This window comes from Bidens hawaiensis, unplaced genomic scaffold, assembly GCF_021521415.1.
Source record: "Bidens hawaiensis isolate Kalapana, Puna unplaced genomic scaffold, B.hawaiensis_p1.1 tig00000512_1, whole genome shotgun sequence".
NCBI classification, from domain to species: Eukaryota; Viridiplantae; Streptophyta; class Magnoliopsida; order Asterales; family Asteraceae; genus Bidens; species Bidens hawaiensis.
Window position 1 is genome coordinate 5,109,023 of NW_027491033.1, and position 72,089 is coordinate 5,181,111.

Genomic DNA, 72,089 nt, shown 5'->3' on the forward strand with positions numbered 1-72,089 from the left:
GTCGAAAGGTTAACTTATTCAAAACACTTAGAAAATTGCTAAGTTAAACTAAAATATGCATGAACAAATCATATAATGTTTACGAGGCAAGGCATTAACAAAACATTTATATTCATGATAAAAGCTGTTCAAACATTACAAAATGGCTAAGTATCTACCCGCCTACAAAGAGTGCAAATCTATCCTAACAACTTGGAGGATTCTGAAGATTCAGGCTTCGGGACCACTTCCTCCAAACCCACTTGAACCCCGCACCATCAGTCGGCTGCGGCGGTTCGAGGAAAGCTTTGAGAACAGCTAGCCCGTCATCAGCAGCAGCAACTTCATTAACCTTTTCTACGACCGGATGAGAGAAAGCAGCATACTGGTTCACAGCTTGGTCATAGGCAGCCTCAGTATCAACATCATGTAGAGGAAATTTGGAAGGCGAGATGCCTTTCTCTGCAAATCCTAGACCAAGTAAGAAACCAGCTTTCTCTCCATCCTCATGAGAAGCGTTGAGGGCTGCGCTCATGGCATCATCATAGGATGTGTTCGCGAAAATCCGATGCACAACCTACAAAAAAAAAACTTTTCTAAGCATAAAAAGCAAAAAAAAAAAGCAAAAAGCAAAGAATAATTGAGCTATGCGTACCTGCGGCAACGCTTCTCGTAGAAGCCAATCCTTATTGGACAGAGCCTCTTGAAGGGTAGCGTGAGCTTGATCGCGTGCGCGTTCGGCCTCATTCTTGTTTAAGTTGGCAAGCAACACTTCCTTGGCAGCAGCCTCCTCAACGCTTTTAAGCTTGCGCTCAGTGCGATCAAGCACACCCTTCTGATCCAAGAGCTCCTGTAGCTTCTTGGCGTCCTCCAAAGCCAAAGCCTCATGAGCCTGCTGAAGCTTCTCCAGTTTAGCCTTCAGCTCTTCATTTTCAGCGCGTAGAGGCTCAGCAACAGCTTCAGCTTTGATGGCCCTTTCGGTCGCATTACGCGCAGTTTCTTTGGCCAACCTAAGCTGTTCGTTAACAGCTTGAGTAGCCTTGAAACGGGCCTCATGCCTAGCTTGCATTTCGGCCTCAAGATCCTTGAAGGCCTTTTCTCTCTCAGCAGCGGTGGCGGCAAGCTTCTTATTTTCCTCCCTCAGCGATCGCACCTGAGCCCCCTCCAAGCTACGCGCAGTTCTTAACTTATCATTTTTACGACAAAGTAATTCGACACGCGGCTGCATCCGGGCGAGGAGAATTCGGAGCTCGGTGGACAACCGGCCTTCCTGGTAACTAACCATCGCCTCCCCCAATGCACCACTTGGAGCGGCATGGCGCGCCCAATCGACGCAGTCTGCAGCCGTCCTTAGAGTTGTTCCTCGACGGATATTCCACCTTGGAGCATACACCTCATTGGAATCCGAAACTGCAACAACAAAAAACAGTTAAGAAAAAATGACTAAGGATGGATAACAGGCTAAAGTAACCCCACGCACCTGTAGGGTCGATAACAGGCCGATAGCCGCTAAACCCATCACCCGAACCTAAAGGATATCCATCCAAGAGGTCAAGGAGATGAGAAGGAGGCAAAGATCAGACCCCCTCATCAACAGAGGTAAGTCTAGAGGTCCCAACTCCAAACATACCTGAAGAACTGGCCAAGGACGAAGTAGTCGTTGACGCCGAATGTGACACCGTAGAAGTCACAAAGGTAGAGACCATTGGAGATGAACTCATATGAGATGAACTACCGCCACGAAACCATCCAACCACCGTCCCGCTAACCACCATGCATGGTGGAAGCCTACGACCATAAGGACACCGTAAACAACATCGGAACCATCGAACAACTCGTCTTACCTTTGCAACGGCATCGAACCTAGGGTAGTCATAAAACTACCGCCACCTAGGGTATCGAAATGAAACCTGGCAACAATAGTCGGGGTTAAAGACGATGGTACCGGAGCTCGAAGACCACCTGATTTGAACTCAGGCTATTAAAGATTGCATTCTCTAAACCCTAAACATTCATATATCAAAGCCGATTGAGACAGAAGATCGGTGGTGGGCTGGTGGCGTGATTGAAACGAATTGAGAAGATGAAAGAGGTTAGCGCATATGTGGCATGGTTCAGGCGATTAAGGATATAAAATGGCAACATGGAAAACATCTGGCATCAAGAGAAACACACACGTGTAGAGAACCTGGGGCACAATATTCGAAAGATGCAGTGTGTATAAAGATACAACATGAGATGCTCTGCATACAACTTACAAAGCCCATTTAGCAATGAACAGTGATTTACTGTGTAGAAACCAACTTCAAAAATAAAATATATATATATAATTTGAGATTTAACTTAGTTTTATTTTTTTTACTTGACAACCCCCCCCCCCTCCGAGATTTGCTTACCATTAAACATGACAATCGGCTTCAAAAAAATTTCGCCCCCCATAGAAAAAAAATCTGAGTCCGCCACTGTCACATTCTTGTAATTATCTTAATTTAATTAAATAATATTTTCTTCAGGAAACATGAATAGTAACTTAGATATTTTGGGAGATATGAATGAGGAATAGTAACTTAGTTATTTAAGGAGATATAAATGAAGATGTTGATGCTTTAAGCCTCCAATTAAAACTAAAATTAGTTGAAGGTTATAATCATGAAGATATATCTATATCAAATTATTGGCAATGACCAAATAAAGAGACAAGAAACAAAACAGTAATTTAGAATTGACTTCCCCCTAACTTCTTACGGTTATATGAATGCATATATAGCAAGCGTGGAAAGTAATTTTTCAGTACAAAATTGTTTTTTTTTTGGGGTAAACGTCTTTGACTCGTGTTTGGACTACTTAATTTGGTGAAAATATTTGTGTTATTCGGTCACTCGACAATGACGACTACTCGAAATTTATATTTCTCAATTTTATGTTTTTTTAAATTATTAATGTATGTTTTTAATTATTTTTAGTTGGTAATCTTTTTTTAGTATGAATTTTAGGTATATCAAATTTTAATTTATACTTAATTTAAAAATGAATAGAACTAAGATTGTAAGAAGTGGAAATTTTATTAGTGAAAGGGAGTGGAGTAGAGTATCGAGGGGGGAAGATGGTAGTATACCCCATAACCTAATAGTGTTGTACATCAACAATTACACATACACACATTAGGTTATAAGTTCGTATATTAAGCGGATCGAATAAATAATATATGTTTATGAAAACATGTTTGTTGTAAGTTATAAATTTATATATTATGAAAGATGAAATATGAATTAGAGGGTGTTTGGGATTCCTTATTTTAGTACTTGTAACATGTTGTTTAAGTTTGCAAGTTATAAATTTTATATATTATGAAAGGTGAAATATGAAAAGAGAATTTGGGAAAAAAAATAATTAGGCTCATAGAATTGTAGCACATGCTAGTAAATTGTTTGCAAATCATTTTTGTGGGCTTGAGACTTGAATATTCTCTGACATCTGTTGGGAAATTTTCGAGTAACTGTTCAATTAATTTGTAGGGATGATTCGGGACCTACCACCGGTCCTTTATCTTAAACCGTATGTTAGTGAAAGTTTGAAGTTTATTCCTTATAAGTTATAATGTCTAATAAATGTCGAAAAAACAGAAACTAGTGGATTTAAAAATATATTAAAGAAAGGTGCACGGTCGAAGAGAACATAATTATGCAATCAAAACCATGTAACTATTTTTATCAAATCTATAATATATATAAACGAAAATCCAAAAATCTTACGTGTCGCGATGTGGTCACTCCCCCCTTTTATGGAAGCCACTAGATTGTTTTATTCTTAAATAAATGTTTCTCATGCATTTGACCTGAATTCATGTGTATGAGTCTCACCAAACCCAGATAGCCCTTAAACGGGTTATAACATCTCATTATATTAAAAATTAATCTTATCAAATATTTTATATGAAAAATCCTTTAAAATAGGAATATACTAAAAATTAATATCCATTTAAAAAATATATATTATTTATAATTAACAAAACAATTTTGTATTAAATAAAGTAAGTGGGTCATGGGTCTCACTAAACCAATATAACTTTTAAACCGTGTATAACATCTCATTTATTTGTGAAACCATTTTATCATCAACTCCTAAGTATATTATTAACTTTCTTACAATAAATAAAACTAAAATCAAAAAATATTTAAATATTATAAACGAATAATGTAAAGCAACACATGAGGATGCAAATAATTTGCAATACATGTTGCGTGCAGAAAAAAAGGATAAGCAACTATAGAACTGAGAATCTTAATCTTAAATACATATAAACGAATTCCTTAAATGCTCTCTGATTGCTTCATACATTCTCTCAAGTCAGCATATTGTTTTATTTATAAATGAACGCTACTCATGCATTTGACCCGAATTCACGGGTATGGGTCTCACTAAACCCAGATAACCTTAAACGCGTTATAACATCACATTATATTAAAAAATAATCTCTCACCTTGATATAAAAATCTTATAAAATAGGGATATACTATAAATTAATATCCAATTTTTTTAAGAAAAATATATTTTTTTATATTAAGTAACAATTCTATAGTAAAAAAAATAAGTGGGTCATGAGTTATACCAAACACATAACTTTTAAACATGTTATAACATCTCATTTATTTGTGAAACCCTTTCATCATCAAACCCTAAGTATATTATTAACATTTTTACAATAAATAAAATTAAAATCCAAAAATTATATATATTAGACACGAAAAAGAAATTCAACCCCCGTAATACGGGAGATAAAAACTAGTGAAGATATGTACAACCAAAAAATAAAAACATACAACAAATTATATAACCGTGTGCACTGACTTAATTCTTATGACATTAATACTTACGGATATAGTATTTATCAAAAGTCATTAAAAGGTCCTAAGACGTACTGCATAACCTTAATAATGAATCCTAACTATAAAATCGAATTGGATGTTCCGAGCTCGATAAGTAAAAAAAATATGATTAGCGTTCGGTTCACCGTTAGTCGATGGTTGTTTGCCATCAAATTCATAGTTGCAATGTTTAACAAAAGGAAACAACGTGTTTGTGTGTTTGTAACCCAAACACGGTTAACGTCAGGTGCACGAAGATGAAGCATTGCAACTTGTACAAAGTGAGAGTATTGTCAACACCAAAACGTCATTGACCAACGTTTAATGAACGATTTTGACCATGCCGGTTATCTATTTAACACCACTAACCCACACACTCTTTAATCCCTCTTTGTATTTTACGGGACTTGAAACCTCAACACTTAGACACGGACATAGGGATGGCAATGGACCGTATTCGGGTCGGGTATTGCTACTCTCATACCCATACTTGGTTGTAAAATTCAATCACATACTCGGCCCATTACCCGTCAGATATTTGTTGGTTTACCCGTTAGTTTGCTAAAAAAATATTTTAGGATCAAGTATATTTTTTTTATCATTATAGTTATCGTATATATATTTTATTTATATATGAACTATTACAAATTAATATATGACATTTTGTGTGTGTATAAACGTTATCTAAATAGACAATATTACTTTAATTGTTATATAACTTTATGTATAAACTTGATAACATGTAAAATATATATAATATTTTTAAATACATATCTTAAATACAAAATAAATTTTTGTATATAAAAGGATGTAGTTCGGTTTGTGCGATTCAAAAGGGGATAGCGGCGCAGCTTGTTGCTCGCCTACCCATTATCCAGATGTAGTTCGGTTTGTGTTATATATAAAAGGATCAATAATACATAAATACAATTTTTGTATTCGTATAATGACACTACAAAGATAAAGTGTTATTAGACAAATGTTAAAAGAAAAATAAAATTAATAATTATAATTTCTCGAGTTTATAATTAGGGCATATAGTTCGGGTAAACGGGTATGTGATTTCGGATAATCAGGTTGCGTATCACCAAATCTCATACCCGGCACGTACACGCGAAAATTTTTCAAAACTAACCTCATACCCAACCCAATACCTTTTGGGGCTCGGGTTACTTTGTCATCCCTACATTGATGGACCTACATTTCCAACGCCTTCGTGCCACGGTGTTTTGGTTGTTATTCTAGATATTTTTGAAAGATTACACGCTTTCATGAACAACAAATCTTGAAACTTAAGGACTACAAATAAAAGTAGAGGCCTTTTATTTACGGTGGATCTTCTTATGGCTTAGATGTAATTCGCTCACCTCTCAGTTTTGTTGACAAAGTACATAATTAGTACAACAAATTTTTTTTTGTCTCCATTTATGTATTGTATACCGTTTATCAAATATTATGATGCCCTTAACACTTTAAATACTGTAAACTTGTTTTTTTAAGATACTTTCAAAATTTTATTCTAGATCTGTAAATGCTTACTTCATAATATGCATAGCATATGCATATGATGATGTGGATACATGCCTTCGTAAACAGAGATGACAGTGAAACCCGAATCCGATGGGAATACCCGATACCCGACATAATTGGGACGGGTCTTACCCGTCCTATTAGGGTATGGGACGGGTCTGGGATTAGTTTTTAAATTTTTCACGGGTTTGGGACGGGTCTGGGATTTCTAATATACCCGATCACCCGACCCAATTACCCGATAATATGGACCCGTTTACCCGATTATATACCCGATATAATTATATACACACACACACATAGTAACAATAAAAAAATGGTATTTGTGTTCAATTGTCCTTTGTGTGTCCTCCATGAATATTAAAATTATATTATATATATATATATATATTGATTGTATTACATCCCGCCACTCACTCATCCTCTATAAACTACGTAGATCTTTTTTATATATTTTTTGGTATAATTTTTTCTTTTTGTTGAATTGAGTGTATCATGAAACTAGAAAAATATTTTTTCTTGTGTTGTATTTTCAAAACCCGATGGGATTTGAGTCGGACATACCCGACATGTATTTTTAATAAACTAACGGGCATACCCGAAACCCGCGGGTATACCCGATGGGTATTTACCCGCTAAATACCCGACGGGTCTGGGACAAGGTTTTATAATTGGGTCCGGATCTGGGAATACCTAGACCCGTCCCAAACCCGACCCATTACCATCTCTATTCATAAATGTTGACAAGACTCAAGATGGACGATGTGTAATTGTGTATTGCTTTTGTTTGTTGTAAAACGTGAGAACATTTTTATTGTATTATTATCACTTTTTTTAATTTCTACTTCTCTTAGTTTTGTTTTTATATTCTAACTAGTGGGCTGACCCGCCGCGTTGCGGCGGGGTTACAAAAATAGCATAAATATGCACTTTATGTTTTAGATAATACCCATATGGCCCTTTCTTGTATTACATAATAGGGTCCTTTGGGGTTTACACGTTTTTGTTTTAACTATTTACAAAATGTTATAACTTTCCTCTTCGAAACGTGTAAACCCTGCTAAAAGAATAGGCTTTTAGTCTGCTGCCCTAACATGCCAAACCTGCTATGTTATGTTGCTATGTTTATGTCTTCTTTCTGCATTCCACATCAGTAGAGTTAGTAGTAGGTTGATAGTGCATAGCAGCTAGTGGGCTGGTAGTGCCAATGTGCGTTCTCAGCGCAGCGCCCTGTTTTCACTCTAGTTCATCTCCTACAAACAAACAAAGCATGGCAAAAATTTAGTCAATTAACAACTAAAGTTTGAAGGAAAATTCAGATTATTGATTCAATTTGTTTCTTATTAAGTCAAAATTCAATTTTGACCAAAAAGCCACCTCTGACCAAAAACGGAATTTTAGCTTCTTTAACAATCCCCAAATGTGTAAATCTTTAAAAAGAATCATAATACTTTCAATTAATTTTTCATGTGGCTATATAATTATAATAACTTTACCTAACCTATTCAAGCCAAATGAAAGACACTCTTGTACACTGTTATTCACAATAACGCCAAATTTCTAGAGCATAGCTTTTAATGATTTTTCTATTTGATCTATTATAGCTCTAAGTATCATTATTTATTTACCAGGTAATAAATTAGGAAGCTGGTTACTGACATCAAAGGCAAGTCAAATTTATAGAGCATTGCAGCATGTGTATACATTACAATGATAAAGTTCATCAACTAAAAACGATAATCTCGAATAAAGTTCATTAACAAAAGTAACATTTTTTTAAGTGGACACGTAACACAAAACCCATTCTGTCTCCTAACAAAACTTGGCCCAAACGCGTTTTGACCCTAACATATCCTAACAAAAAAAAACCATTAAGGCTAAACCATACACGACTAAATCAAACCACAATAAACCTATTATCAACAGTCGATTGGCCCACATATTTTAAGGAACATAAAACCTCATAATAACAACCAATGGAAGACATTAGAAGTGTTAAATAAAAAATAATGCTTACCAGTATTGACTTCTTAATAGAATTTAATATCAATGGGTCATAATCTACTCAATAGGATCAACCCCCTTAACCATTCCAGCTGCCAAATTCAACTTAGTAGAGTACAACCTGTAAAGTGTAATAAAAGGTAAATGTTTAAAACATTTAAACGTCAAATGACAAAAATGTAAAAGAAGCTAGTAACCGTTATTACTAATTAAATGAGTGTAATAGTTACTTTGTTTAGGCAACAACATTAGTGTGAGTATTAAGAAAGAAGACAATATAAATTGTGTTATAGGTAAAATTAGGATCAGTGTTATGAGTGGATTTAAAATTAAAAAACGTATAAAACTTAACTTATTGTTTTTATATACACCATAGGAACACAAATAAAAAAAAGTGACATCATTTGAAGAATTAAAAGATGCTTGTAAATTTGGGTGTAATTAGCCACAGACAAATTGAATTGATTGAGCACCTCAACCGAATTCTTGAGTTGAAAAATCAAAGTGTGATTCCTTTAACCTTCAACAAACTAAAATGTTTATCATCAGAAAACAGCAGAATTCAAATAAGTTTATACGACCTGAATTAAAGAACTTTCACCATGTCAAGTGTTCTCGCAATTCCCCTTTCTTCAATTGGACATGCAATTCACAAAATTATGATTTCATATACAAATTATAATATACAAAATTATGATTTCACAAAATTATGTATATATAACTACTTGATCGCATACATAGACAAACAATTCAACCTGAGTGAGAGAGCATTAGTGTCTTCATAAGAGTTGGAGATGAAATCTAGGGTTCCAGTGATGTCGGTAACGATAGGTTCAACCACAGAAGCAACCCTACTTCAATAGAATCACATTTGGTGTTTCATCACTAAATTAAGTAAACACATCATTGATCAATGTTCAACTGCAAAGTAAACATTGAACAGGTTGTGAGGCATAGAAAATCAAGGGAAAACAAAGAGGCAAAAATCCAAATCCACCCCCTACCAAACCGTCGTCAGCAGCATACCACCACGTAGGTTTTGAAATCAAACCCGGCAACAGTAACGATGATCAGCGGAAGAAACAAATATATGGAACATGACGACCCTAGAGATGGTCGTAGTAGATATCATAATCGGTTTCCTATGGAGAGAGAATTTGACAGGGAATTAATAAACCAGTGGAAAATACCGGACTCAAAATACCGGCATGGTGTGCGAAATCCGGTTTAATCGGTTCAACCGGCCGGTTTGAACAGGTTTTTAAAACACTACGTTTAGGGTTTCTAGTCTAGACTCAAGATTGATTTCCACTTGTGTCAGCTTAGGTGAATATTGACAATGAAGGATTTGAGTAAGACATTGCGAGATTGTCAGCTCGGACCCCGAGCCCACCGGGTTTTCGTCTCACGGTGTGTTACACCAGTGTTATGCTCTTGTGGAGTTGTGGCGGCACAATGACTGTAAAGTGATAGTCGAATGTATGGTTTCTCGAGGGAACGCCCAAGCAAAACTTTGAAGCTAGCGTGAGCCCGGTTAAAACAACATAGTTTCACCAAAATAAAACAACGAGGCTCTTTAAATTTAAAATTGCAGTTACTTAAACACAAAAACGAAATTCACAGTTGCTAAAAGAAAAAAAGAAGTTACAAAAATAAAACGTAAATGCACGAAAATGATATAACTTGCTATGTAGCAAGATGTTATCATTTTGTCTTTTCTTCTGTTCTCCATCTGTTTGATCATTTCTGGATTGTAACTTGAAAGAAATCCAATAAAATAAAATAAATAATAAACAAAAAACAAAAATGACCCAGTGGTCTCTAGAGGTTTGTTTGTATTCAAAAGGAAATAAATAAATGAGATATTTAAAAGGAAGAATTACGTAAACATTTAAGAAAAAGCGTAGTATATAAATCTATCATAACTTAAATACAAAAAAAAATCAGAAAAAAGAACACCAGAACTAGGTACATATGTTGTATACTTGTATAATGAACCTATCGTCTTTCGGTACGATAAAACTAGAATTGAGTTAAAATGATATTATCTTAAAGAAAAATAAAGTAAAAATCAATAAAATGTAAGTAAATGAAAATGATACTACAAGAGTATTTTCAATGGTTTCATATGTTGATGTCTTATTTCTGATAGTTAATATGAATGAGAAAAAAAAGAAGAAATCCATGAGGATAAACATCTACAGATGAATATGGTTAAAGGTGTGAGGAACTCTTACGATCATTTCTTGCGGTGTAAACATGAACAAGAAAGTAAGAGCATTATCAGAATTGTTCTAATGTGTCAAAGTTTATGTAAATTATGTAAATGTGGTTTAATTGAGGGGATAAATAAGGCTAAAACTTCTAGATATTCGCTTTAGGAGTATTTATTAGCTTGTTTAAGGCTTGTGTCCACATCTCACTTGCAAACACAACCAACCCAATCGTACTTCACCATCATAAATTATTAACCTTTCTTTTTCATTCATTTATTTTTAAATTATGTGGTTATACATTTGTCCCGGATAAAAACCAAAACTTGTCTCTTTCATTTGTTTCTTGTTATCGAAAACTGGTTGACAAGTTCAATTTTTACCGAAAATAATGTAATAATCGCTTAGTTAAAATTATAGATAGCTTGATAATTTTAGTTTACAACTACAAGACTAATTGGCAATTGCAAACTAATTTACTCATAAAAAGTTATACTTGTCTTCCTCACCTTAGTTTTATGGGGAAAACTAGAGCGTGGTGTGCTATGCTTATAGTGTCATTAGTATCTTTATAGCTTAGTCGGATTTATTTAAGATTAAATAAAAAATGAGCATAAAAATTAAAACTCAAAATTGAACATATGTATAAACCAGTTCTTCAATATGCATCGGTAATAGTTGATTTTATAGCGGTTTGAAAACTACACCACCCCCTGATTAGACCAGGCTCTATCATACCGATTATGTCTTTGGTAGCCAGTGCTACCGTTAATATTGGCCAGTTTAAACCGATTTTTAAAACACTGAATAATCACATGTTAACTTCATCATTCCATTTATCGCATTGACACCATGCAATCAATAGACTATTTTATATCTAAGATTATATACAAAGATTTGTCAACTCCATCATTTCAAAAGGTTTACTCATTACATCTAGTTGTAAATTTATCTATTATAAAAGCAAAAAAAATAAAATAAAATAAGGTTGTAAAGATTTGAGTTGACCTTATAAATGATATTGTACATGTGGTTGGAATTTATTTGTTTGAAATAGATTTTTAAATTGTTTCCAATATACAATTATTGTTTTTATTGGACCGGAGACACGATATTCGTCAAGTGACCAAACAAATGTATTATTGTCTTCGTTTCTTTATTAAATACAAGTCATCAATATCGTAAGAAATATTAAATAAACAAAGTCGTACTTTGAAGAATAAAAATTTTAAATGAAAGTCAAATAAAGTAGTCTCAACATCAAAAGTCAAAACTCATTGGAAGTGGATGAGTCAAAAATGAAAACTAGGAGCGGTTTAATTATCAGAGTAGCTTTCCGGTCCTCACCTTTATAGTAAATAAGCGTGGTGTCAATACCGGTATCGGAAATACTGATACAAAAATGGTTACTGGTACCATTCGAAACCTTAGAAAGTGGGTGCTTGATTTGTACCGAAATTACTATGTATCATTTGCTCATCAACTAAAATACATATTTATTACTAAAATTCAAACATTGGTTTTGGGGGAGAAGGGGGTAGTAATGGTAAAAGACAATCTCATATGCCCGTGATCGCAAACAATGCTGAGTAGCTCAATCCAACCATCTCCGGCTTCGGGGAAACCTGTCGCCTAAAAGGCCACTACGGTAAAACCTGATTGATCGAATTCAAATTTGAGACATTGCGACCTCTAATCCAAATCTTCACTTTTCCTTAAAGTGCTAATTGGGCAAAAACTCATTGGCATAGAGAAAATAGTGCATCGGCCAAGGTTCGAACTCGTGACCTCCACTTTGAAACTCCCATGTCTTAATAATCACTTTGAGACTTTACGACCTACAACTCAAATCTTCATTTTTTTCTCGAAATACTAATTGGGCTAAAACAGTAAAACTCACTAGTATAGAAAAAGTAGTGCACTAATCAAGTTTCGAACTCATGACTTCCATGTAGGAAAAATAGTAGAGTGGCCAAAGTTCAAACTCAAGACTTCCACTTTGAAACTCCCATGCCTTAATAACACTTTTTAACGTATACATAACCTTCAACCAAAGGTATTTTGTATATAAAATTTAAATTATACATAATAATAAACTATATTACATTATGCCCATTCTTAGCATTTAATGACCCAACTTCCATCTCTCATCCAATTTCCAACCTTAAGTTTATACCTTTTATACTTTTGCCGGCTACCGGTTTTAACCTACATTACTCACTTTGTTATATTTACCCTTTTAATTTAATTCCAACACATATTTTCATATAAACTCATAATTCCACTTCAAAGATGACAAAAAAATAGATTTTGGGGATTAGGCATTCTAATTATTGTTGTTCTGATTAAATCTTAATGATGATTATGGTTATATATATATACATATACAATTATATTGACATAGTGTTTAATTGTTGTGAGGATATAGTATCTTGATAAATTATTTGACTGAATTCACTAATCTGGCACGATAAATGTTTGAAGACTTGTAAAGAGATACAATCTAGTTATATTATGTTGAAGAAGGTGATCCATCACCTTTACCTACTGAGTTGTGAGACGTTGTACTTGGCGATCCATACCATTTAGGAAAACGACTAATGTAGAATGCTCTCGATTTGAGGATATGGGAGATGACTAGAGTGAATATGAATTAGTTAACATTCACTTAAATCTCTATAAATCGGTCATGTCAACTTGTTGGATTTACTATTATCAAGTTGTGAAAAAGAACTTAACAAAGTATTTAACATCTAGAATTTAAGAAAACTAAAAATCATGTATAGCTCAGTCGACAAGACTATACAGCCACAACACTAGCGGCTAATGTTAGGTCCTATCATGGTTTTAAAATCGCGTCTAGACGTCGATTAATCCCCGGTTAATTGTTAGTCGGTAGCTTACTGATTAGTTCCCGATTAATAGCTATTTGATCAAAATCATTCAAAAGTTGAAAATTATATATATATATATATTTAAAAATTTACACATAAATTTCAATCCGATTAATCGCGCCCGACTAACATCCATAAATTAAAAAAAAAACAAAGAAAAAAAAAGAAAAAGAGGCGTGTGTGACTGTGTGTCGACACACAATATTAATTATTTCAGTATGGTCACAATCCATTTCCTATATATACAGCCAACCCATCTCAAGACGGGACACCCCACACAACCTCCATTTATCACATTACATACATACACATCTGTAGATCCACCACATACAATACATACATACAGATTCATTCATTCAATCAATCAATCAATCAATCAATCAAATGGGTAGTTTAAAGGCAGTGTTGAAGCACCCTGACGATTTCTACCCGTTGTTGAAGCTGAAGATGGCGGCTAAGAAAGCCGAGAAGCAGATTCCGGCTGAGCCACACTGGGGATTCTGTTACACCATGCTTCACAAGGTTTCTAGAAGCTTCGCTCTCGTTATTCAGCAACTTAATCCCGAGCTTCGTGACGCTGTAAGTTTAATTAACTAATCCATTCATTAAACGCTGTCGTTTTGTTGTTATTATTATTCTGTTTGCTTAGTAATTGACGGCTGAGTTGGATTTAATTCAGATGATTTCGATGTCTCAATTGGATTTGAAATTTTGTTTTGTGTGAAGTCAACACGAATTGCACAAATTTGGTTGAATAGTTTGTTAGAAAACGAATTTGTGAAAACTAACAATATGGTCTGTGATGTGCATTCGTACGTAACCTAATTTGCTCGATTGACGGAACTCTGTTTAATTGGTAATTAGTTCGTGAATTGTGGACTAAGCGGATTTGAATCATGAATTTGCCCGATTAATCATCATCTTTCCTGGATCCATAGTGTAAACAAGAGGTCGGCTCGTTTTTTAAAAGCCAGAGCTCGGCTTGGGAGGCGTTCATCAAGCACCGGACTCGGCTTGTTTGTTTATATATTAATATTAAGTTTAGGTATATACGTTTAGGTATATACGTTTTTAATTATTTTTATATATTTTGAGAAGAGAAAAACCTTAAACAAGCCTAAGTCGCCTGTGCGGTGCAAAATTAGTGCATAAAAGTCCAAAAGAGGTAAAATTAAAATATATACAAGGCTCAAGCTCGGGCTCGATAACTAAACATGCTTTATTTGAGGCTCGGGCTTCGTTTCAAGCTTTTTATCGATCCGATCTCGAGTAACTCGTGAGCGGCTCGGTTCGTTTGATCCCTACCGTGGTGTTCATAGATTAGAAATATAGCTCACGTGTTTTAACTTATCAATTAATTTTTGGTTAGGTTTTCCAGATCTAAGTGATAGTGAATACACAACTGAATCTGTTGTATTTCATTTCAGATGTCTAGAACATGTGCTTCTGTAATCTGTTATATGACTGCGTCATCAAAATAGCGTATCATGTTATTTTCATATGTACTCATAGAATTAGGTTTTGTAAAGGTGTTTTGCTTTTAATTTTTATTTTATGTTTTGAAAATACAGGTGTGCATTTTCTATTTGGTTCTTCGTGCTCTTGACACTGTTGGTACGTCTTAATATATCTAAGCTAATAACACAAACAATTCATACTAAAACCGTTTGATGTTCATGATTTAATAATTTGGGTGTTACTTTTCTTAACCAGAGGATGATACAAGCATAGATGCTGATATCAAAGTACCTATCCTGATTGCGTTTCATCAGCATATCTATGACCGTGACTGGCACTTTGCATGTGAGTGTTAATTATTGTTCTTATCTTTTGTGATGTATGTTGATATGTATCTTAAGGCTGCTTTTTATTTAATCTTGTAGGTGGTACAAAGGAGTACAAAGTTCTCATGGACCAGTTTCACCATGTTGCTACTGCCTTCCTAGAGCTTAAGAAAGGGTAAGTTATAAATATAGAATACTAGGGGTGCTAAACAGGTCGTGCTCGTGGGTTCGTGTACTCACAGGTTGACATGAACACGGCCCATTTAACTTGAAAAAGAACTTAGTTTTTTTACTTGTTTACATATTAAGAGAGAGGTTCGTTACAGTAGACTAAAAAATTGTGAGAACAAACCTAAAACGTAAAATTTTTATATCAATAACTCCTACTTACATACAATTGTCTATCTTATATAGATCTATCAAACTAATTTGTTCACTTTTTTTTTCACTTTTAAATGTTTATTTACACATGTTGGAAATATACCACATGATGCACATAACCTACGCATCTGGAGTTCTATAAATTAACAAATTTTATTTATGTATTTTTCTTAGAATGTTAAAAAGGATGAAAATACAAATGTGTACAAAACAAGTATGTTAAACTATAACATATGACAATTTCTCTTTTAGCTTCATAATTTTAGCATAAAATATTCAACAAGTTTAAGTTATGACAAAAACATTTTTTTTAACAAAGTTATATAAAATATATGGGTCAACCTGAACCTAGCCCAGTTAGCTAAACTTATTGTCAGGTTTGACCCAAAGGCCAAAACTGACCTTTACCCGCAAATTTCGTGTCATGTTTTCATGTCAGAAATTCACACCCAATAGTGCATACAGATTTTGATTAATAATCAATAAACTGAATTAGTAAAGCATGAACCATTTTTCATATATATTACAAATCTGATTTACATACTCGTTTCATTCTTCAGTTATCAGGAGGCAATAGAGGATATAACTAAGAGAATGGGTGCAGGAATGGCAAAGTTTATATGTAAAGAGGTACTCTTACAGTCTTACATATTATCATATCCAATAAACGTGGTTCTTTATTTGTATGAATGGACAATTAGTTAATATTGGTAAATGCAGGTGGAGACAATTGATGATTATGATGAGTATTGCCATTATGTGGCGGGACTTGTTGGATTAGGATTGTCAAAACTCTTCCATGCTTCGGGTACAGAAAAAATGTTCCCGGATTCAATGTCCAATTCTATGGGTCTATTTCTTCAGGTAAATATTCTGCATTATCATTTTAAGCCTTGATGATATACAGGCTTGTAAACGAACTGAACAAACGAGCGAACACGAAAATTAACAACCGGGTTTTCGGGTTCATTAAGAAAATTAACATGTTCATTCGGTATACACAAACGGTTCACGAACATAAACGGAGTAACAAAACTGAATATAGATGAATGAACATAACTAGGCTAAAACTTGTTAAAACTAATGTGAATAACAATATGTTGCGCCTAAAAGTTTTATTGGGCCCTAAAATTTTAATGAATATATTAACGGACGACCTTAAACAGACTAACAATTATAAACGAATTTAAATGAATGAATATTCACGAACATAAATGAGCAGACGAGAAATGTGTTCATGTTTGTTCGTTTAGCTGAATGAACAACATTTTTGTTTATGTTCTTTCGTTTATTAAAAAGCGAACGTCTCGCCGAACAGTTCACGAGCTTGTTCACCAAATGTTTGTTTTTTGTACATGTCTAATAATATACGTCATTAAGATTGTATGTATGTCAAAAAAATGTAGAAAACGAATATCATACGCGATTATCTTGAGGATATAAATGAGATACCGAAGTCTCGCATGTTTTGGCCACGTGAGATATGGAGTAAATATGTGAATAAACTAGAGGAGCTCAAGTATGAGGAAAACTCTGAAAAGGCCGTTAAATGCCTTAATGATATGGTGACGAATGCGTTAATACACATTGAAGACTGTTTGAAATATATGTCTGACTTGCGGGACCCGGCCATCTTTAGGTTTTGTGCTATACCTCAGGTAAATTTCATACATTAACACTTTTTGTAACATAACTAGTTAGAGTTGCCCCGTGAGATATGGTCGGAATTCTGCACATGATCTACAATCTGACCTATCGAAAGACGTGCCAAGTTGCCAACGTCGTTTATGATACCAAAAAATACTTTATTTTGAATATAACTTCGTTTTCATTAAAGTTTATATGGGAATGTTAAGAAAACAGATTAAACATAGCTGTGTATTTAGAATTTTAGATAAATTAAGGAAGAAAAGTTATTAGAGAACTAAAATTGAATGACAAATGATATATTATTGAAAAATTTAATGGGTTAAAGAGGTGCTATTTATAGTATTAGGGGTAAAATTGAAACTTAAAAGGTGGCAAATTGTGATTGGTCAAGTTAAAACGTTAAATGGATTAATGGTGTATATTATTTATAGTATAAGTGGTGAAATTGATTTTTATTAATAAAAATTTGACAATTCTTTATCAGTCAAGTTACTATTCATGGTTTACAAATTGTTATATATATAATGTTTACCTTAGTTTAATTTCAAACTTTAATACTTTTCAGATCATGGCAATTGGAACCCTAGCCCTAATGTACAACAACATTCAAGTTTTCCGGGGTGTAGTTAAGATGAGACGTGGTAATTTATTTTTACTTTTTATTGTATTTTATCTTTTTAATGTATGTTTGAATTGTTTTAATGGGGTATCGGTTTCTGTTAGGTCTTACTGCGAAAGTAATTGATCGGACCAGAACAATGGGAGATGTGTACCAGGCTTTTTATGATTTTTCTGTCATACTCAAGTCAAAAGTAATAATATTCACAAAAATTCACTAAAACTGGTCAATTTTAGTTAAACTTTCATTTGCACGATTATAACTGTTGGATTGGTCGTGTGTATAGGTTGACATGCGTGATCCCAATGCTGAAACAACAATCTCCAGGATAGAAGCAGCCCAGAAAATATGCAAAGACTCTGGCACCCTTAAAAACAGGTATTGCTTAGTAATTCTTTTATTTTTTCCCCCTGAAATGGTCTTTTTTGGTCAACTCAAGAGCTAACTTTTTTTTTATGTCGTGTCAGTAAATCTTACATAGTCGAGAGCAAGCCAAGCTACAGTCCCGCTCTGGTAAGAGTTCTGTTAATTTTTTTTGCCTAAATTGCCCTTGTGTTTCCATACAATTTATTATTAACAATGATGTGTACAATGATGTTGATGCAGATCGCATTGCTTTTCATTGTGCTGGCGATTGTTTATGCATACGCAACTGCTAATCGACAGAATAAAATCAGTAAGCACTATACTCTTGTTTATGTGACTTAATATGTGCAATTATGCATGCATTTTTCTCATGTATGGTATTTCCTTTTTGCAGAAGTTACTCTGTAAGAACCTGTGGTGATCCTGAAGCGGAAAAAAACCCAACTGTGAAATGTGAAAGATATTGTTTTCTAGGGTGGTTGTTTCTATGTGCTTCCGTATGTCTTGTGGTTGGTAGAATATTATTGTCGTAAATGGAAGTAGCTGTATTCTTATTATGTGGAATATGAACATGGATTTGAATCATTTGGATTGTCCCGAAGACTTGCATAAACATTGTTGTTTTGGATTGGCGTATTTTTTAAGTAACGTGTAAAGTGATTCTTTTGATTTTACAAAAGAGGTTACGTTTTGTTGATATCAATATGGTAAGTGTAGAGAATGTGGATTCGATATTAGCTTATGTCTCGAGAAGTAACTAGGCATGTCCAACATAGTGGATTGACTTGGTTATAGAAATTTCAGCGGCACGACTGTAAATCAGATGATACGTTGTTGATGAATACACTTTTTACATTATACTTGATGATGAAGAATTAGATGATTGTTGTTTTATCATATTTATTATTATTTAGTATAACATTTGTATTCTTTGATTGCCTTTTATATAATTCAATTTATTATGAAATTGTTTGAGCTTTCTAAATCATTTTAGTTGATAAAAATTTACAAATACTATAATGTTTATAATTGTTGGGTGTAGATTTTTTATCCTCGGGATTGACTACGATTCAAGAATTCCGAGCTATCTTGCTGACGCTGATATTCCGAGGATGATATTTGATTAATTCAATTTGCCTATATTATTTTTATTTGTTTTGCAGATAAGACCACGTGTTAAATATGCTAATATGAACGTGGGTTTGCAACGGCTAGTGCTTAGACTTCGTCAACTCGAACGTGGGCAAGCAACGGATCATGGAAGAATTAGTCTAGGGCTTCCGGATTATTCGGGATTTCAGTTGTAACTTTTTCTTATTTAAACGAGCTGATAGATACGTTTAGAACACACACTCTCACTACTTAGCTACTAGCAATCACTGTAACACTTAGCATTCGATTTTCTATCAGCTCCACCACTTGTAATCACCCTTTTACTATTAATAAAATTGACGGTGATAGTTTTCACCGTGAGGGGGTTTTTTGTGCTGGAGATTCTCACAATCAAGGGCTTTTTCCCTTGTAATCAAATCGTTGTGTTCACTCATTTTTCAATCAAGCAATATACCTCACGTATTAATTTGATCAAAAGTTACTTTGTTGATTTTTGACCGAAACAATAATCATATCGTATTTTTTACTTATACAAACAAAAATATGGGATAAACCAAAATAAACCTGTCTTTCCTTTCTAAAATGACTTTTTTATATATATATTTTACCACTTGTTAATTTTATACAAGATTTAATAAAATCTAAATAAAACTTTCTATTAATTCTAAAAAAACAAAATTAGAAAGTGTAACTCTTTCTTTAAGTGAAAGACATACATACTGTTAAACCTTGTGGATTATATTTATACTAGAATCTTAGATATTTACACACCAACAAAATCCGACACTTACAAGTGATCTCATCATGCTCACCAGTCAGCTCCACTGTTGTTCACCAATGCTGCAAAGTCAAGTCAGCTCTCCATATTCCGCGTAATATCAATTCAAATCAACAGTATGAATATTCAGCATAATTCATCATTTGTAGGCCCTCTTAATCTTACCCAACAATTTAGTTGCTACTACTTAACCTATATTCTACATATTAATATTTAATAGGTTCTTGATGCACCTTGAAAGTGATCTTGATTTTATTGATTTTTATATAAAGTTTTGAGTATTTTATGATGATTGCACTTCATATTGCATGTTTTAGGCTTCTTTAAGATAATCTTGTTTTAGTAAAATGTCAAAAGCTTGACAATTTTCTTGATTTTCAAGGTGTATGTATATATTTCTTGTCAATTTTGGAGTGGAAATTTCATTAAAGGGTATTTGTGGTATGATTTGAATTTTTTTTAAACTTACAATAAACCCTTTTCATATTTTTTTATTCTTTTGAATCTTTGTAAAAAAAACCAGAAATTCACAACATTTTGCTGCTACATGTATAGAGCATATCTGTGTATCATCCTATATTAGTGTGTGTACTTTAATAATTTTCTATTGAACTTCCATTTTTCTGAATCATATATGTATATGTATCTATGTGTGTATAACTTCATATCTCTAATGGGGTTCTCATCATGGGTTCATGTAGGGGTATGGTACTAAACCCGGTTTTACGACCCTAAATTTATTATGTTTGGCTTATTTTATTATATGGACTAATACAATGTTATTGGGCTGAGGGGGTTTTGTGGAGGTAACCCTAACTGGGCTAGGCCCATTAGGGTACCATGATGGTGGCCATGAGACTCTCTATATAAGGAGGTCTCCACCTCCTTATTAAGGGTCATGCTCAATAAGAGCCACCACCACTTTTTTGTGTCTGTAAACAAGAGATCTCAGGATTTCTTAGCAGTCACCTCCACTCCCCCGAAAAACCATTGCAGGTCTCAAGCAGCCGGAGAAGAAGAGCAAGACGTGGTTCGTTCATCTCGACACCGTGGAAACATCGTCATGGATCAGGTCAGATTCATTTCGTGCTTCGACATTGGCGCCATCCGTGGGACGGCAACGAACTACCCTCCGATCTTCATCTCGGCTGTCAGATCTCTCCCAGGAAAAACCCAGATCTGGAAGTTTACAGAAAAAGGCTTCAAGGCTTGTTCTATTAAAGCTCAAAAAGATCCATAGATCTAAAAGAGGCTTCCAGATCTGTGCGAAAAGAAACTGCCGGACTCGAATGATCAAGTCTCCGGATCTGTGATGGTTTTAAATCTGCTCCGAGCTTCAGATCTATCCAGATCTGATTTACAGATCTAGATCTAGATCACAGACCTGGATTTTAGGTCTAAAGTTGCAGATCTGACTCTAAAATTGCAGATCCAGAAATTACCAGACTTCCGCCGCCATGTACGCGCGCCCGCGGATTCTCACTCCGCAGCCGTGCATGTGCCGCCGCGGAAACCACCATCTGGGTTTTCCGCAAGAGACCTCCGCCATGCACGCGCATTCACGAGTCACCACTCCATCGCCGTGCATGCGCGCATCAGGCCTCGCGCCAAACTTAAAGGTTGGGAATCCTCATAATATCCCATATGGCTACGCGCCAAACTTAAAGGTTGGGAATCCTCATAATATCCCATATGGCTACGCGCCAAACTTCAAGGTTGGGATTCCTCATAATATCCCATATGGCTACGCGCCAAACTTCAAGGTTGGGAATCCTCATAATATCCCATATGGCTACGCGCCAAACTTCAAGGTTGGGATTCCTCATAATATCCCATATGGCTACGCGCCAAACTTCAAGGTTGGGAATCCTCATAATATCCCATATGGCTACGCGCCAAACTTCAAGGTTGGGAATCCTCATAATATCCCATATGGCTACGCGCCAGACTTCAAGGTTGGGAATCCTCATAATATCCCATATGGCTACGCGCCAGACTTCAAGGTTGGGAATCCTCATAATATCCCATATGGCTACGCGCCAGACTTAAAGGTTGGGAATCCTCATAATATCCCATATGGCTACGCGCCAAACTTAAGGGTTGGGAATCCTCATAATATCCCATATGGACACGCGCCATACTTAAAGGTTGGGAATCCTCATACCACATGCTCATGCACCACATATGCTCACGCATCACATATGCTCACGCATATTACACATGCTTACGCATCACATGCTCACACATATCACAGTCTACGCGCACGCGCATGCAACATCTGCGCGTGGCGCGGGACATAAAGTAGCTCGTAAGCCGCCTCACGCGTGCAAGCTTTTATTATTCATACAGCTCATAAGACGCCTCGCGCGCAAGCTGTTATTATTCTTTTAGCTCGTAAGACGCCTCGCGCGCAAGCTTTTTTATTCATACAGCTTATAAGACGCCTCGCGCGCAAGCTGTTATTATTCTTATAGCTCGTAAGACGCCACGCGCGCAAGCTTTATTATTCATACAGCTCATAAGACGCCTCGCGCGCAAGCTTCATTATTATAATAGCTCGTAAGCCGCAACTCGCGCAAGCTTCATTATTATTATAGCTCGTAAGTCGCCTCACGCGCAAGCTTTATTATTCTTATAGCTCGTAAGACGCCTCGCGCGCAAGCTGTTATTATTCTTATAGCTCGTAAGACGCCACGCGCGCAAGCTTTATTATTCATACAGCTCATAAGTCGCCTCGCGCGCAAGCTGTTATTATTCATACAGCTCATAAGACGCCTCGCGCGCAAGCTGTTATTATTCTCATAGCTAGTAAGACGCCACGCGCGCAAGCTTTATTATGCCCGTAAGACGCCTCGCGCGCAAGCTTTTATTATTATTATAGCTCGTAAGCCGCAACTCGCGCAAGCTTCATTATTATTATAGCTCGTAAGCCGCAACTCGCGCAAGCTTCATTATTATTATAGCTCGTAAGTCGCCTCACGCGCAAGCTTTATTATTCTTATAGCTCGTAAGTCGCCTCACGCGCAAGCTTTATTATTCTTATAGCTCGTAAGTCGCCTCACGCGCAAGCTTTATTATTCTTGTAGCTCATAAGTCGCCTCGCGCGCAAGCTTTATTATTCATGTAGCTCGTAAGTCGCCTCACGCGCAAGCTTTATTATTCTTGTAGCTCCTAAGTCGCCTCGCGCGCAAGCTTTATTATTCATGCAGCTCATAAGACGCCTCGCGCGCAAGCTGTTATTATTCTTATAGCTCGTAAGACGCCACGCGCGCAAGCTTTATTATTCATACAGCTCGTAAGACGCCTCGCGCGCAAGCTGCTATTATTCTTATAGCTCGTAAGACGCCACGCGCGCAAGCTTTATTATTCATACAGCTCATAAGTCGCCTCGCGCGCAAGCTGTTATTATTCATACAGCTCATAAGACGCCTCGCGCGCAAGCTGTTATTATTCTCATAGCTCGTAAGACGCCACGCGCGCAAGCTTTATTATGCCCGTAAGACGCCTCGCGCGCAAGCTTTTATTATTATTATAGCTCGTAAGCCGCAACTCGCGCAAGCTTCATTATTATTATAGCTCGTAAGCCGCAACTCGCGCAAGCTTCATTATTATTATAGCTCGTAAGTCGCCTCACGCGCAAGCTTTATTATTCTTATAGCTCGTAAGTCGCCTCACGCGCAAGCTTTATTATTCTTGTAGCTCGTAAGTCGCCTCGCGCGCAAGCTTTATTATTCATGTAGCTCGTAAGTCGCCTCACGCGTAAGCTTTATTATTCTTGTAGCTCATAAGTCGCCTCGCGCGCAAGCTTTATTATTCATGCAGCTCATAAGACGCCTCGCGTGCAAGCTGTTATTATTCTTATAGCTCGTAAGACGCCACGCGCGCAAGCTTTATTATTCATACAGCTCATAAGACGCCTCGCGCGCAAGCTGTTATTATTCATACAGCTCCTAAGACGCCTCGCGCGCAAGCTGTTATTATTCTCATAGCTCGTAAGACGCATCGCGCGCAAGCTTTATTATTCTTATAGCTTGTAAGACGCCACGCGCGCAGGCTTCATTATTCTCATAGATCCATAAGTCGCCTCGCGCGCAGGCTTCATTATTTTTACAGCTCGTCACCATCATGAAGAAAACCTCCCAAAACTCAAAGACAATAAAGACAAGGCCAAAGAACAGGGAAAAAACCGCCTCATAGCCTAACACACCTCATAAAGTCCAGCGCTCCACCTAGACGCTTGCGCGTCCAGGAGCAACACTGGACTTGGGGGGGCTTGTAGGGGTATGGTACTAAACCCGGTTTTACGACCCTAAATTTATTATGTTTGGCTTATTTTATTATATGGACTAATACAATGTTATTAGGCTGAGGGGGTTTTGTGGAGGTAAGCCTAACTGGGCTAGGCCCATTAGGGTACCATGATGGTGGCCATGAGACTCTCTATATAAGGAGGTCTCCACCTCCTTATTAAGGGTCATGCTCAATAAGAGCCACCACCACTTTTTTGTGTCTGTAAACAAGAGATCTCAGGATTTCTTAGCAGTCACCTCCACTCCCCCGAAAAACCATTGCAGGTCTCAAGCAGCCGGAGAAGAAGAGCAAGACGTGGTTCGTTCATCTCGACACCGTGGAAACATTGTCATGGATCAGGTCAGATTCATTTCGTGCTTCGACAATGTTCTACTCTTGGTTTTAGTCTTCCAGCAAAAATGGGTTGTGTTGGGCATTTCAGAGACCAAGGTGTGTCCTTTTAATGTTTCATGGATTATCCATATTCATATTTGAACTGTCTTTTGTTTTCTTGATTTTTACTTAAATTCAAAAAATGGTTGATACAATGATTTCAGGTGTATATTGTTTATATGGGACATAATACTCACACTGACCCACAGATTCTTCAAGATATACATCATGGGGTTCTCTTACAAGTTCTTGGAAGGTAAAATTATACATAAAATTACATGTCTGCTAGAGATTGGTTCGCTAAAAGCTCGAATCTAGCCCAATTTAAATGAGCTCGAAACTAAAAATAAGCATGTTTAACAAATGAGCCCAAGCTCGACTTCACTTATTGAGCTAGAGCAAGCTCGCGAGCTTAAACTAGCCTATTATTTATATAACTTTTATTTAATATATGATCAAATAAGAAAGTTTATTTTTTTTCCTAAAGTATAAAACTAGAAACAAAAAGAATTAAAAATTTAAGAAATTAATGATAAAATGAATGAGAAACTTTTCTGCAACTTGATAATAGTTCTTTTTCCTCACATTTTTTTAGTTGAAGGTACGAATGACCAAACAAGTTTGATCACAGTCTGACTGCTTTCCATTGTGTGTTTGAAATAAATTTTGACTTCTACAGTCAAATCATTTTACAATTCATAGTTATTATTATTCGTTAATTTGTATTTGGTATGATCAAAACTACAGTTATGGTAGCATCTTACAGGCTTATGTATATGATGTATCAGCATTTTTTTTTTGTTCCAAACAATTAGTAAATGCCACTAATTTGTATATTAAATCTATATTGTTTGACCAGAAAAGTCAAAACATATCTTTAGTCTTAACAACTTGAGCTCAAGACAAAAAAGAAAACAAAACATGAAACTAATTCCAATATAACTAAAAATGAAATAACATAACCAAAAGAGAATCGACTCGTATAACTATTTTCTGTTGACTTTTATAGCAAAGAAGCCACGACCAAATCGATCGTGTATAGTTACAAGCACGCATTTTCTGGATTTGCTGCAGTATTAACCCCAACTCAAGCCTCATTAATTGCAGGTATTTTGATTTTATTCATTTATGTTAGTCATCCTAATTTGTACACTTTGACATCAAAACTATATTTTGACTTTGACTTTTGAAGTCAAACAAAATGGTTCTCATTAATAATGTATGCAGATTTTCCAGACGTTGCTCGTGTGATTCCTAACAGAATGTATAAACTTCACACAACAAGAAGTTGGGATTTTCTCAATGTAAATCCTCATTTTGTCAATGGTATACTCTCCAAAGGTCAATCGGGTGTTGGGACTGTTATTGGCATCCTTGATAGTGGTAAGTTATACTTTGACTTTTACTTTTCAAGTCAAACGAAATGGTTCCCGCCTAGAAAGTTAGTATAACTTCTTTAAATTTACAAGAAACTATTTATAAAAAAATTAAACATCATATTCAAGTAATTTAATAAGAAATTTGTTGCTATGAAATCTTTATAAACCAATACTGGTTCAAAAAGAGTTTAGTTTGACCTCCAATGTCAAACTATTTTGACTTGCTTTTTTTACCAGGAGTATGGCCTGAATCTAGAAGCTTTAATGATGTCGGAATGAGGAGGGCACCGTCACGGTGGAAAGGCGTATGTGAAGAAGGAGAACAATTCAACAAGTCCAACTGCAACCGGTTCGGTTAAATATTTAAAGATTATTTAACATGAATAGTTTACCTTTTTAGAAAAAAATAAACTTTAGAAATAAGTAGTGATTGTTTAAAGTTGAAGTGCATGTTTTAAGATTTTCATAAAAGTATTGAGTTTATGTGAGTTTGACTATCTTTTGACTTTAGGTAGTCAAACTTGACATCTTAATGCAGTTTTTCTATCTAATGAGTGTATTTAGTCATTTACAGTTTACCATTTTTAATTTAATATAGGAAAATCATCGGTGCAAGATGGTATGTTAAAGGATATGAAGCTGAATTTGGAGACTTGGATGCAAGCGGCGGTTCTGAATTTCTTTCGCCACGTGACGCATATGGTCATGGGACTCACACATCCTCCATTGCATCCGGGGCAGTCGTAAAAGACACCAGTTTCTTCGGGCTAGCCCATGGGTTAGCCCGAGGTGGTGCACCGTCATCTCATTTGGCCGTATATAAGGTTTGTTGGGCCACGGGTGGTTGCAGCTCGGCTGATATTCTTGCTGCATTTGATGATTCTATCCATGATGGTGTGGATGTGCTTTCTGTTTCTTTGGGCACGTCTCCACCATTTTCTACATATGTTGATGACCCGTTATCCATTGGCGCGTTTCATGCGGTTGCTCGTGGGATAACGGTGGTTTCTTCGTGTGGGAACTCCGGCCCGTATCCTCAAACAGTGACTAACACGGCTCCGTGGATTATAACCGTGGCTGCAAGCACGATTGATCGAGCTTTCGCCACCTTGATTACGCTTGGAAATAATCAAACGTTTTTTGTACGTCTCTTTTCCTTCCTGTGCATGAAACCGAGAAAACTGATCTGTAACTGAAATAACTGAACCAAAACAAAAGCCGGTGGTATGGTTTTGTGTTTTTGTAAAAACCAAACTTTCGGTCCGGTTTGATTTAGGCCTGCATTCAATATTTTGGGCCTATTATTCTTTTATCTTAAACAGTAAAATGTATGAATTTGAAAATTTGGCTTTTCTTTTCTCTCTAACGAGTCAAATATATGACCGTAAAAGTCAAACTGAAAGTCAAATCATATGCAGGGTCAAGCTTTCTTTGCAAAGAAAGATTTTGGCAAGTACTACCCTTTCGTGTACGGTGAAGATATTGTTGCTGATGACGCAGACGAGGATGATGCAAGGTCTTTACAGTAGTTCTAACAAATCTTGATGACATTTTTGTTATCCTAATATATATTTTTTCGTTACAGAAGTTGTGAAAGCGACTCATTAAATGAAAAGTTAGCAAAAGGCAAAATCATTCTATGTTTCCAGTCGCGTGCAAGAACTTCGGCTGCTTCGACAGCCAAAAATGTCCATGCAGCTGGCGGTGTCGGGATTATTTTCGCGCAGTATCCAACCAAAGATGTCACGTTGACTTTTGTGATCCCGTGTGTTCAAGTTGACTTTTCAGTTGGAACATCATTAGTTACTTATACCGAGTCAACCAGGTTTGGTCAAACTCACGTAGTTTTGACTTTTAATAAAACCAGAAGATTGGTTTGTATCTTGTACATGCATTTTTGTTTAACAGTAATCCAGTTGTGAAGATTGGAATGACAAGAACGGTTATCGGGAAGCAAACGTCGCCTGAAGTTGCGTTTTTCTCGGCCCGAGGACCAAGTTCACTTTCTCCCACAGTACTTAAGGTCAAACAGTTTACGGTTGACTTTTTTGTTTTTGACTAAAGTTTAAAGTCAATTTTTTACATTGCAGCCTGATGTAGCGGCTCCGGGGGTTAACATATTGGCGTCATGGTCTAAAAATCAAGTCCCGCCACTTGACTTCAAAATGGAATCGGGGACTTCTATGGCTTGCCCTCACGTTTCGGGCATCGTTGCTCTTCTTAAATCTGTATATCCAACATGGAGTCCTGCAGCAATCAAGTCGGCCCTCGTTACAACGGGTAACAATGTACATATAACTTTTTAGGTTGTACATGCGTACATGAGGCACTCGACTCGGGAGTGCCTCTTGTACATGCACATATTTTGTGCTTCTTATAAATCACATAAAGAAGTTAAATTTTAGATATGTGATGATATAAACCTATCATAATTATAAAAATATTATATAAATACATGCTACTCTCGCCTACGCTTTTAAACCCAAGTTTGTATGTCATTTTCATGACTATTATCTTTTTTTTTGTAATGTAGGTTCTATAGAGGATGACAATGGTCAACCTGCAGTTGCAGAGGGGGCTCCACACAAGCAGGCTGATCTATTCGACTATGGAGGGGGTCACGTGAACCCCAACAAAGCTATAAACCCCGGTCTCATTTACAACATAACAACCAAAGATTACATCCGTTTCCTTTGCGCCATGGGCTACAACGATAGCTCTATAAGCTTGTTATCAAACCAACCACACGCTCCTTGCCCTCGGAAAACCAACTTTCTGCAAAACCTTAATCTCCCATCTATCTCAATACCCGAGTTGGTAAAAACCACAACGGTATCAAGGACCGTGACCAATGTGGGCCCTACTTCATCTCTATACGTAGCACGAGTTGAAGCACCAGCTGGCACAAGTGTTGTGGTGGAGCCATCAATCTTGTTTTTTAATGCCACGAAAACAAGGTTACGGTTTAAGGTGAGAATTCGACCATTGGTGAGGGTGCAGGGGAGGTTTTCTTTTGGATACTTGTTATGGGAAGATGGGATTCATGTTGTGAGGACACCCTTGGTAGTTCGAGTTAGCATACAGAAATCATATTCTGAAGTATAAATGTATAATTTCTTTGTATGACTTTGTTCTAATAATACATATTAATTACTTTGAATAACTTGATCTCTTGTTTCAACCAATTCGAATTTAAGTGACCAAATGGCAATCAGCTGTAATTTGACTTTTATTATGAAACAAAAGAAATTGCTTAAAACTTTAAAATTTTCTATTTGCGTTAATTTAAACCAACACTATTAGTGACAGACAAATCGGTTTTTAACAAGGGATAAAAGAATGTGACCTTATTAGGATCTGAATATGTGTTTTTACTTGGTACGAAGATGAAGATGAAGATGAAGATGATGATGTATGTCTGTTTAAAATATTTGACATCGAAAGTGAGCACATATATTACGAGTTAAAACTATTTTGTATTTTTATTCAATAACCCATTTCAATGGCGGTCCTATGTAATATTCTTATAAGGATTGAATTTTTTTGGGTCCGGTACTCAATGTCCAACTCAAATTAAGAATTGGATGATTCAAAACGTGTACTAACTAAGGCTAAGAGTAATGGGTGGTTGAGCCCCAAGTGATCCAATCAAAACCCGACACGTAAGTGATAAAATATCCCTAGATCAAGCTCATCAACCAAGCCCCAGAGGGTTTAGTGGTTCAGGTGATCAGGGATTTGATCCAGTTTTTTATTTATTTTTTATTTTTTGTTATGCACACAATTATAAATTAAAATACTTCATTAAAACATAAATAAAAAGGAAAATAAAAACAAAAATTTAAAATACATAAAAATAGTTGTTTTATTTTTTTCCGCCAATTTCTTCCGAATAAGATCTTTTTCTTTCCATTATCGCTTAGTCGGATACGGTAGGTGGCTAAAGTCTTTAGCTAGAAATGCCAAACTCTTGAACCGATTTTTTGTATGTCGAGCTTCATCAATCGAGAGGAGGGTACTTGACAATTCGTTAAATTATATCTCTAACTTCACCAATCCCGCTTCTCCGGTTTTCTTCTCCTTACCTTTTTGGGATTGTTCTGCGGGTTTAGCCGGCTCCGGTTGTGTGTTGATCTTACCGTAACCCGAGCCCGGCATGGTTTTAAATTTGAGAAACTTAGAGAGGTTTTTAAATTATTAGAGAGAAATGTGGTGAATATGGTATGTAATTGTTATAAAATGGGGTAGTTATTTATAATGGGTGTGAATTAAAAAAATCACATTTAAAGCCACCAACGGCTATTTTTTAAAAATTTAACTAGCCAACGGCTAGTTTTGCCCCGCTGTCCCGGCCATGGGACTCGTCCGCGCCCCTGACCACTTGATGGGTGTAGTGGTGTTCGCGAGCCACCTCACGCGCCACCTGGACCGCGCCCCTTTCTTCACCCCCCATTATTCACGGCCTAACAATAAAGGAAACACTAAAGTAACTCATAACAAGAATATATCAACTGATGTATCTAGACTATTTTTTTTAAACAACCAGAATTAATAATTCTAATATGGAAAAGACAATGTAACGCAATATACCTAAAATTAGATCACCCTAACTAAAGTTAGGAACCTAACTACTACAAAAAAGTCTACCAACATCACACTAAAAGTAAAACTTCTCAATCTGAACCGAACCTGAACCAGTACAAATTCAACAAGACAAGCTACCTAAACCCGAGCCAAAACCGGGTTCAATCTCCACAGTTTCCTTCTGCTTTCTCATTTCCAACACTTTCCGATGACTATTTGAATGAAGACCGCCAGAGAAAGTCGGACTACAAGCCGGTCTATACTCTGGAAACAACCTTCCCGACTTAAACCGGACCCCACACGCGTTACATAATGTTTTTGGTCCTAAAGGGCCGGTTCGCCACTGAGGCGTTTTCTGAACATGACAATGGGTACAACGGCCGATTGACTCGAATGAGTTGTTTATATGAACCGGGTTTTTCTTAAACTTCTTTGTTGCCGGTTTTAAAAAGGTCATAAAACAATCAAACAACTGAACCGGGTTTGCTGATAACATAGTGGTGGACGAGTCGTACGAGGAGGAATCGCCCGTAGACGACTCGGTCAAACTGGACCAAACTCTGCCGGTCTTTTTTGACCGTTTGCTTCTGCTTTTCCTAGGAACCGGGTACGATAATCCCAAAACTGTAAAACTTGGAATCACCGGTCTGACCGGTAGTTTGCCGGTTGTTTTCTTCAAACTGACCGGTGGTAACGACAGAGAAAGCTCCAACGTTGAGTCATCCACTATTTGTGATAACCATTCAAGGCTTTCCATCTCATCAACCTGAAATAACAATATATTAATAATAAATAAATAAATAATTATTAAACAAGATTGTATGTTTAGTTGTTTTACCAACAAAAGTCAAATAAAAACGTTCCTATTAATTTCACACCATCAAATCTGCTTAGAAGTCCGTTTTGAAAAAAAAGAAGTTAAACTTTAAAAATTATTGGTTAAAATGATCGTTCGTTTTAATTCGTTTTAACCACTTGAAAAGTATTGGTCGGAACAGTAGTTTTGTCAATACCATGACCTAGACAGTCAAACTTTAAAAAATTCTAGTTAAAACGGTGTCCCAGTAAATGATGTTTAAAACGGTGTGAGATTGATGTGAGACGGTGTGTATAGTTGGCCCCGATAAAAAAATGTGAAACATATGTAACAAATAAAATTATAAAATAAAATGATCTAATTACAATAAAACTATAATACCGGAAAGTGAATTTCAGTATCTGGTAGAGACGCGGTGGTTGAAAAGTTGGTAGAAATAATCGAATTCTTCTCCTCGTCTTCGTGGGAATACTTATACCGGTCACCATCAGAATTGCTAAAATCTTTGTCGGAGAGGTCCAATAAATCATCAACGAAGAATTCATCGGGTGACACGTTGTCAACACACCATGAATCATCAAACAAGGATTGTTGGGTTGAGTTCAAGCGGATTTCCTTGAGAAAGTTTGATTTTAATGCGCGTGCTTCAATTTCAATGCATGCCATGAATATTGTTTCGTTATCTAAAAACTGAAATAGAGGCGTACAGATAATAGTTAAATAAATAAATTAAGAAAAGGATGGTATATAGATACAGAAATTGTGCATGTTTTGTATAAGGTGGAGGAAGTGGTACCTGTTGTGAGAGAGAAAAGGAAAGGAAGGTTGGAATTGGGTAAAGAGCACTCAACTCAACTCAAATCAGAAGAAGAAGAAGAAGATTGGTTAGTGGCCGAAACTGATGGGTGGGTGGAGTTAAGACTTCTTTATTTCCCTGCTTTTATTAACTTTTTTTTTTTTTTTACTTTTAATGTTACAAATTTAATTAATTATTACAAAAAGGCATAACTGATCAACATGTCTATGAGATTGTAATATGAGGTTGATTTGATACACTTATAGCAACCCGTTCTTCATCATTATCTCTATAATTATATTAAAAAATACTACATTTCTCTCTTCTGTTTAATTAAATAATATTTTTATACCTTTATCATTATAATTTTCTCTCATCTCTACTCACAACCAATCCAACAAATATTAAAAAATAAATTAAGGAAACCATGTTTCACCAAATTTACAAAAAATCACTTCATTTCTCTCCCAACCCTATAATTTACACTCATAATCACTCACAGCCTCACCCTATAATTTGCAAACTTTCCTCACATAATTATAGAGAATGAGATGAGAATGCTCTTAGGGAATGTTTGGGCTAAAAAAGACCTTTTTTTTGTCAAAAAGAACTTGTTTACTTATAGATTTAGAAAAGTGTTTTGATTTCCTTATATCAGGAGGAAAGCCAAATAACCAAAAAGGACGCTCTTTTTTTAAAAAAAAAAGTGTAATGAGTTTTAAAGGTTTAAGGGATGTAATAAGTATTAGGGGGAACTCATGGAGTCATAGGTATTACCCATGCACCGATAATCATGTATTACCACCTCATTTCTAACTTTAATTACACATAAATCACAAAGTTATTGGCAACACCTACCCACAAATACCCTATAACTTTAGTAATTCATTTTGATTCTTCATTGGTTAATAATGAATCAATTTTTGAAGCAAATCTTTACCATGGAATGAAGTTATACACCTTACCCACATAGGATAAAATTGCGTTTTCATATGGTTTGAAAGTCATGCACCCTACCTATATGGGTATATAGGTAGCCCCGTCCTCTCTTATAAAACCCAAAAGTTAGTAAGTCAATGGATCCTAACTTATAAATCTTATTTTACCCTCTTGGTAAGTTAAAACCTAAATGGATTTATGGGTTACCAAACACACCCTTACTGTTTCATATTATATTATATGAGATATATTTATCAAATGATACTTAACTATATGGGGATAGTGAGTATATTTATTTTCTTACTTTATCTTAGGTGATAAGAGTGGTTGTTTCTATTAGAATCCTTGGCTTGTAAAACTTTTTTCTTTACTCGTAGAGCATATTATAATATACTATAGAACTCTAGAATATAATAACAAATAGCTAAAATAAGGGAAAATTATTAAAATAAATATGTTTGACCAAGAATTTATTAAAATACACATGTCTATTTTAATCTATATCTCTCCTATCATTAGTTTTTTTGACCAATAAACAACTGACACGTCACCGAAGCCGGCTAAGGCGGCTAAGCCTTAGCCGCCACTTTATGGACACGAAATTTTATGAAAAGTACCTTTAGCCAATAAAAATCGACACGTGCCTATTTAGTTAGCCGGCTCCAAATATTCATTCTTAGCCGGCTCAAACTCGGCTTGTAGGCTAAGGCTTCACTTAGCCGCCTTCTTTTTTTACATTTAACCGTCTAATTTTAGCCGCCAAAATTGAATATTTTACCAAACTTACTAACTCTATTAAATATTTAGCCGGCTTCACTTAGTCTTCTTCTTAGTCGGTGTAAATTTACCCCCAAAATTAAATATCTTTACCTACTCAATTAATTATTTAGTCGGCTTCACTTAGCCGTCAATTTTTTTTCTCCTAGCCGACATGCTTTGGCCATCAGAAATAAATATATTTACCTACCCAAATTTAATTTGTCACCAACCATTTTTATAAAACTATACAATCATACTCACTACGTCTTATAAAACCAGCTTTACCCTCTCAAACTTTTTTACCTGATTAACTAGAGGATAAGAATGGTTGGTTAAGTGAAGCCGGCTAAATATTTAATATAGTTGGTAAGTTTGGGAAAATATTCAATTCTGGCGGCTAAATGAAAAAAGAAGGCGGCTAAGTGAAGCCTTAGCCTACAAGCCGAGTTGGAGCCGGCTAAGAAGGAATATTTGGAGCCGGCTAACTAAATAGGCATGTATCCCGAAACCGGCTAAGAGTCAAAGATGCCGGCTAAATAACTATAGATGTAGGCTAAGTTTAGCCGCATTTGACACGTGTCGAATTTTTATTGGCTAAAGGTACTTTTCATAGAATTCCGTGCCCATAAAGTGGCGGCTTAGGCTTAGCCGCCTTAGCCAGTTTCGGTAACGTGTCAGTTGTTTATTGGTTAAAAAACCAATGATTTGAGAGAGATATAGACGAAAATAGATATGTCTATTTTAGTAAATTCTTGATTAAACATGTTTATTTTGGTAATTTTCCCCTAAAATAATCATAGCAGACAAACAATACATGAGTACTAATAATGCAAGTTGTGAAGTATCGCTAACATAAAGTGAAGTATAACTTTGGAAACTATAGATAAAAGAGCAAATAAACATGCACAAAAACACTACCCCCGTTCAAATACCAAGCACATCACTAAAAGGGTCTCCCAAGCAACACTAAGGCAAGGCTTAGGCTAAGGCATATAAAAGCAGTAAAGTGTCATTTTCGTTCTTATGGTTTGACAAATAATGCGAATTTAGTTAAAAAGATTATTTTTTGCATATGGGCCCTCCACGTTTCCCAGTTCTTACCAATTACATCCAAATCACTAACCCCATTAAATTTAATCGTTAAGTCAGGGGTAGACATGTCATTTCACTCTTTCTTTATTATAATACTTATTTCAATGAACTGCGGTTTCGTCCCTCTGGTTTGTCCAAATATGCAGTTTTAGTTCAGTAGTTTCAAATTTACGATTTTCTTCCCTATGGTTCATTTCACTTGCAATTAAAATCGAATTCCCTAATCTTGTTAAGTCTGGTCGTTAAACCCATCAGTGCGCCTTTCACGTGAGGGGCGGCTTTGTTTCTTCCTTTTTCCTTTTTCCCCAAATACACCCCAACGCCTCACGTGAGGGGGTTTCCGAATTAGGACTGAAGTTTATTTGGGGAGAAAAACAACCAAACGGGTCGTCGCGTGAGAGGCACGCAAATGGGTTAACGACCAGACTTAACGAGGATAATAAATTTGGGTTTAATTGCAAGTGAAATGAAACTACCAAGACGAAAATTACAAACTTGAAACTATTGGATTAAGACCGCAGATTTGGACAGACCACAAGGACGAAAACCGCAGTTCACTAAAATAAGTATTATAATAAAGAAATAGTGAAAATGCATGTCCCCTGACTTAACGATTAAATTTAACGGAGTTAGTGATTTGGTTTTAATTTACAAGAACTGAGAAACTTTGAGGGTCCATATGCAAAAAAATAAACTTTTTGGCTTAAATTCGCATTATTTGTCAAACCACAAGGATAAAAATGAGACTTTACTCAAAAGCAAATGAAAAGGTAAGGCAAGACAAATCTAAGCCACGTGTATACATATACCCTTCTTGAAAGGCACACAACCCTAATACAACGTCATCAAGAACTCATATACATGACAATGGCTCCTTAGATGTGCAAGTCCAGCCAATCATGTCTAATCCGCTAATGACTCATCCCATATCTTCAATTATGATTTGAGTGTTTGCTCAGCGTATGCACCAATGAAGTTATGATAATACTCAGTTTTAGAGTGATTTATCTTTTAATCTTTACGCTCTAAGGTTGTTCATCACTCTTCTGGCCTCTTATTCAACCTTTCTTTACTCTTCCTTTGTGACACAAATATCTTCAGTGAAAAAGTGAAAAGCATGTACCATGGAATTAACTCTCAAGCCAATTTGGACAAACTCATCTAACATGACCACAATACGAAATCGGATCAATGTGGATCTTTGGCGAAGTTGCACCTTTAATATGAAAAAAGTGTGCACCCCAATCGTGCATGGACACTTTCTTGAGAAATCGTCTTTCACTGAAGTTTGTTAAAATGCTTGTTTGCCTCCTCTAAGAGAACACATTTGCTACAAGGATACAATTTTTAGAGCAAGTTTTATTATCGGAGATAACTCGAAGCGCCTGAAATCACAATTAAAACTAGTTGACTGAGAGTTTTGTCGCTTGAATTTGTTTTTTGTGTTTATCATTTGGGGGGGGGGGGGTTGTGTTGTGATATATACATTTTTTCACCTAAGGTAAAATACTTAAAAAAATATATTGCACAATCATTTAACTGTACCAAACATTATCAATAGTAAATAAGTAGTATATCTTCTAATTATGAACTGATTAAAAACAATTTGACTATTTGAGCGTATATACATGTACAACATATTTGGTTATGATCTTACCAAGTATTCATACTTTTTGACTTGAAACCTTTAAGCTCCTCTATAACAACCTATGGACTTTGTTCATGAATGGATATATAAGGACCTAACTTATGAATTGAAACCTTTGATCTGTTACCACTTATCACGGTTGGTAGGTCTAAGGATTTTGGCTTTACTTTCATGTTTGCATGTTGTGGGCATGCAGCCATGAACAAGTTTGGAGATTTTAGGTCATTCGTACCAAAATGAGCACCCCTACGTACGTGTGCGTAGGTATTGGAGTAAAACACACACACATAGCTCATTAAACATCTGCGTATTAACACTAATACACAATTTACTCAACTTTATAAAAATATATATTATAACCATTTAACAAGTGGGATTACCCGCGCTTCGCTGCGCGGGCAAGAAATTAACAGTTGTTGGTACATGTTAATGGCTTATCCGTAACTAAATATTGTAAATTCATAGTGGAATTTTCAATTATTAACATCATTTGTAACACCATTTTTACCATAATTACTAACATCGTGATCTTCTTATATCACTATATTAACCATATTAAGAGTAAATCAACCTGTTTGGAAATCATACAAACAAATCATGACAAACTAAATGACATTGAAATTAAAAAAATTGCAATAAAAATTACAACACACAAGATGAAAAGGTTCACCGAAATAAAAATATAATTATAAATGAAAATTTTACTGTCACCACACAATTGCAGTCTTGTTTGGTTCTCAGAATAACAATAGACGGGCAGAGCCATTGGAAGCGACAGGTCAACGGCCACTTCTTTGCTTATCTCTCTAAAATCACCATTCAACCATCGTCGTCAACACTCACGGGAAAAGAACCGGACATAAGACAGAGACAGAAGGCGTCATACATGCAGTTCCACGGTCACCACGGACGGTCGGAGCTGCCGGCAACAGCAGCGAAAAACCTAAAACTTTTGTTTATCTCTGTCTACAATAACCATCCACCTTATCTGTAACATCGTGAAAATTTCGAGTTCAAAATGTCAACTTTCCAAAGTCAAGGGACCAAATATGCCAAATTCCAAACCTTAGGGTTTAAAGTGAAAATACAGTTTTCTTATCCTATCGCGATACGCGACGGGACAAAGGACAAGCCCATCGCCTATCGCGATGGGGCTTGGTCAAAGCTTCTGGAAGGGTCAACAGCGATACGCGATCACAGTTGAACCAGCGTCATCGCGTATCGCGGTGACGTGGTCTAACATATTGTGACACGTGTGCCACGTGGCACACGGTGGCATCGTCTGCCATCACGTGTCACCACTTGGCAACACGTCCGCCACGTGTCGCCACATGTCACCACGCGGCCCAACGCCTGCCACGTGTCACCACGTGGCAGATCTAGTTGGTGAATCATCAGGCCTATATCGCGCTACGCGATAGGCTAGCCAAAGGACCCATCGCGTATCGCGATGGGATCTAAAATTTTGCCTATAAATAGCAGCTTCGGGTCTTCATATTTTTCACACCAAAATCTGTTAATCTTTCTCTCTCTAGAATATATAAATCATACCCTCAATCTGTCTCGAAAAGCGTGCTCGATTCCTCGTTTTCCGTGCCAACATTTCCTTGAAGTGTGTGCCACCATCCACCCACATACGACTAAGGAAGGTGTTTGTTCTCGAAAGGCGTGTCGACAATTGTCGAAGATTGGTAATCGTTGGAGTGCCAAAGAAGGTATACTAAAGTTGATCAAGAAAGAGAAGCGGCGTTGAAGTGCTGCTCAAGTTCTAAGGTTTTCTAAACGCCAACAAGGTTAGGCGTAACGACAAATGAATATAATATTATATTAAAGGCTTAAGCCTTAAGTCGATGTTATACTCGATACCTCGATAAAAGAGATATAAACATAACAAAGAAAAGAATAAAAGAATAATTGTAAATACGTATATATGTGTGTAAGTATATATGTATATTCTTTGTTATGAAAGTATTATTTAAGTAATAATGAGTATTCTTAAATAATAATAGAAAATAATACGTTTTTTTGAGAAGAAGAAACGTCAGGTTTTCATATAAACTAAAGGTTTATAATTTACTTTTAAACTAAAGGTTTTCAAGTAAAATAAATATATGAACTAAAGGTTCATCGAGGTAGAGATATAAAATAAGACTAAAGGTCTTAAGCCGGATTGTATATCCGACTAACAAATGGTTATACTCATACTATAGGTGCGAGAAAGCAAGGGAAAGACCCTCGGACGGTGTTGAAGCCGATCCCAAAGCGATAAGGTGAATACTGATGACCGTCGTTTGAGTCAATCAAAACCTAATTATTCTAAATAGATAGAGCAAGTAGGGTATCGTATCAGAAGGAATATGTGGTCATTGCAATTTATGTAACAGGTTTAATATTATGAAGTAAATGGTTTCAGTACTGATCACATAAGTAATAGTTTAAATTAAGAGAACTAAGCAACAAACGAACAAGCGAGTTGTAAACAGTTAACAAAGCAAATCACACCCGGGAATTCAAGTAAGCAACCAAACAGTATCTCATGCAACCTAACATATTTATTATTAACGATTAACTAAAAACTGGTCAACCAGACAAAACCTTAAACGTCAACAATTACTTTACATACGGCACTGGTTATCAAACAGTCCTTGCTAGTGTGACTCAGTTAAGGGTAATTGTACGTTTTATCGTATTCAATCTAACCAAACAGTTATATGACTAATTATCTAGCAACTGGTAACAGATCGTTCAGACCAACGTAAACCTAAACCGACCGAACACACAGAAATACTAAACATCAATAATCATATATCAATCATCAATAATCAAAACATAAGTATTCTTAATCACAAGAGAAAAACTGTAAAGAGTTACAAACTATACATCCCGGGTGCGATTCTAGGAGATTAGCCGAGAGTCATCATTGAATCTTCGATATGGATGACAGAAATCATATGTAGGATCTTCACACGAGCTAGGATGGTAGAAATCGCCTATAGGACTGCTGGAAATCGCCTCTTGGTTGTACAAACGGAGTTAGGGTTTTCTTGTTGATGAAAAAGAAGTTATAAACAAAAAACCCGTCTGCACCACCCATCGCGTATCAATGGTCCATCGCGTATCGCGATGAACCAGAAAGTCAAAGTTATTTTTAACCCCCATAGCGATACTTCAAGGGAGCCCATCGCGTATCGCGATGGGTCTCCTCACCAGCAATTATCATTAAACTTCTCGTTTCGCGTGCTGCACATCCCGGGTCTTCATTCCATGCTACAGCAGGTCCATATTGAGCACTTTAACATATGTGACCTGAAATCCAGTAATACACGTATGAAGTATCAAAAGTTCTAGAATAAACAGTAAAAACTAAACAATAAACGAACTAAAACATATACAAATTAACCGGCCATCACACCCCCACACTTATCTTTTGCTTGCCCTCAAGCAAAACTCTAAAGCAAACATCGACCTCCATCATAGGTATGTAGATTATCGCCATTAATACTAGTAAGGTTTAAGGTCATACCCAGTTTCCCAGGCTGACACTGTTTTTAGATTGACATCTCACAAATACTGTTAAATGCTTTATTAAAAACAATAGAGCCGCCCAGACAGGTGTACTTTGTTTCCGGTTAAGGCACACATGCTCATACCACTCGTAATATAACATCTCTCCTCTCGGTTTAATATATGGACTAGCAAAAGATGTGCCAGTATCACTCAGCTCTCAATATCACTCATAAGTACATATTAATCCATCAAGCTGCTTTGGCACAAATGTAAATCAAGAGATCAATAAAAGGGTTGTAACGGGGCCAGGTGTAAGGGTATGGAAGGGAAATATTTAAGTGGCTCAAACGATCCGACCTGGCCTATTACAAAACATCTAAATAAACGAAACTAATGTACAACTAACCGACTGATTATATACATCTAAATAAACAAACTATCAACATACTGATTTCACATTTTTTTTTGACATAAACGAACTTCAACAAACTACAGAATATATAACTGAATATAAACAGAAATCTTTTTGTCTTTTTCTCAGTTTTTTTAAGCATAATAACGTGATGCTTAACAATGGAACAAATACAAATACAAGAACAAAAACAAAAACAATTACAAATAAACCTTGTAAGCCGGATCGTCTCGTAACATAATGTCGGGGTTAAACAAACGAAAAATAAGTCCAACAAATATTTTCTAAGGGACCCAACCCCCCGCCCCTCACATTACCCACGCTCATATGTATAATGTATGAGGCCCAACCCCCCAGTACCCACACTCTCGCTCATCCATACGAGGCTTAACCTAATTGCCCCTATCACTTTTGCATTTTGCCAACTACGATCCCGTAATCTATGAATATCAGTGAAAGCACTCAAATGACGTGTGTGTACTATATATTATATGTGTATTATATATATTTGGGTCAACTCACACACGTACCAGAGGAAAAGGGTTGACGACATAAACATGTGTACCTGTCCCCATGACTCGTTATCCCCGCCTAAACGGCCCCATTTTCAACTTCTCGTAATAAAAACATTTGTGAGCAAGACTAATGAGACGCTGAAAAACCAACCATGACCAGAAACCTATGACTTGGCATTAATGGCAATAATTAACAGTTAACAACTTTGGTTTCTGAACACTCTTCGAGGTACTATCGGGCTAAAATTTTTCAAATTTCCCCCATCCCCACACTTGAGGTTTACATTGTCTTCAATGTTAAAATAGATATAATGATTAATAAACATTGAAGGGACGGGGTTGAAATTTACTTTTTGATTATTAAGCAATTTCAAAATTCCGGGGCTCATGTGTGGCGGTTCTACTAACAATTATACAATTACACTTTTAACGTTTAAAATAACAACAAAATTAAATTATGAAACTGAAATCACATGATATCAACGTGACTGGAGAAGGACCAGTCGGCTCGTGAACTCTCATAACACTCGTGTAATCACGTCTCATCCAATTACCATACTGACAATCAAACCTGCAAAATCTCGAGATGTGTAGAAGCAAGCTTCTCACAAGTGTAAGACATAGGTCTTTTAAGAGTTATGAAAATAAAATTTGTTAATTTTATTAAAACAATTACCGAGCCAAATTAATTCGTTTCATAATAAATTTTGTTAAATTGGTTAAAAACGTTAAAAGACCTAACCCACTTTCGTAGGAATCACGATTGCATTTAGCGTATGCAACAAGCCCTGTAAACCCCCCGGTAGCCCGGGAGGACGAGTGGGGTCTTGTGAGGGTTTATAGTGAACTACACCCACAAAGTTTCAAATACAACAAAATATACACGTACCTGGATTAACCACAGCAAAATGAACATGAAAGCACTCTGGGTAGTTTAACTGTAACCTCGTTTTCTGATGGTGCGGTATCCCCACACTTAGTTTTTGCTATGATGGTACGCTTGAAATACAATTAGTAATATTAAAACTAAAGCAAAATGGAAACTAAAAATATACAAAATGTACAATTACCACCCTTTTGAAACTTGTATGCCATTCAAGGTGGGCGTCTGGCCCGCTCCCGTGCAACATTTTCATTATAAGCACGCTTTTCTTCAATCATTTGTTGCCAGTCTTCCGATAGGCCAGAATCTTTCGCAAACATCCTCAATCTCCATTCTCGATCATTTTGTTTGGTTGGTTGTCTCACTTTCTTCTTCCTTGGTCGGTTACCTTTCTCTTCCACCTTCTCACTATGTAGTTTCTCAAATCCCTTCTTATCTATCCTGTCAATCACAAAACATTCCTCTTTTCTACGATCCTTGTCCAAGGATACACACTTGTCAACAAGAGGGTTAGTAGAATTTTCAAACAATAATAACCGTTTATCACGGTTTCCGCACTTGATTCCCAAAACCCCCTTAGCACAATCAATTACCGCATGTGTCGTGGTGAGGAATGGCTTACCCAATATGACTTGTGGTTGTGTATTATTCCCACGTTTAGCATAGTCAAGCACAAGAAAGTCAACTGGGTAGAAAAATTCCTCCACCTGAACCATTACATTAGTCACCATGCCCCGGGGAAGTGTATTAGTTTGGTCCGCCAACACCACGTTGGTGTTTACCATTTCTAATGGGTCAAATTCATACTGATCATATAAACTACCGGGCATAATACTAACACATGCTCCAAGATCTAGAAGTGCCCGATCAGTTTTAAATTTCCCGATTTGAATTGATAAAAGCGGCACTCCTGGGTCTTAGAGTTTACTTGAGGTGGTATTATTCCCCACCTCCTCTTCTCTCATGTTGGTCAATTTACCATTTAAACATTTTTCACATGTGCAATTTTCACAAAAAGATGTTTCATTTGCTTTTAATTTTGAACTATTTTGGAAAATCGTTTCATTTTGACCAACACAATCACTCTCATCACTAACATCTTCCACCACCCCTTCAACAAACTGTGGTGGTGAATTAACTTCAACACTAGAAATTTCAAAATTAGGTAAAAGACTTACCGCATTGATGTGCACATTGTTTCCCTTCTTGGAGTTTGAGCAGTAATGGTTCGGGTTGACTGTAGTATCGCTCGGGTGTTGACCTGCGCTCTTTTGTAACTTTGCCATATCTGCTGCGAGCTGACCAATCTGCTTTGACATTGCCTCTGCTGACTTATCATGTAACTCAAACTGTTTCTTTGTCTCAGCCTTATGATCTGTCATAAACTTCATCAATGCATCCAACTTTGAGTGCACGTACTCATCCGCATTTCCCGAGGACCCCCTCTGCTGGTCCTGATTACCCGATGAATTTCCACCCCGATTACCGTCTCTGTTATACCCCCGATTCTGATCATACGAACCCTGCTGCTGCTGATAACTGCCCTGGCGGTAATTACCCTGCGACCCGTTCTGGCTCGATCCCTGAAAGTTCGGGTTCAACTGTGTAGACGCGTTCCCGTAACGAAAGTTCGGGTGATTCCTCATGCCCGGGTGATATGTGTTCGAATTGAACCCTTGGCCTTTGGAATCCCCGTGAGTGTAATTAACTTCATCAGTTTCATCCTCCTCATCATCACAATACTCAGGGCAATTTTCTGCCTTATGCCCGAGTTCACCACAATCTTCACAAACCGGGAATTTAACACCAACTTTCCCGACCTCTCTTTTCTTACCCTTTTTCAACTCAGCCAATTCGCGTTCCAACTCAGTAATTCTTTCAGATTCACTCATGACTGACTTAACTGACCTGGAGGAATTACCACGTCTTCGTCTTTCCGCTGCTGCTTCTGCCTTGGAATCTTCACACATAAATTCCAAAAAATACCAATCATCCTCCTCAGGCTGATTCAGCAACAGACCATTACATGAGGCCTTAAGATGCTTTCGGTTCTCGTATGTCAAACCATCAACAAAGCATTTAACCAGTTCCCACAGTTCGATCTGGTGATGTGGGCATTTCCTGATCATGTCTTTATACCGGGTAAAGGCTTCGTGAAATAACTCACCGGGTAACTGTGAAAAGTGACGAATGTTAGAACGGGCCTCGGTAGTTTTCGACTGTGAATAAAACTCGTTTTGAAACACCTGCTGCATCTCGGCCCATTTTTTGATACCGTGCATCGGCAGTGAATTAAACCAGAGTTTTGCTTTATCTTTTAGAGAAAACTGGAATAATCGCAACCGGACTTTATCCTGATCGAATGTACCATCACCAATAGACCCGCAAATAGCCGAGAAATCGGTCAAGTGCGAATACGGGGCCACTACAAAAAAAGTGGCTATTAGAGACCAAAATATCCGCGACTGATATATCAGTCTCGAATACATAATATCTGGGACTGAACTTTCAGTTACTAATAGCATTAGGGACTGATTTTTATGTAACGTATGTCAGTGACTCATAATCAGTCATTGATACATTGGCACCTTATTTGAGACTGAATTTCAGTCACAAATATGTATATGCAATATAAGTTTTTGGTGGGAAACTTATTTGTAACCGAATTTCAGTCGCAAATATGTATGTGCAATAAAAGGTTTTGGTGGGGACTTATTTGTAACCGAATTTCAGTCGCAAATATGTATGCGCAACATATGATTTTGGTGGGAAACTTATTTGTAAATGAAATTTTGTTTCAAATACATTTCTCATTAATAAAAAATGACGCAAATATATGGGTGACTGCTTTTTAGTCTCTAAGAATTAGAAAGCCTATTAGAGACTACAAATCGGTTTCAAATATTTCCAAAACAGATATATTAAGGACTAATAACTAGTCTTGAATGCCTTTTGTATATTAATAGATCAGGGGTAAAAACCAGATATAACTAGATTTATGTTATATTTGGTTTTTAGTCAATTTATAATGTTTCGAGTATATCATTTAGACGTGCTTATTTTTTTCTACGTGTTCACATAAATTTTACTTAATACCGAGTCGGGTCAATATTTATTGAACATTTGATATAAATTGGACCCGACAAGGTTTTGAACGAAGTTTATGTCGACACGTCTTAACGGTATATTCGAAAAGTTATATAACTCTTTATATTTGAGAAATTTTAAAAGAAAAACAAAAAATGAGTGAAATTAATTATAATAATATAATACTAAGGAAAAAGATAAAAGATCAAACAAGTCGTTGACACCCTTATTTTTATTATTAGTTAATTCTTAGTTGCACTATTTTAATTCAAATTTATAAATATAAAATTATCATGATATTTAGAATACGTTCATTTATGTTAAAGAATCAAATTAAAATTAGTTCCCGCTTGCGTTCAAAAAAAAGTCCCGCTCCCAATAAAAAATATTTTGATTCCCAGACACACCAAATAAACTTCCCTCCTCTAACCCTAATACCTATACTTCTCCCAACCTAATCGGAAGTTTTCTTTCTACAAATTAATCAAACTACTGTTTTATTTAGGGTAAGAAAAGATTAAACAAAGGTTGAGATATGAGTTTAAGAAATTCAAACGTTATTTTTTATGTGAACTTAACTTCAATTTAATACAATTGCATTTTAGCTAGTGAATGGAGTCATGATTTCTACTAATGTACTATCAAGTGAAGAGAAAATCAAAAGGAAAATTTATATAGTTGTTGAATAACAATTATCCGAGCTTCCTTTAGAAAAGGCAATAAAAGGAATAACTAAATGTTTTGTGATTTCTTATGAAGTGTCGGATAAATTTAGCATATATTCATTGGTGTGGAAAAATTGAGTTATTATGTTGATTATAATTTCACTCCATTTTACTCGTGAATTGGTAGCTCTTAAATATTTTACAATATTGTTTTGCAGGTGTGTACCGTTAATTTATTAATAAAAGGACTTCACAAAAACGTCTTCAAGAGTTGTTGAAGATGACTATTAACTTCAATGGCTGCTATATGGTCGTTTTTTTGTGACGAAAACAGAGAGGATGAGCATGAACGAGAAGGACTGTGAAGCGATGGAAGATTAGAAGCGAACAAACGATGAACCCATGAGCTGTTGTCGTGCCATTGCTTTGCTTTCAAAGTCATAGTGATCATATACGGTCAGTTATTTTATTTTAAGTTTCAGGTACTTGATTACAAACTTGCTTGTTTCATGAATTTGGAGTATGATGTAAGTTTCCCTGTTATTATTTATGATTCTTGGTGTTATAAAAAGAAATTGTATTCTGCTTGTTTATGGTACGTTGGATTGGAAATCTTATTTCTAGTAAACTAGTTATCATTTGTGGTGTTTACTATCTTGTAGGGCAGGGTCGGCCTGACGGTTTTTAAAATAAGCAGTTGCTTGCAGATCTGAATGGAGACTAGTCCGATTAGAATGAGATTGAAAATGCAAAAAGATTGATACTGAAAAGTAAGCACCTAAACTCTAGAAGAGGAGGTCATCCGCTCAAAAATGGATTTCCTGACATGGGCTTCAACTGCTTATTAGATGAAATGTACAACATTCACCTTCATCAAATCCGAGCAAAGCCTTTCTGTTTATTTTGTACAACTTACTTCAATGAGGGCATTTAGAAATGTAATATACTTATGCAGTATTCTTCATCATTTGTATTTATTTTCTCTTGGAATAACTATTGTAATTACATTTCAGATTAATCTACCCTTTGTTGTTTGTTCTCAATAGAATAATATGTTTCTATGGTAATATTTTGTGATTTTGAAATTTTGTTGAATTAGGGATTAATTTTATTTTCGGTCTCTAAAACAAGCCTATTAATGACTAAAATGATTGGTACCTAGGACTAATTTTTTAGACTTTAAAACATATTTTTTGAAACTGATTTGATACGAAATCATGAAACTAATGAAACGTATTAGGGACAACATAGAGATGTATGAAGATTGTTTTTTTGTCTCTAAAGATGTGCATTAGGGAATGAAATATCATAGTATTCGATACTGATTTGTAGTCAGTATAGAAAAGTTTTTGAAACTGAAATACGTGGTACCGAGGAATATATTGAGGACTGAGTTTTTATGTATCAAAGACTAAGCATTAGTCCCTGTAAGGCCCCGTTACCGGTAGCCCTACTTTCGTGTTGGATTTACTCATAAACACAGTTCTAAATATCAGAGTTAATTTAAAACTTTACGCGGAATATAAAACTTTCATAAAACATAAAACTTTACGCGGAATATAAAACTTTCATAAAACAATAAAATAATAATATAGTAGCAAAATTCAGGAATTTTTAACGGATTAGTTTAATAAATAACAAGATTTACTGGTAAAAGTATAATTTTTTAGATGAGTAAAGTGTCATTTTCGTCCTTGTGGTTTGTTAAATAATGAGAACTTAGTTCAAAAAGTTTAATTTTTGCATATGAACCCTTCATGTTTCCTAATTCTTGTCATTTACATTCAAATCACTAACCCCGTTAAATTTAATCGTTAAGTCAGGGGCAGATATGTCTTTTCACTTTTTCTTTATTATAATACTTATTTCAGTGAACTACGATTTTCGTCTCTGTGGTTTGCAATTTTCGTGCCTATCAAATGTGCGATTTTCATCCTTTTTATTTCATTTCACTTGCAATTAAACCCGAATTTATTAATCCAAAAGTTTGGTCGTTAACCAATATGCGTGCCCCTCACGTGATGACCAATTTTGTTGTTTTTTTCCTAAAATAAACATCAGTCCTAATTCGCAAGCCCCCTCACGTGAGGGGCTAGGGTGTATTGAGAAAAAAAAGATAAAATTTCCCATCATGTGAAGGGCGCACCGATGAGTTTAACTACTAGACTTAATTAGATTAGTGAATTCGGGTTTAATTGCAAGTGAAATGAAATCATAGAGACGAGAGATACAAATTTGAAACTACTGGACTAAAATCGCGTATTTGGACAAATTCAGGGACGAAAACCACAGTTAACTGAAATAAGTATTATAATAAAGAAAAAGTGAAAAGACATGTCTACCCCTTGACTTAACGATTAAATTTAACGGGGTTAGTGATTTGGATGTAATTGACAAGAATTGAGAAACGTGGAGGGTCCATGTGCAAAAAATAAACATTTTGAACTAAATTCGCATTATTTGTCAAATCACAAGAATGAAAATAACACTTTACTCTTTTTAAAAAATGATGAAATTTTAAATTCGTTAGTTTATAGAAATTTTGGTATGCATGAGGAACCCCTCTAGTTATAACATCACACAATCTGTATTAGTAATAATGCAAGAAAAAACTTCTTTACTTAAATGTTTCTACAACGTTTATGACTTTTATTTGTGATATTTATTCAAGTCAAATAACGTCTATATATGCAGTTTAAGGTTATATATGCCATTAGTGATATTTTAGAGGGATTTTATAAATAACACCTCTGTACGTAAGGGAATAGGAGAAAACTTAAAGTGCAACAACCTTGTAATATTAAATTATAATAAACATAAACACGTATGTAAGGGAATATGTGGGTTTGCAGCTAAGAAATAATAAACTCGTTATTCATAATGTGTTAATTTTATGGTTTTGATTTTGTAAACTGACTTAAGTTATCTAACACGACAGATGAACCAAAATCATTAATAGTTTGGTACATGTAGTTTCCCTTAAAACTTTTAAACTATTATATCAAACTAGAAGAGTGTCCGTAGGATGCAACGGGAAACTGAAAACACATACTATGATAATCATGTAACAAATTTTTGGGTGTTCATTATTTTGTTTGAAACTGTGAGATCATTCGTCAGTTTGGTTTCACGGTTGAAACTAGAGGTAGCCGTACATATTGAAATGTTAATTATTTACTTATTTAGTATTAAATATAATATATATTAGACATGGTTAAAATATAGTTAACCAAAGTTTATTTAATACGAACAAATTCGTCTATTACAACTTTAATTTAGCCAAATTTCCAATGGTTTTTTTTATAATTTTTGTTCTTGTTATTATTTCGCCTTCTATTTATTTTAATAAGGTTTATTATTCATATGACCAAAGTTATCTTTGTTCATAGTATGATTCTCTTAATAATGTATTAGTTGATGATTATTTTGAAGTGGAGGCATATGCAGATTAATAATTTTTGTTTTAATATTTAAACTCAATTTTTTTTATCGAAGTACAAACTATATCGGAACCTAATTGTTGATAATTGTTCGGTTTAGTTGGGTTTTAATGAGCAACAATTTAGTTTCGGTTTTCGACGACAAAAAAACGTGTAATGTTGGCTCATGGTTTAATTTAAAACCATCAAAAGCAAACTACAAACAATTTTGCATAAATTTTTTACTTCGAAAACTATATCAATATTATACTCAAATTAAATATAATAATGCTCGTTTTAATGATGCCATTAAAGTTAAAAAATATTAACGTACGAAATAGTCATGACTGTTTAAAAAATCGTTGGGTTAGTTGGGTTAAAATGAAAATAAAATAATACATATGTAAAAGACCAAGGACAAATGGTGTAATTTAAAGGAATGAAACTTGTAATTATTTTAAAAACATTGAAAATGCACGGGAGATTTGATGTTAGAATGACATTTGTGCCCATAGATAATGTTGTACCTCATGCATTAAATGTTGTAAATTACTTAAACAAAACATCTTAGTTTGCCCATTAATGATATATTATATATAGTATAGATATAGATATAGATATAGATATACACATCAGGAATATTTTTCAATATTTAACCAATTTGTTAATATAAATTTATAAAACGATCATCATATTGTTTTCTTCTATGTTCCTTATATCTTGAAGTTTCATATGCAACTTCTAAAGGATACATAATCTTTTTATAAAAACGAGTTTATTTGCTATTAATTTTTCAACTGAAAATTATAGAAATATACATGATATTATCCTAATTACAAAAAAGTAACGGGTAAATCTTATTATGGAAACATAATGGGTGTGTTTGGCAAAGGGCTTTTAGGAGCTTTTTAGGGACTTTAAGCTACAAACTTTTAAAAAAAGCTCATATCTAATAAAAAGTATTGTTTGATAAGAGCAGCTTAAAACTTTTAGAGGATGGGAAAAAGCTCTAAATTTATGTAGCGATTTAGAAAAAGCTTAAGCTTTTACATTTGAATTTACAAGTTTGGTACTTGAACTTATATCAATTTTTGTTAATTTATATAATAGTTACACATTCAACCCTTATTCAAAACTAACTACCCCCATGACTTTTTTAGGAGCCATAACTTTTTCACACGTTAATAATTTTTTAAACAATATACATCATAAAAACGAGCATTTTATTCTTTTTAATTTGAGTATGATATTGCTATACTTCTTTAACTTTAAAAAATTAACATACTACGTGATTATCAGTTAGGATCGGTAAAAAGTCGAGTCAGATGAGCATGAGTCATGTGTAAGACCAAATTAGGAGTCGAGTCAGATGAACTTGAGTCATGTGTAAGACCAAATTAGGGTCAGAACGAGTCGATACAAAAATGGTTAAATTAGTTCGATTCGTGTCGGTACGCTTTTGAGTCGAAAGGGGTCAAGTCAAAACATATTTCAGATTAAAACAGTGCATGTTCAGAAGGGATTCATATCAAAATATGTTGGTTTAAAAAAAATTATCTATTTGAAGATTACTATATATTTTCAGCATTGTTTCTTGATTTTCGACATCATTTACAAGCTTACTGCTTTTCCATGACGTCTACATTTAGGTTATGTATGCACTGTCATCAGGTGAATCATGTACCGACACTGATTATACGGTTGATGTTAGGTTGTGTGCCCATTCCGCCGCACCACGTGGGCACCCAGCTAGTTTTATTAAAAACTTCTTCTACTCTGTCAAACACCTAAATATTTAAAAGCTACAGCTAACAGCTACCAGCTTCTAGCTTACAGCTTTCAGCCTTGAGCTTCCAGCTACCAGTTAGTTTTGCCAAACATACCCAATATGTTTGCTTTAAACGCTATAACTCAAATCAAGACTTAAAAGAGTAATTTTGTTTCTAAAAGGGTAAAACAAGATTATTTCTAGTTCCTTTTTAAGAGACCAGAATAATATAACTTAAAAGCATTATTAATGTATAAAAACACTTAATGTTAATTAATTTTTACACTTCAACAGTTCAACTACAATATTTTTATTTTTTAATTCTTTTCAACAACTTCCTTTTTTTGTATTTTTTTAAACTGCTTTTATATTTCAATTATATTAATTATTATATGCTTTAACATTCAATGATTAACCACTCAAAAACCACCAACCAATGTCATACTAAAATCATACTAAAAAAAACTAATCACTTTCCATTTATTTAAAATATATTCTAATAATCATTAACTTCATTCTAGTCGAAAGGGTGGTATAAAAACCCTTGCATTCCATTACACATATATCAATCACCACCACCTTCCATAGTCTATACATTATAACAGCCAAAAATGGAGTTCAACTTAATTCTCAAATTTACAGTATTGGTCATTCAACTATCTACTATTCGCTCAAGTTACCTAAACTACGGTGAAGCATTGTCCAAATCAATCTTGTTTTTTGAAGGTCAGCGATCAGGGACACTCCCACAAGACCAGCGGGTGAAATGGCGCGGGGATTCGGGTCTCCGAGACGGTTCGGATGAGAATGTGGACTTGACCGGGGGTTATTATGACGCTGGAGACAATGTGAAGTTTGGCTTTCCTATGGCGTTTACGACGACGATGTTGGCGTGGAGTGTGATCGAGTTTGGAGAGATGATGCCGCCGAGGGAGTTGAGGAATGCGTTGGTGGCGTTATGGTGGGGGACGGATTATTTGTTGAAGACCGTAGCGGAGCATGATCGGATTTATGTTCAGGTATGGTTATTCAGTAATTAGGTTACACTGGGTGTCTGGGTAGCTGATCTTTATTCGTTGGTCTTTAAAAAAAATTGATTGTTGGTTTGTTGTAGTAGGAAATTAACTAGTTGTGGAATTGGTGGTAGTTTGGTGATAGTTGATACGTTGTTGTTTTGGAGAACAACACGTGAACCATCGTATGGATTTATTATGGTCATATGTTCATCTAGGTTATTGGGTCCTACTGAAAGTGAGCCCGTGAGTGCATGGAGACTAGTAGAGTCTAGAAGTGAACAAATCTAATTTTAGGTCAAAAACGGGTTCGGGTTCGAATCAAGTCAAAGAAAGTCAAAACTGATTTGGTTAATGTGGTTCGACCGTTGGTTAAACCGGTTTAAAAAGTATAAGTTTTATTTAGTTTTTCTTTTGTTTTGGAAATTATCAAAATTATAAAGCTTTAAAACAAGAAACAACGTTTTTTTGATCGAAAGTACACAAGGTCGTCATTGTTTGAAGTTTCGTCTTTGTCAATGTTATAACCATTGCAAATGCGGTCATTGAGTACCTATACATATGCTAACAAATGAGGGGTAAAAGGGTCAAAATGATCACATAATGCTAGTTAATGGTCACATATAGTGATTTGACATGACAGCTACTTAGCTAGTTTGAAAACCGGTTACTAAATTGGTTTGAAACCATTTTCTCTCAAACCGGTTCTAATGGCTATATTCTTTAACGGGTTTCAATCCATCGGTTTGGACCAGTTTCAGGCCGGTTTTTCATAAACCGGTTTCTGGATTGGTCTCGAATCAATATTTTGTTTTTTTTCACTTCTAATTAAACCAAATAGTTGGGCCCACTATTTTCTGTATTAGGAATATTTTGAAATTAAATGTATAATAATAATGATAATAATACTAATAATAATAATAAATATTTGTAATTAATTGTGTTTGTAGGTTGGTGATCCAATAAAAGACCATAACTGTTGGGAGAGGCCAGAAGACATGGACACTGAGCGAACAGTGTACAAGGTAGTTGCACCAAACCCTGCCTCGGATGTGGCAGGAGAGACTGCGGCGGCTCTAGCGGCTGCATCCATGGCATTCCGCTCGTCTGATCCTGGCTACTCACACACCGTTCTAGCAACAGCCACCAGAGTCTTTGAGTTTGCTGATACTTATAGAGGGGCATATAGCGATAATGCCGATGCTAGGAATGGTGTTTGCCCATTTTACTGTGATTATAATGGATATCAGGCAAGTATTAATTTTTACACATATTCATATATATATATATATAATATATATATATATATATATATATATATATATATATATGCGCGTTAACACGTAATTAATTTTAAGTAGAAAAATCTAAGACTTTATATAATTTGGCAGGATGAATTGTTATGGGGAGCAGCATGGTTAAGAAGAGCATCTGGTGATGACAAGTATATGGATTATATACAAGTCAATGCTGAAAATATTAATGAGTTTGGATGGGACAACAAACATGGTGGTCTTAATGTTCTTGTTTCTAAGGTAAAACCCTTTATATATTTATTTATTTATTTATTACAATACTATATATTATTAGTCAACTATATATACGAAGTATATTTTTTTAATGGTTATATGCGTACTTAAATAATGCAGGAAGTCTTGGAAGGAAATGCTTTAGAGTTGGAGTCATACAAAGCATCCGCAGAAAGCTTCATGTGCGCATTAGTACCAGAATCATCTTCGAATCACATTCAATATTCTCCGGCTGGTCTCATTTATCGTCCAGGTGGATGTAACCTACAACATTCAACCGCACTCACATTCCTCTTGCTAGTTTATGCAAATTACTTAGAGCGATCATCAAGTCCAATGATTAATTGTGGTAACATAAACGTGGGACCTGATTACCTTCGTAGATTGGCTAAACGCCAAGTGGATTACATCCTAGGAGAAAACCCTATGAGAATGTCTTATATGGTAGGGTACGGTGATAGGTACCCGCAACATATTCATCATCGGGGGTCATCTGTACCGTCCATTGTGAACCATCCCCAGCCCATGCAATGTAGAGACGGCACTGCTTATTTTAACTCACCCGACCCGAATCCAAATGTTTTGGTTGGTGCTATAGTTGGTGGGCCCGCAGGGGATGACGTGTATGGCGATGAGCGGGCTGATTCTAGTAAATCCGAGCCTGCAACCTATGTTAATGCGCCGTTTGTCGGGGTGTTAGCATTCTTTGCGGCTAATTCTAATCCGCCTTATGAATAAAAGAAAAATGAAAAGATAGATCTCAAGGAAGCAAATGCTAGCTAGGGAATGGAAGTCTCTCATCTTGTGCTAAGTTGATCAAGAGTAGAGATGTTCAAAACGGTTTGGGACTAGGAACCGGAACCGGTTCCTAACCGGTTCCTATATTCAAAACCACCTTTTAAACCGGTTCCAGGCTCGAACCGGTTAGGGAACCGAACCGGTTCTCCCACCCTCGGACCCCTAACCTATCTAACCGGTTCTTACCGGTTCCTAACCCGGTTCCTGTACCGTAACCGGTCAAAAAACGGCTATTTTTGACCCCAACGGTCAAAAAACGGCCAAAAAAAACGGTTAGGAACCGGTTCCGGTTCCAGAACCGGTTCGGTTCCGGTTCCTACCCGCCCCTACTCATAAATGCAAGAACCGGTCACGGATCATCGGGTTGAATCAGATAGGGTCCGGTTCCTACAAAAAACGGGTAGGAACCGGTTCAGGTCCACCGGTTCGGTTCCAGGAACCGGTTCTGTTGATCATCTCTAATCAAGAGTGAAGAGATATATAGCTTTGTGTTTGTTTTTCTCATTTGGTGTTTAGTTATATTAATTATATCACCATTAATCAGTGATGTAATGATGATTAAGGTACACATAATAACATTTTAATTAATAATACTTGAAATTTGGTAATTAATGTTTTATAGTTCCTTCATTTTAGAGCCGAGTGTCTACATTTCACCATCCCTAATGTTGATAGTCTTGCTATTGGTGAGATTTTACTATGTATGATTGATTCATAGTTTCTCGTTTTGCTTTGTGGATTTGGGTTTGATGAAATGAGTATTTGAAATCATAATGTATTGGGGGTTATATAATATAGGTTTAGTTATCATGTTATAACCATTTAATTGCATGAACGTCCAACGGTCTTGGTTCTTGAATCCAAAACACATATAAGTTCTAATTACCTTTATTTTTCGAAGTGTAATAAAATGGGTATACATCCCTCAATTTCTCAATCCCGTCACCCGTCTACTAGATAGTCTTTACTCTTTATACTTGAAAGCTAGGTCCAAATCCATTTCAATCGGATTCATGTGCGATTGTGATTGAAGGGTGGCGTATGGTTGTTCCTAACAATGCCGGTTTAGTTGTTTGCAAAGAACTGACTGTTGTGGGCAATGATACAAAGAATTTGAATTGGTGATTTGAAACCTTAACCAGGGGTGCCCTGAACATTTTGTGGGCTTAAAGCTAAATAAAAATTTGGGGCAATTTTCTAAAAGTTCATTATTATAATTAATTTATTTTAACTAAAATACTGCACACCTATTGCGTTACATAAATTTCAAACAACAGTTTGTACAAAACAATTGTTATTCCGTCACTTGCATTACCATATATTCATATTGGCTCGCTGTTTAAACTCTTCTTTGCCGTCCATATTGTATTATGATTTATTTTTCTGCCTCTCATAGTGTTGCGTATGCGGATTGTATCAGCAATTGATAGGAAATTGGGTTTATTCTGGTATTTGAGAAAGAAAAACAGCCTACCCAAGGATTGACGTCTCTAGTGCAACCCTTTCCGAGAGACGAGAGTCCTTCCACGCAGGCAAAGAGTGGCTCCTAAATGCACCTGTTGATACTTGACAGTATCATAACTTATTATTGGTTGTCTTTATTAGTTTATGCACTTTGAAAGTTTACGTTTTGGTTCAGCAAATGACAAGAAATCAAAGAATGCTGTATAAGGGAAAAATAAAAAGATATTGTCAGAAGTGGGATTTGAACCCACGCCCTCTCTCGAAGACCAGAACTTGAGTCTGGCGCCTTAGACCACTCGGCCATCCTGACTTACTTGAAATATTTTTCTGTGGACACCATTATGTAAAGAATAGTTTCTTTGTTATTATTTTTGTAAACCTTTTATATACAAACGTATCATGACAGTCGGAAATAAGTTTTTATTGTAACGAAATCAGATGACATTTCAATTACAATTTTAACAAATGTTTCTTTGTTAAATTGCATGGTAAACACTAAAGGAAAAATAAGAATATGATGTGTTAATATCAAAGCTAACTCCAATAGCCAACCCAATACATGATCCTCAATATCTATACCAAACAAGATTCCTCATACACATGTTTATTTCATGATTATCATGCTCAGTGATACAATTAACTAACCATTTTAAGCAAACTTACAACATTTAATGTAATAAACAATTACTTAGACGCTCTCAAATATTTCTATGATTTGGTCAGCCTTTAACGCAATCATTAACTCAAAGCGAGTCTATATATGGGTAAAATTCCACCTTTTTGTATATTGCTTTGTCGTGGCATTGATAATTGGACATAGATTAGTTCATGGTGTAACTGTAAGGTATCAACTATCACATGAATATGACAAAACCCACTTGGCATAAAAGAGTTTTACAAGCTTACATGCAGTGTTCCTTACCACGTGTTGGTCTATTTGAAGAGGTAGGAGTGATAACATCATCATTAACAAAGTTTTGTCTATTTGGAGAGTTGAAAAGGGGGGGAGGGGGCGCCATACAATAAAAAAACCTAAGAATTTTTTGTGTCAAAACGTTGTAACATCATCAATAACAAAACTTTTTGTGTCAAAACGTTGTAACAAAGCGTTTGGATAAAATATTAATGAAATCAAAACTTTGAATAAACTTTGACTGCATGTATGTTTGTGTGTTCGATGACTTTTGCATCCTGGCACAAAACTCCGTTTTAATTTACAACGAAATATAGATAAACAAGCTCATGGCAGTAACATATTCAGAATTTTAGAAAACATTAAATTTTAAAACTTACAATAGAAACAAAATAAATTTGTGAGTGTGCAAAAAAAATGTATTAAACCTGAAATAGCTTTTATTAAAGATATATAGTTAAATAACCATTACAAATATCCTAAACTAAATGTTGGTAAACAAGGGTTATTCAGGACCCGGAACTAGGTATGAACCAGTTCAAGGTTGGGGTATGGTCTATTTTTTGACCGATTTTGCCGTTTTTTTGGGACTGGGTAAAGATGGAAATGGTTACGTGGATAAATTGAAACCTGGTTAGAACCACAGGTTGAGTAGAACTCGGGTTTTATACATATCCACCTCTACCATAAGACTATCCACTATGATGACCATTTATCACAATCGGTGGCAAAGTGACACAAAATGATAAAAAAAAACATTTTAATTAAAAATTTAGAAATTCTTTTTTGTCCACAACCGGTTGCAACCTCGGTTGTTCCAGCCCAAGTTTACAACCAAACTTTTATATTTAACTTGGTTTTTTCATGAAAATTACAACTTTTAACCTTTTTTAAAAAATGTGACGACACAGTTTTATTTATAAAAAAATGACAAAATGGCAAAACTCGTCCTTTATGTTTGCATCAATTTTCAGTGGTCGTCCTTTACAAAGATAAATGTCAGAAAACATCCTTTATGTTTAAAAACCCTATCATATTATGTCCTTTGGCTCTAACCCGGTTAATTTTTGTCGTTAAATCTGGTCATGTGTAAACCACATGAGGGTATTTTTGTAATTTTACTATTTAGTAATTAAAAATAAAGAAATAGATATAACTTAAAACATAAAATTAAATATGCAAAATTACAAAAATACCCTCATGTAACTTGCACATGACCAGATTTAATGACAAAAATTAACCAAGTTAGAACCAAAGGACATATCGTGATAGGGTTTTTAAACATGAAGGATGTTTTCTGGCATTCATCTTTGTAAATGACGACCACTGAAAATTGATACAAACATAAAGGACGAGTTTTGCCAGTTTGTCTAAAAAAATATTGAACATTTTGATATAAATTTTATTAAAAATGAAGCATTTTTATTTAATAAAATATTGTTTTAGGTTGGGTTGTGATAGTGAGTAAATATTGGATTGGGCTGGTTTGTATAGATGGAAGAGAGAAAATTAGTTTTTTAATAAATGATTGGGTTGGTTTGAGTTGTGATAGTGGATAGCCTAAACCTATAGGTGTCAACGTGTTAGCCCGTTAAAAAAAGAATTGAAAAATCACATGAATATCCAAAGCCCAAGCCTACTTCCCTTTAAATTAAACTGGGCCAAGAATCCCACAAATAAGTCCACATGAGCCTTCGGGTCGGTGTAGAAAACCCACCCGGTACATCTTAGCCTCATCTCCACCTCTTTCTCACGAATCAATCCATCCGATTATTAATTAAATAAATAAACAAATCCTCTCAAATCAACAAAAGGGTTTTTTGTTCTCCAAGTTTCTTTCTCATACAACTTCCAAATCCATCAACCAGGTAATAATTATTATTCTCCCCCAAATTCATATGTTTTCTAATTCATAATCTCAGATTTCGTAACATCATCTTATTAACCCATATGTGAATTATTTCGAATTGTGTGCCGTATGAACAGTAGCTGTATATATTAATTAACAAATCGATCACTTTGTTAGGTTAACGCAGCATAATTTTATGTTTAAAGTCTGTGTCTTTGATCGCAGATTCTGTTCTTGAATTGGGTTATCGGAAATTCGCCTGCTTGTTACACAAGTTTCTTCAACAACACAAGTAATCATGGTAATTATCATGTATTTTTTTTTATCATTGGTTCTGATGCTAATTGGTATTATTATTGTTGTGTTTTGTAATACTTAATCTTGGGATAATATATTCAGTTTTGATCTTAAATGAACTAATTGTGTATATATAAGATTTAGCATGTTCAAATTTTTATTTTTTTTAATAATCTTGAATAAGATTTTCGTGATTAAGTGTTTTCTTTGTGATTACAGTATTTTGATGGTTATGGTTATCACGGAACATCGTTTGAGCAAACATATCGATGCTACCCTGCGTCGTTTATCGATAAGGTTGGACATTTTGTTTTTACCGTTAAATTTTTATTTCCTGTTTTGTTTACACACTAATATGGTTCTAATTATACATTTTTATTGTTTTTCCTTTTTTGCAGCCTCAGTTAGAGAATGGTGATAAAAGTGAGTGGTATTCTAGTGTTTCCGCAATTCTGTGTCTTCTTTTTAAAATTAGCTACTGACACGTGTTTATTTATTTTGTATTAGTTATCATGCCTCCATCAGCCCTTGATCGCCTTGGTTAGTTTAACATACTTAATTTTTTACCTTTTTTATAAAAATGTAATCTTTATATGATATGATGGCGACAATTAATTATTTGTTTACAACAGCTTCTCTTCAAATTGATTATCCAATGTTGTTTGAGCTACGCAATGCGGCTACCGAGCGAGTTTCACATTGTGGCGTTTTGGAGTTCATTGCAGAAGAAGGAATGGTTTATATGCCTTATTGGGTGCACAGCGTTTCTTATATCTTTTCGCTAATTATTAGGTATTAATTGTTGTTACTAAACACGTTTATTCATTTAGATGATGGAAAATCTGCTTTTACAAGAAGGAGACATTGTGCGAGTGAAAAATGTGACACTTCCTAAGGGTACTTATGTCAGGTTACAGCCACACACAAAGGACTTTTTGGACATTTCCAACCCAAAAGCAATGTAAGTTTGGTTCATCGAGATAATAATATTATTAAGGGGAAAGTGAATATGAGGCTGTTAGGCATGTAAGCTTACATGCGAACCCATCAAAGCTACGTCGTTTTGATTAAAACCATCTTAAAAGGTAATTAATAAATAATTTAATATCTTAGTTTCAAGAATTATCTCACCGATTTACATAACTTTCGTTATCCATATTTCTCACAATCAAATTTCTACCCATCTTTCTCCAAATCGATCTTCAAAACAAATTCACTCATTTGTTAATTGTTATTATAATCTCAAATAATATGCTTGATTAGTAAAATTTGAATTTTACGCATCTAAAGATTTAGAGGATATCCTTTAATATGAATTTCGCTTATTCAGATTGGTTTAGAAATAATTTGACGAATGATATAATTGTAGTGTCGGTGGGATTATATAATTAATTACACACAGAAGATGAAAATAGAAAACATTTGCATTTGTCCATTTAAAGAAAAAGAAATACATTTGCACAGTATCGTGAAAGTGTAACTCTCTTAACAATGGAATGGATTGGAAAATAGCCTGCAAATAGGTTTGAAGGAATTTTAACTGTAATTGGGAAGAAAGCTATCTATGAATTGACGAAATTGATGGAGATCTAGAAATAAATACTAAAATAAATTATTTAGTTATCTTTTAAGATGGTTTTAATCAAAACGACGTAGTTTTGATGGGTTTCGCATGTAATCTTACATGCATAACAGCCCCGTATTCACTTTCCCCTATTATTTATAAGTGTTTTTCTTATTATTTGATTATAAACGTGGTGTTGTGGGTGTGCAGTTTAGAGACGACATTGAGGAACTTTTCGTGTTTGACAACCGGAGATAGCATAATGGTGGCGTATAATAACAAGAAGTATTACATAGATATTATCGAATCGAAACCGTCACATGCTATAAGTATTATTGAAACTGACTGTGAGGTGGACTTCGCACCTCCTTTAGATTATAAGGAACCTGAGAGACCCGTCCCCTCAAGCAAGGCACCCGTTCAAGGTAGGTTTTTTTATATAATATTATATCATAACTAAAAGTTTAAAACCTACCCACAATTTCGTTTAGTCAGTAATGGCTTAACCGAGCTGTTGCTTAAGTGTTCAGTTCGGTTGAGTCCATAGTAATCAAAAGCACAGCGCCTCTGCGCCTAGGTGGTTTTTTTAAGCAGAGCGCTCCTTAATCGACTCCCCTGACTACAGACGGTTTTTTAGGAAATTAATCGACTCCCCTGACTACAGACGGTTTTTTAGGAAATTAATCGGTAGTTGCCAATTTTTTTGATTTGTTTAGCTTGATTTGGTTTTGATTTATCACTTACCCCAATTAAATTAAACAACTTACTTAAAATCAGTCGAATTAAGTAAGCAGTAACTCCAATATTATAATGATCGACAATTGGGATAGGTTAGTAACAGTAAAGATTGATTCTCATATTTATTTTAAAACAAATTTAATTACTTGAAGATGCATGCTTTTTTATTAACGATTATGAAGTTTCTTGTTTTAATCATGACACAAATTTGTGTGTAAACTGTAAAATATCAACAATCTTTCAGTTGGTGCTATTTTAATTTTTAGATAGCATACCACAAAGTTTGTTTATTGTTTGTGTTATTTGAAATCTTTGATGATATGTGTTGATTGGTTAGATATTTAGATGTATGTTGCTTTTAGAGATTGGATTGATAAACCAGCAGCTTGAAACATGTTTTATTTTTAAATGATGATTGACTTGAAGAACAGTAAGCTTTGGTTAGTGAATTCCACACTTAAAAAGTGATATTTTCGATAACAAAATACTTTTTAGGTTTTTTTATTTAATTGCGCTTTTTTTATTTGAGGCCCACGCTTTTTTTGAGCCTAGGCCATCGGAGAGGCCTATGCGCCTTGAGCGCGTCTAACGCATTTGATAACTATGGTTGAGTCAGTTAATTCAGTTACAGGTCGATTAAGTCAGTTCTTTGCTCATCACTATTAGTGGGTGGGCTAGAAAACCGTTATAACCTTTGTTACTCTGTTGTGTTAAATTATAACATAAGATGCCATTTTTTTCTTTTTTTTTATTTGGTAGGTGAGGAACCCGCAGAGGTTGAGGAGCCTAAGTTCAACCCATTTACTGGATCGGGAAGAAGATTGGATGGTAAGCCTTTGAATTACCAACCGCCTCATGTTTCATCTTCTAAAGAAAAGAAACCTGCTAGTGGTGGTGGTGAGTCATCAACTTCACAAACGACTTCTCGTCAGTCACAAGGAAAGCTTGTGTTTGGTTCTGGTTCAAACTCTCAAAAGCAAAAGGTATGTGCATCTGTTCCAAGTGCAACTTCAAATTATACTTCATTAAACAACATACTAGAGTTGAGATAGACAAAAGTTCATCTTATTAGAAAACAACTTGGTTAACTTTTAGGCTATACTTGTAATTTTTTAAACATGGGTAATAGTTAGTTTAAACTGAGGCAATCTTCGAGCGCATATCTGAGACATCTTATTTCACCCTAAAGTAAGTAGATAAATATAAACACTTTTCTTCTGAACACTCAAAAGCTCTTATCTTTTGCTTTTTAATAAGAGGAAAAAAAAAACAAAGTACATGATAATTTTCATAATCTCTGCAATTACCAAGGCATTGCGCGTAATTTCGTGTTTGAAGTTCGTGTAATTGTTGAGGTTTTTGATCTAGGGGATGGTTGGATGTCTTGGATGTGCATCTAGAAAGTGATTATTATCTTAACTTAGTGTTTAGGTAATCTAAACATCTCCTAGGATATCAAGATCCTCATCAACAATTACACAGAAATCATAAACAGAATTGTGTGTAATGCCTTGCTAAATGTAAAGATTTTAAAAATTACAATGGTTATTATTATTTTTTTAAAACAAAGATAAGAGTCTCTAGTGTGTATTTATCTACGAATTTCATGGTGAAATAAGATTTTCAACATGCTGTTGGGGTTGCCTTATTTTAAATTGATTATTGTTGATGTATATAGAAATGAAAACTTTACCCTATGAGTGAAATAAGTTGTTTTCTAACCAGATAACTATGTGCTTCTTCTTATACACCTATAAACAAAGACTTATCTTAACTTCTTAGAACTAAATTTTAGTATTTGGTAGATATGCAAATAACACTAATAGCTTAATAATATTATTTTGTGTTGTTTACATGCTATTTGTTATGGTCATTTTAATAGTAACTTTTGTTTTTCCTTTTTGGACTTCGATTTAATATAAGTTTTATCAGGGTTTTTATTATACTTGTAGATTAGTATTATGTTAGCAAGTACTTGTGCATAATTTGTATAATTTTGTTCTTTTATTATAGCGGAACTGGTTAAGCGACATGTATTGTGCAGGAAGTTGCAAAAGGAAAAGAGGCTAAAAAAGAGGAGCCCGAAAAGAAAGAAGAGCCCAAGTTTCAAGCCTTCACAGGGAAGAAATACTCACTCAAGGGTTGAGTTCCTAAAACAACTACTTGTGATTATGCTTTCCTATATTTATTATCTATCATGCAACTCTTTTATTAGTCTTTTTATTAAAATGCTTGTGTTTCTTGTTATGCTTTACTGTCCCTGACGATCTTAATAGATGTTCAAGTTTATCGTGCTTCGTATTCATGTGTATTTACAAGAAGTTGACTAGATAGATCTTGTCTAATTATGTGTTTTTTATTTTTTTTAAGAGTTTTATGTAAAAAAACTATGAACAATACATACCCGAGACACACATCTATCGCAAAGGTAAAAATATAAAGAGTTTCATAAATCAGAAGGTGAGAAGGATGGAATTTAAAACCATCAAAAATTTCAAAAATAGAAAAATAATAACTCGAAATATAAATTAAAATAAAAAAGATAAAACAACTAAAATGTTTTCATCGTCGAAGAGAAGAGATATGCTGTCATGAGAAAATAAATTAAAAAGAGAAGAGAATAAAAAAACACGTGTAGGTTTAAATACTATCATATTACTCTCGGATGCAAATATAACGCAACTTTCAAATACTATTACACCACTCTCGAATGCAAATATAACACGATTTTCATGTTGGTAACGTGACACTAGTCCTTGGTAGTTGTTTCTACTCATGTTTACAGCTCTTTTGAAGTTGTTTCAATTGAACATCTTAGTTTTATGATCGTGTAATCATTAGTCTTGTATGAGGATGAGCTACATAATGTTGAACATTTCTTATTCCAATATTATTTGTCATATGCTCATAATACCAAGTTTAATTTGTTTCTTTGTGTTTATAAGATACATGTGTATGTATGTAACACAAATGTAACACAAGTCTCTTAAAAGCTTATAAAAAGGTAGTACTGAATAAAACCATTCAAAGTACCTAACATTTTACATTGATTTATTTTATTATATACACCTCATAGTATAATGATTACATATTTCTTTTTAGTGTTAAACTATAAATTCGTAATAATTTTTTTTATGTTAGAACATAAACATGCTTAATATTTTAAAAATGCAAAAACGATATCAAGAGGATAACATTTTTACCAGCGTAACACATCCACTTACATTCTAGGGTTTAGCGGAGATGGTGAGGAGACGAGGACGGAGGTGGGGGTAGTTGATCGTGGTGCAGAAGACATATAAGAATAAGGGCTTATCTTGTCAAAGAAGAGACGAGAAATGTTGCATAGTGTGTGAACCCAAATACCTAAAGAGGATAAATGGAATACAATGATTTATAAAGGTAAAAAGACTATGGTGCTCATCATTTAATTCCATCTAACGGTTTCGTTAGTCTGATGGACTCAATTTTATGCATTTTGTAACCACATATGTATCATTTTGACTTTTAGTGACACATTGGGCGCGCGCTTTAACCACGAATAGGAAAAATCTAATATCATGATTATAACATTATATTTGTAAAAAAAAAAATGAAATGATTAACATTTTACATAACTTTTTATTTGTTGTGTAAAATCAGCTTAGCAACGGGACACATCCATCCACTTACATTTCTAATTAATTCTAGGGTTTGAACGGCGAATGGCGATGATGCTGATGCAGCGATGTGGCACGGCGGCTAAACGACTGCTTGTGACGGCTGAGCAACCGCAACGACAAGCTTTCTCATCCTTAACACCGGCTGCAGCAGCTGCGGCGCCAGTGTTATGTGGGAGAGGTGATAAGAAGACGAAGAAGGGAAAGATATTCAAAGGATCGTACGGAAACTTACGGCCAAAGAAGGAGAAGAAGATTCAACGGATTAAGGATAAGCTTGAGCTCCCCAGGTCTACTCCATGGCCTCTTCCTTTCAAACTCATTTGATCATTTTATCTCTATTCTATATCATGTAGCCCTAATTGATGTTTGTTTGTTTTTGTCATATATCATATATATGACAGTTGACATAGTTTGTGGCTCAAACAAATAATTCACTTGGTTTAATATTTGGTTGGATTAATCATGTTTTTGGTAATGGTTTCGGATCGAGTTGAATTGAAGTCTGGTGGTGGTTTTTGTTATCAAATTGATTAATAAACACTATTGTTAATTTATCTAGAAATGTTAGACAAGTCATGACCAAACAACCATTCATAAAAACTTTTATTTTGGTTTAGGCTAAGAGTTTAAATTGAATCATAGAATAACCAAATGTAAAATGATTGACATCTAAGATCCATGAAGCACAATCAGGCTTGAATGAAAATTCAGAAATACTTGTTTAGTAAATATTCAGAGGTTACATAGAGAGAGTTTGACGTAGTTAAAACAAGCAGTTAAATGAACTTTTTTGAATGTTTTAACTGAAAGTTGATTAGGCAATACAATAACTGAAACCTTCGGTTATGGCTTGGTCGTGAGTCGTGTAAAAGACTTTACTTTGATTCACATCTGAAATCCAAGTAACACAACCGGACTCGAGTGAAAATTTTAGAAATATATGTTAGGAAAATATATTCAGAGGTTACGTAGTGAAAATGGCTAAGGTGAGTTGGTGCCTTTTTAGCTGTGTGCAGTGTGTGTATACAAACAGTTTGGTTATAATCTGACCTGGTTAAGACAAGCGGTTAACTGAATTAGTTGTTTTTAAACCTATGGTTGATTGGGCGTTTCAATAACTGAAACTTCGGTTATGGTTTTGCTGTTAGGTAGAGTGAGCTGCACGATACTCTGCACACCCCTATCTGGAATTTATATGTATACACTTATTATATGTGGTGTTGGTTAATTTGTTTGAGGTTAAAACACATTATGTGGAGTTATGATGATATATGTTCTTGTAGAAAAAGGGGAGGAGAATGTGCATATGAATTTAAGTCAAAACCATGGTTGCAGGTCTGCAACTTTATATCCCGGGTGCAATTTTTGGGTTGTTGATATTATGTGATTTGTGAAGAAGTTGTACTTGTGCTTTTGTGCATTCTAAGATGATCTACATGTTAAGTGAATCAATATGGGTTACAACCCTAAAACGAAACAGAGAACAATTGAAATCACTATAAAAATGTTATAGAAAATTTATACATGTCAATGTATATTATCATAATTATGCATTTGGGAAGTTTCTAGTTTCAGCAAGTAAAGTATAATCTATCTAGACAAAATAAATGGACAATTTAGCCTAAATACTTGATTTTTAAAGGAAAATTTAATGCATAACACTATGGAGTATGTACTCGTATTGGCATAAACTAATGATATACACAAAATTAAAACCTTAATCACCAGTTCATTGCCAAGTGCCTGAATTGTTCTTAGATCAAAAATCTTACTTCCAGTTGTGAGCATCTCCCTAGGCCTAAATGTATGCATAAAAATGTGATGTTCGATTCCACTTTCATTATTCTTTAAAAAAAGCAACTCTTTGATCCATTTTTCTTTTTTTTTATTCTGAAAATCGTAAAAAACAAATTTTATTTTCAAACCACATGCTCTATTAGGCCATGCGTAGTGGAGGGGCTTCAAATTGGATGAATTCTGACACGTGGCGCTCAATCAGCAAAGGGTAGAAATTTGTTTTTGGGGTGTAATTGTGTTGTAGGCTAATATATATATATATATATATATACACACATATATATATATGTACACTACACACAAACATATATAATAATATTTAATATATATACACACTTCACACACACATTTCGCCCCCAAAATCGCCCGGGGGTGGTGTTGTAGCCCAATTTCACCCAAATCCATCGCCCGTTACGGGTAGCCTTAGGTCTAACTAGTTCTCTAATAAGACAATACGGGTAAGATCAAATCAAAATTGACGATTTTTCACACTTGATGCAATTGAGCAGTGAGCACATATTCACTTGGGAGTTTTCATCCAAACTAAACTAAATGGTGATTAGTCATTTGTGAACAGAAAAACATGATTATAACACTGAATATGTGAGGTTGTTACTCTTATAATTCGGTATTGAACAAACGAAAGGTGGAGAGATAGATTTGGCTAGTGTGTGAAGAACAAAAATCTTTGTTAATTTACAAAAGTTAGTTCAAGATTTTTTCTTCTTTCATTTGATCTTGGATTAAAATAAACGAGCTTACTCGAGTTTTTTCATGCCAAGCTCGAGCTCAACCTTTTAGCTTGTTAAGATAAACAAGCCAAGCCGACTTGTTTAACTTTAAACCGAGCCGAAGCTCTAGCTAGCTTATTTGGCTCGTTTACACCCCAACCCCTCTCGCAAACCAAAATTCTTGATGTCTTAAACATCATTAAGGATTTTTAGTTCTAAACATATCTCAAATAGCTATAATACGCAGATCGATTTTACATGAAAGACGTTGATAATGAAGTTAAACATCAAGGTTCCCAACTCATTTACTGATGGCAGCAAAACTCAGGCTCATAGAAGACCATGAACATCTAGACAACTCGGTTCGCAGGTTTCTGAAAGCAACATTCAGGAATCAAATTGCTACACAATCCAAGTGACAGACAGTGATGAATGAACCTCCAAGATCAAAAGTAGTCCCTTTTTGCCCCAAAGTGTTACAGATCACCAAATGCATACATTAAAGATGCCAAAGGCATGCAAAATATAAACAAAGCTGGTATCTAAATCTTTCATGATCATAAGTATACATATCACATGTCATACATTAACAATCATGTTTTGAAATGCATAAGCATGGAACTAACACCAACTTTTCTAAGGAATTATTTACACATTATCACTGATTGTCACTCGTCAGCAATTGACACAAAAGCAGCTACTTGGTCCGTTAATGCTCGACCTGCACACAAGTTATCGTCCAACAAATTATTCATGAAACCATATACCAAACCATACTAAGGCAAGATAAATGACCACCATACACATAAAAGCACTGTATACATTCTGAATTAAAGAAGAGCGAGAACTCACCAGGAGATAAAGCTGTGAAGAAACAAGCTTAAAACAACTACTTCACGTAGATGATGATGTCATCATCATCTTCGTCGTCCCAGTCTTCATTCGGATCAAATGACTCAACTGAAGGATTTTCTCCCGTCATCTTCTCCCTCTTAATCTTATTTAATATAGCAATCACCTAAGTATACACAGAAATCAATTAGCATAGTAATTTGCCTAATATCATCAAATCCAAACACTAACAGCCAAAAAGTAAACTTAACACAATGAAATAACATGTTACCCTGCTTCCTCTCTCTAAGGATTCATCTTCGATAAACCGTATCTCGGGAGTCAACCGCAACTTCATACGCTTGCCTAGCTGACCGCGCACGTATTTGGCCTTAGACTTCAGGAAAGCGCTACCTCCTTTCCTCTTTCATCACCAAAAACAGACACATACACCTTAACCACCTATAAATAACCAAAAACCAGACATTGCACATTGTAAAACCATTTCTTAACACATCATTTTAAATAAATCAAGAAAGTTTAACCCACTATCATATTCTTAAGGCTGTAAACGAACCAATCTTTCAGCGAACAGCTCGTGAATTGTTCGGTGGGAAGTTTGTTTACGTTCGTTCATTTGCGGCCGTGAACGTCCGGTAATGTGTTCCTTTACGTTCGTTTGTTTTTGTTCGTTAGCTAAAGGTTTGCTTTATATATAATATTTTACTTGTATTAACCAACCTAACATTTAGATTTTATAATTATATTGTTTATGTTCAGTTAATTTCGTCTTTTGTTTGTTTTATAATATCTTGTTTTAACTAACAACAAATCTAACTCGTGCTTCGTTGACGCTATATGAAAAAAAAACACCGATTGGGGGATGATTATGTTTTGGATTTAGAATGTTGTTTTTTTTCTTAAATAATACATGTTAATTGGCGTTCATTAACCATTCATGAACAAGTTCAATACCTTAACGAACAAACACAAACAAGCTTTTCCGTTCAGTTAACCGTTCATGAACAAGTTTAATGCTAAACAAAGGAACATGAACAAGGCTTCGTTCGGTTCGTTTACAGCTTAATAATAAGTATCAATCTGTACCAAATTCAAGATAAGTTCACTAGGGCTTGTTCATACTCTGGGTTCAATTTGAAATTATTAAATTATTATACAATAAAAAAGCATATTAATTTACCTGTAAATCAGAAGAGATTTCAACATCACTGATGGTGGTGATAGAAGAGAGATAACGGTCAGCACCAAGGGCAGCTTCGGGCAGGATAGCGTACTGTAAAACCTGGTCGGTGAGCAGGATATCAGAAAGCTCTCGTTGTATCTGCTTAGCCACCATTTTGACTCTCCTGTCTTTTGCCATACAAATTACAACACGATTTCTCAGACTAGTGGTTCTTAAAGCGTAACCCAATTTGGCCGTTGGAAACAACCCAATTGAACTCGGTAACGATGGTGATAAAGAGCAGCATGTTGCGGTGGTTGTCGGCGGAGGACAGAGGTGACTGGTGGCGACGGTACAGTGCGGCATCACAGGATTAGTTTTCTCCGGCGGATAGGAAATTATTATCTGAAACAAAATCTTATGGGCCGAAAGTTTTAAAAGGGGTGGATCCTAGAAGGTTATACAATTCATTTTTTTACGAGACATTTGTATAGTTATAAAAGTAATAAGTTAATTTTATATTTTTTTAGGCAATAGGGTTTTAATGATCACAAATTAATGCAGTTAACTAATAATAATCTCAACTTTGAAAATATATGTCGTTGGTCCCAATTTTCACATTATTTGTTTTCATTGGACACCCGTTAAGAAAACTTTTCCAAATTTCAAATTGATATTTTAGGACTTTTGATCGGAATAAGAATACGAGTCAATTGATGTAAAACTTACATCCAAACAGTGGTCCAAACGGCTAAAGTATGCTTCAATTCCGATGTTTAAACTTTTAAATAATAAAAATTAAGTTGCTTGAAGCGCCGTTTTGAGTTAAGTTTTACATCAATCGATTTATATCCTTATTTCGATCAAAAGCCCTATAAATCAGTTTGAAATTTAGAAAAAACTTAACGTCGTTAAGTTTTTTTAACGGAGGTCCAATGAAAACAAATAGTGTGAAAGTTGAGACCAATGACATCTATTTTTAAAGTTGGGATAATTATCGGTTAACTACGTTAAGTTGGGATTATTAAATCCAATTTTACTTTTATTGTATAGTTAGTTTTATACGAGTTTTTTTTTGTTATGTTAAAAAAATAGTTATCAAACTTTTTTTGGAGCGCGTCAACGATCCGATGGGGGACTCTCGTAGCTCTAACAACATGTCAATGTCGTTGCTGAGGTGAATCGTGCTCATGTTGTTATTGTGGTGCCTGGTCCTGAGGAGGTTGCCAAACCAATTCAGACTCCACAATGAACTGAAACCTTGTGAATGTATCTGTGTAAAGGGTCTTTAATAACCGAAAACTAGGTCGTTATCTCGAAATCCAAATCACCAACCATGCCTCAAAAGGCTGCCAATCATGCGTTAGGGTGCGTATAAGCCCGATCAAGTTGACCCCTGGGCACTGGGGTAGTGTCATGGAATGCTACTAGTTAAATAATCATAAGCGTATACAATTATGGGCATGGATAACACAAGCAAGAAGCAATATAATTTAAAATTCGACAAACACACACACATCAAAACAAACCAAGCATATTGATCCAATCAACGAAAGTGAAAAATATGATGAACGAATGAGATCGAGTAAAAATGTTTTATAAAATCAATTAGATATCTATAAAAATACTTATAAAACTAAAGCTATTTCCTTTATAACTATTAAAAAAACATGACAAGTTTTGTACAAGTGAAACAAGCTCAAGACGAATGCTATGATGTTTCAGCATGTAGCGCTTTAGGTGAAAGTTGGATAACCAAATATATGAACATGGTTTCGTTTGAAGGGTTGGACGGACTAGCATAGTCTCGTCATGGCAAATGAAGCGAAAGTTTTTTTCGATCAAGGAGTTTAGTAGCTGTTCATTCATCTGGAGTGGTTTATACTATTGACTTGACTATATTTATCAAAAGACCTATTTAGGTATTAGGTGTGATTTTGTGTAGTTGCTTTCCGGGGGACGAGCTCCCCCGTGTGTGCTATCTATGATTGGGACTTGACGAGTTGTAATCTTTGAGTTATTGAAATCATTCGATTATTATCATAATACCACCACATTTATCTATCTTATCTTGTTGTTCTTGTTATTCAATGTAAATGATCATCAACTACATAAACACCCGTTTGAAACTCTTATGCTCAATAGAATGCAAGTTGCGTAAATCCTCGATCCCAGATCTAGTCCGAAGCTTCAAAAGATCTACACGCAACTGAAGTTGTAAGTTGATGTATTGCATTTTTTTCCTTTTACAAAGTTTTATACCACTACGTAATTGATCCGGAGGTATGAATGGAGATAATACTTGTTTGCACTCTTTTTCCTTGACTATGGTTTTATCCCGCTGGTTTTTCTTTTAACAAGGTTTTTAACAAGATATCCAAACATTATAAGTTGATAACCAATAAGAATTGTTGAAAATACAATTATTATGGTTATCAACAACTTTTTAGATAAGTTTTACTTATATTAGATCAATTTCTCCTTATATTTCTTCTCTTTTTGCTTTTCTATTAAAATACTTTCACAACAATATCCTAACTATGATACAAGCATTTAAAATAAACTCTTAACTAATATCTTCTAACATATTT

The 72,089-nt window shown here is 35.1% G+C and overlaps 5 protein-coding genes, 1 non-coding gene and 2 pseudogenes across 8 annotated transcripts; 5 read left to right on the top strand and 3 right to left on the bottom strand.

Annotated features, from left to right (window-relative positions):
• The first annotated feature begins 13,773 nt into the window (after nt 1-13,773).
• On the top strand, nt 13,774-18,933 carry LOC143634677 (squalene synthase 2-like). Its single transcript, XM_077102696.1, has 13 exons — nt 13,774-14,064; nt 15,057-15,099; nt 15,199-15,288; nt 15,369-15,444; nt 16,211-16,280; nt 16,371-16,514; nt 17,057-17,308; nt 17,866-17,941; nt 18,024-18,112; nt 18,206-18,297; nt 18,387-18,432; nt 18,526-18,595; nt 18,680-18,933. Exons 1-13 carry the CDS (start codon nt 13,870-13,872, stop codon nt 18,691-18,693), a joined length of 1,257 nt encoding a protein of 418 aa, XP_076958811.1. The 5' UTR covers nt 13,774-13,869; the 3' UTR covers nt 18,694-18,933.
• Nucleotides 18,934-24,817: 5,884 nt separating this feature from the next.
• Nucleotides 24,818-29,343, top strand: LOC143630605 (subtilisin-like protease SBT3.10). Its single transcript, XM_077099580.1, has 11 exons — nt 24,818-24,916; nt 25,024-25,115; nt 25,869-25,966; nt 26,087-26,242; nt 26,476-26,587; nt 26,837-27,380; nt 27,657-27,754; nt 27,824-28,063; nt 28,147-28,261; nt 28,329-28,518; nt 28,772-29,343. Exons 1-11 carry the CDS (start codon nt 24,818-24,820, stop codon nt 29,341-29,343), a joined length of 2,316 nt encoding a protein of 771 aa, XP_076955695.1.
• Nucleotides 29,344-30,707: 1,364 nt separating this feature from the next.
• On the bottom strand, nt 30,708-32,335 carry LOC143631791 (GATA transcription factor 7-like). Its single transcript, XM_077100434.1, has 2 exons — nt 32,021-32,335; nt 30,708-31,588 (listed from the first exon to the last, which is right to left on the bottom strand). The coding sequence occupies exons 1-2, from the start codon at nt 32,303-32,305 to the stop codon at nt 30,944-30,946; spliced, it is 930 nt and encodes a 309-aa protein (XP_076956549.1). The 5' UTR covers nt 32,306-32,335; the 3' UTR covers nt 30,708-30,943.
• A 19,405-nt stretch (nt 32,336-51,740) lies between these two features.
• On the top strand, nt 51,741-53,786 carry LOC143630615 (endoglucanase 24-like). Its single transcript, XM_077099588.1, has 4 exons — nt 51,741-52,148; nt 53,093-53,392; nt 53,534-53,677; nt 53,733-53,786. The coding sequence occupies exons 1-4, from the start codon at nt 51,741-51,743 to the stop codon at nt 53,784-53,786; spliced, it is 906 nt and encodes a 301-aa protein (XP_076955703.1).
• Nucleotides 53,451-54,969, top strand: LOC143631802 (endoglucanase 24 pseudogene; annotated as a pseudogene). The gene is made up of 2 exons (XR_013153432.1): nt 53,451-54,501; nt 54,946-54,969. The product of XR_013153432.1 is annotated as an endoglucanase 24 pseudogene (transcript).
• Nucleotides 54,970-56,159: 1,190 nt separating this feature from the next.
• Nucleotides 56,160-56,243, bottom strand: TRNAL-CAA (transfer RNA leucine (anticodon CAA)). Its single transcript has one exon. It is a non-coding gene; the product is annotated as a tRNA-Leu (tRNA).
• A 2,333-nt stretch (nt 56,244-58,576) lies between these two features.
• Nucleotides 58,577-63,623, top strand: LOC143634687 (uncharacterized). The gene is made up of 10 exons (XM_077102705.1): nt 58,577-58,714; nt 58,921-58,996; nt 59,212-59,289; nt 59,391-59,415; nt 59,500-59,532; nt 59,625-59,746; nt 59,823-59,953; nt 60,767-60,981; nt 62,054-62,277; nt 63,339-63,623. Exons 2-10 carry the CDS (start codon nt 58,994-58,996, stop codon nt 63,438-63,440), a joined length of 933 nt encoding a protein of 310 aa, XP_076958820.1. The 5' UTR covers nt 58,577-58,714; nt 58,921-58,993; the 3' UTR covers nt 63,441-63,623.
• A 4,385-nt stretch (nt 63,624-68,008) lies between these two features.
• On the bottom strand, nt 68,009-69,880 carry LOC143631813 (putative ribosome-binding factor A, chloroplastic; annotated as a pseudogene). The gene is made up of 4 exons (XR_013153435.1): nt 69,517-69,880; nt 68,608-68,777; nt 68,337-68,502; nt 68,009-68,205 (listed from the first exon to the last, which is right to left on the bottom strand). The product of XR_013153435.1 is annotated as a putative ribosome-binding factor A, chloroplastic (transcript).
• Nucleotides 69,881-72,089: the final 2,209 nt, after the last annotated feature.

Bases quoted from the DNA above. Each gene is read 5' to 3' on its own strand.
- LOC143634677 (XM_077102696.1), top strand. From the start codon at position 13,870: ATGGGTAGTTTAAAGGCAGTGTTGAAGCACCCTGACGATTTCTACCCG. The intron at 18,298-18,386 runs GTATTGCTTAGT...ATGTCGTGTCAG, and splicing joins TCTGGCACCCTTAAAAACAG to TAAATCTTACATAGTCGAGA. The intron at 18,433-18,525 runs GTAAGAGTTCTG...ATGTTGATGCAG, and splicing joins CAAGCTACAGTCCCGCTCTG to ATCGCATTGCTTTTCATTGT.
- LOC143630605 (XM_077099580.1), top strand. From the start codon at position 24,818: ATGGATCAGGTCAGATTCATTTCGTGCTTCGACAATGTTCTACTCTTG. The intron at 26,243-26,475 runs GTAAGTTATACT...TTTTTTTACCAG, and splicing joins TATTGGCATCCTTGATAGTG to GAGTATGGCCTGAATCTAGA. The intron at 28,519-28,771 runs GTAACAATGTAC...TTTGTAATGTAG, and splicing joins GTCGGCCCTCGTTACAACGG to GTTCTATAGAGGATGACAAT.
- LOC143631791 (XM_077100434.1), bottom strand. From the start codon at position 32,305: ATGGCATGCATTGAAATTGAAGCACGCGCATTAAAATCAAACTTTCTC. The intron at 31,589-32,020 runs GTATTATAGTTT...TTGTTATTTCAG, and splicing joins ATACTGAAATTCACTTTCCG to GTTGATGAGATGGAAAGCCT.
- LOC143630615 (XM_077099588.1), top strand. From the start codon at position 51,741: ATGGAGTTCAACTTAATTCTCAAATTTACAGTATTGGTCATTCAACTA. The intron at 52,149-53,092 runs GTATGGTTATTC...TTGTGTTTGTAG, and splicing joins ATGATCGGATTTATGTTCAG to GTTGGTGATCCAATAAAAGA. The intron at 53,678-53,732 runs GTAAAACCCTTT...ATATATTATTAG, and splicing joins TTAATGTTCTTGTTTCTAAG to TCAACTATATATACGAAGTA.
- LOC143634687 (XM_077102705.1), top strand. The intron at 59,290-59,390 runs GTTGGACATTTT...CCTTTTTTGCAG, and splicing joins CTGCGTCGTTTATCGATAAG to CCTCAGTTAGAGAATGGTGA. The intron at 62,278-63,338 runs GTATGTGCATCT...TGTATTGTGCAG, and splicing joins CAAACTCTCAAAAGCAAAAG to GAAGTTGCAAAAGGAAAAGA.